Below are 72,089 nucleotides of genomic sequence, written 5' to 3' on the forward strand. Positions count from 1 at the left end.
CCCATCACTGCTGGGTCAGTGTAGCTCTCAGCTCCTTCCCATATGCCATCCACAGTCTGGGCTAGCACTACCTGTCTGCTATCTCCTTCACCTCCACAGCGGATCTCTCTTCCTCTCTCTCTCTCTCTCTCTCTCTCTTTCTCACTCTGTCTCTTTCTCTCATCCCTGTCTATGCATCTCTACATTTCTCTCTCTCTCCCTCACTGATTTACTCTGCCTCTCTCTCTTCTCTCTCTCACTCACTCAGTGTTTGACTCTGCTGATCTCTCTCTCGCTCTCTCTCCTCCTTGCCTCCTTCTCTCCCTCTCCCTCTCTCTCTCTCTCTCTCTCTCGTCTATTTGTCTAGCTCTGCCTCACACGCTCACTCTCATTTTCACTTCCTCTCTCCCTCCTCCCCTCCCTATCTCATTATCTCTCATTCTCCCCCCGTCTCCCTCTCTCTCTTTGTCCCTGTCTCTCTCACTCTCTCTCCTCCCTCTCTCCCTGCTCCCCTCTCCTACCCTGAATGTGACTCAAAAAAGGCACAGATATAAAAGTAGCAGCTCTTGAACAGAGAGAGAGAGAGAGAGAGAGAGAGAGAGAGAGAGAGAGAGAGAGAGAGAGAGAGAGAGAGAGAGAGAGAGAGAGAGAGAGAGAGAGAGAGAGAGAGAGAGAGAGAAATCCGTGCCTGTACACAAAGATAGTGGCATGAGGTAGAGCAGGGATGGGCAACTTTTATGATGAGGAGGGCCACGTTTTTTCATCGCCACAATCGGAGGGTCACATGACCACGGATCTGACTCCAATTCGCAGAGTTAGAGGTGCAGTTGTGCTCACTGATTGCCCATATTGTTTGGAGGGAATAGAATACTCTATACTCAATTGGCCAACAGTATAATTACTGTACAACAGATTGATTCAGTAGTCGTTTTTAAAAAATATGGTCATTATTTTCTTAATTAGGCCCACTGTTTTATCTACGGGCCGCACTGAGTGAGGAGGCGGGCCGCATGTGGCCCCCGGGCCGCCAGTTGCCCATCCCTGAGGTAGAGGAAGGCTAGACTAGACTGGGGTACCATGAGCAGACAGAGAAGAGATACCAGACTGCTAACTGCTAACTTGACTGTCAAGCAACCTGCCACTGAGATAAGCAAGACATCTACATCCAGTAACTGTCATCTCCAATGGGAACTGACATTTTAATTTTAAAAATGTCCTCCCAATTGTTCCAGAGATTAAGTTAAGTGTCACTGTAAAAAAAAGTGCAGCCAGTAACATGAGCATGTTATATGCTATGACAATAAGGCAAGCTAGCATTAAAAAATAAATAAATAAATAAAAATTAAAAAGCACTGCCAATTTGCTTCAGGTAAAATTAGCTCTCCATACACACCAGGGTTCCCCTCAGCCACTTTACAATATGGTCACCCTGACAAACAAACTACCTATAAATTAAGTAAACAGTTGTGTAATTATCAATCAATAAATCAAGTATTAATATAGCACCTTGTCATACTCAGTCGTCATTCAATGTGCTTTATTAGTTATTTATTGCGTGAGCATTTAGTTCCTAGCATCGTTAGGACCCATTCATTAGCCTGATTATCATCGACTTTCAAATCTCTTCGAGACATGGTCTGACCTAGCATAACAATTAACGTTTCTCAGACATGGCGTTAACATGGGGTTAACCCACTTCCCTTGGTTTGCTAATGTTCGAGGCCAGAAAAGGCTGTGCTGAAGTTTAAGCCAAACATTGTCTTAGTCCCAATGGAGTCTCTGCTTAAACCACGTCACTGCTTTGAACACGCCTCTTGGAGCTGCTCAACGTTGATTGCTTCCCCACAAAGTGAGTGGAGTTCCCAAGTTCTTTATACTTGCATTGTTCTTAACCTGAAGGCGTGTCCTGGCTTCCCATTCATACCCTTCATTAGGCAAAACATATATTTCTGTTCATACAGTCAAACTGTCGACACGTAAAAAGTCATTGGTTAGAATGTGTGAAACATTCCGACACGTAACCCTCTCACACACAGGGTACTGTATGTTTGGACCTTCAGAAGGATCTGTGATCTCGATGACTGGACAGTTCTGTCACCTCACGTGTCATCCTCCACTCCCAGGAATGGACATCTGCCTGACCTTTCACATCGCCCCTACAAATCAGTACTCAGAGGCTCACCCCACAAATCAGCCCCCAGAGCCTTTCACGTGCCTATCTCTCCATCTCTCCTTATCTCGCTCTCTTTCTCACCCCCTCCATCTCCCTCTCTCTCTCTCTCTCTCTCTCTCCGTGTCCCCATATCTATCCTTCGCTCTCACCCCCTCCATCCCCCCACCCCCTTCCGCCTGTCTCTTTGCCTCTCTCTCTCTCTCTCTCTCTCTCTCTCTCTCTCTCTCTCTCTCTCTATCTCTCTTTCTCTATCTCTCCATGGTTCACTGAATTATGCAGACTGCTGATCATTTCATATGCCCGTCTTTGAGGAGCAATACTGGAAAAAATGCTAATGACTTTTCGAAACCCACTCACTCACTCACACGCTCCCTCGCTCTCATTTGCCCATCCAGACAGACAGACGGAAACCGCCCCTGAACAAAAGAGACATTTGAATCAAGCATGAAAAATCTGACCGTGTTCTGTTTTCAGCTAAATGTTTCGCCTGCAGTGAGGACATCATTAGAGAGTTAGAGAGAGAGAGAGAGAGAGAGAGAGAGAGAGAGAGAGGGATGAAGAGAGAGAGAGAGAGAGAGACAGGAAGGGGGGGGGGCTCAAGTGAGCTTGAGCATTCTCCATAGCACTGCTATGAAAAAAATCTCCCAGCATGCAAATGCCTCCAGCCAATTAGCCTTGTTGCTGGTACTCTACCTCCAGCCTCCTGCCTCCGTACCGCATTAGCAAACATCCTCCGCGGCGCGCCACGCCCCCCTCCACACTCCCTCGGTCAGCCCGCATGAATGCACGGGAACGCCTGTCCTCCACGCAGGAGTCTGCCAGGACTAGCTGACCATCAGTATGTTAATTTATTCATCTGAAATTTTTACATAACAATCCCCCCTCTCATTTGGCATGCATACCAGGACACTCTTTTTCTTTTTCTCAGCTAATCTCAGAGAGAGAGAGAGAGAGAGAGAGAGAGAGAGAGAGAGAGACTCCCCTGGCCTTCCATCTGCAAACTAGACCGTCAGGTACCCATTAGGCCATGTTTATTTGTTTATGCAATGCATTACGTCACTCACATCAGATATGCCCATCTGTTGGAGCAGGCTGAATTCAGTTGCGCTTCACGTGTGAGGTCATGCAGGGCTTTCTGAGCTACCATTCCAAGAGACTTTTAAGCGGTCAAAATCCTCGAATACAGAGGGGGAAAACAACTGAACTTTCTGCGAAACTTTAACTGCTTCCACTGCAACCCACTTTTTTTCCCACATCCAGTTTTAGGCTATGCAAATGTGTGCCCACACAAATTCCGTTTAAAATAATAATAATAATAATAATAATAATAATAATAATAATAATAATAATAATAATAATAATAAATAAATATTTGGAGTGAAGAGGTGAAATACCCTCTTCACAAATCTTTATTCTGGCAGTGGTGGAACAAATGGGAAACCCATAGCACTGGAAATATCAAGCAAATTACTATCTAGCAGTTCAGTGCACTGCGCTAGGGGGTGTTACTTTATTGTACTATTGAAGAAGCAACTCGTCCGTTAGGTGATAGACTAGTTCTAGTTAATGCACCCAAATAATGGTTTCCCCGACCAATACGTTCCAGCAGAAATATTACGCGCATCATCACCATCTGCTTGTGGGCGACATTCATTCCAACGAGTCTGTGGCTGGCGAAAGAAATAGTTCTAGCCTTCTGCTCGAAAGGTGTGTTTGTACCAGCACCTTGTGTCGATGCATACTTTAGTTTGCCTTGACAGGCAACGATTTCTGCTTCACGTACTATCAGACACAGCACCGTATCCAGCGAACTGTGTTGCAGTTGGCATTGGGACAAATATTTCAGGGACAGCGCTGCCCTTCTTTCCCAAACAATGTAACCAGCATCATGGCAACATAACAAATGCTTCCCCTCTGCGTAGGGAGTACAGAACAAAACGTCTTGCTCGCATCCAGCACGCGCGATGTGATGTTAGTAGGCACATCAGTAGGCTACTACTACTACTTTGGACACACAGCGAACACATGGGCTCTGTTCTGTGGCGTTGTCCAACATCCTTTGCTGCAGTGACCACCTTTTTTAAACCCAGACTACAAACAAAATACTCCGATATAACACAGGAAAATTCTTACTCTACAATGGTGTGTTCATTTTGTCCTTGGAAGAGAACACTCATTAGGCGCGAGTTAAAAACCCAGCAACGTTTTTGTGCGATTGCTTTGTCAGCAGGTTACGTGGGCTTCGTCGCCTGTCCTAACGTTAGCTAGTTTGCTCTTTCGGAATTCAACAGCTTATGATTAGAAACTTATTTCTATCACATTCTGGGTTAAGGGGGTGATGGTTTATCTTCCAGAGAAATACAAACAACACCAGCAGTTGTGTGTGTTTATCTGTATGCGATTTTTTTAAGCCAAGCTAGCATCAATCCTGTACTAGAGACGGGGTCTGATGCATCCTTAAGGTGAACGTCACTCTGAATTTCTTGAAGACATGTGTATGTGCGTAGCTAGCTACTTTAAGTTCTTAGTCCCACAGAACATCTCCGGTCGCTCACTCGCCCTCATGTCCACACACACAAAGAAAACATGGCTTTAAATGAAATACAGATAGGATGCTCTCTCACTCACCTTGTCAAAATCACAGCCGTTTTCCTCCGATAGTCAGGCCAATTTCGGCTGATTTCTCTGCCGCTAAACCTCAAACATCCTCCAGCGTCACTCTGCGCTGCAGCCAAGGCAACCAGTTCTCGCGATGCTTTCCTTCAGGTAGTAGTAGTGTAGTGCGACATCAGGAGAATGGAGAGGAGTGGTGCTGCTGTTCCTGTGATAGGCTGTCAGATCCATAACATCAGACCTCTGTGATGATATTTTTTTACTCGCCCGACTCGCCCCTCATTGATGCCCACCACACCAGCAACCAAGAGCACACGAGGCTGATTCAGAGTATGCCTATAGCATTTTAAATTAAATAGCCTATTATTGCCTACCTTTTTCAGCATGCACGCACGCACACACGCACACGCACACACACACACACACACACACACACACACACACACACACACACACACACACACACAGGCACACACACACACACACACACACACACACACACACACACACACACACACACACACACACACACACACACAGATTAAAGGAAGACAACAAAACCATATGTTACACTTTGAACATGTTTATTAAATGGCTGAAAGGACTTGCAAAGTGGCAAATGTCAGAGCTCAGCTGCAGAGAGCCTCTATGTTACCGGGAGTAGGGTAATTAACTTGTGGGCCTGCTGTTTTTGGAAAGCATTAAAATGACGTGTGGCATAGAATGTGACAAGAAGATAGATAAGCACGATTGTGACCATCCCCACAACAGAAGTGCCAGAGGTGTCAAAAGTAGGCTAAAAGTAAAAGAATAAATAAAATAAAATAAAATAAAAACAGTTTCCTTCCAACAAAGGTAGGCCTACCTTATCAGCATAACCAGCATACCTGTGTACTTGTCTTACGATCAGCTGAGTCTGGTTGGATCAAGTTTGCGGTGGGTTCTTGTAGGTTTTCAGTGTTTTTCAGTAACAGCACAGTCTATCCACCTCATTAGGTACAATGGAGTAAATGGTGTAACAGCTATGTAATATCTACACCATTGAGATGACATGAATTTACTTTTACATTTCCTCTTTTTGACACCTCTGAAAAGTGCAACATGCTCAACTAACAAAAACGCAACAAGAAAAAAAACATTCATCTTCCACTCACAGTTAGGCCTATCTATTTCAGTAATTGTGGGTGGTTCCATAAGACATTCTTGTGAATAATCACAGGCAGAAAATCATTGTGATATGTCAAGTGTTAATCTATTTCCACTCTCACTCATGTGTAACTTTTTGTAAGGAAAAAAAAGCAAATTGATGTGAGCAAATCAAACATTTTTGTAGAAAGCTAATCATGTCCTATAAAGCCCTCAGATAATCGTCAAATAGCCAAAATACTTGCCATGGTAGCATTGCGCAGTGCAGGTTAGTTGTCTTAGTGTGTGTGTCAATACAGTGTGATTTATCAGAGAAAAAAAAAGGGGGGGGGTTAAAGTTTTTAATTTTTACGTAAGCAACATCAGTGCAGCTGAATTGAATGCTATGAAATCCTTGCCCCGACTAGAGATTGGAGTCGTTTATAGCAGAGGTGGGGGTATTAAAGCCAGACAATTCGCATTCTGTGTGCCGTGTGTACATCTCTGAGGTGTGGCCTCACTGTGTGTGTGTGTGTGTGTGTGTGTGTGTGTGTGTGTGTGTGTGTGTGTGTGTGTGTGTGTGTGTGTGTGTGTGTGTGTGTGTGTGTGTGTGTGTGTGTGTGTGTCATGACTACTCAAGACCTTCGAGACCATCCATCATCCCGTTCCTCCTCCCTCTCCTCACAGCTCGTCGGTCTCCCCTTCGAAGGGAATGGCGTCCATGGCCTCCATGGGGATGGTGCTGGGCTCCTCGCCGCTGATCAGCCAGCCGATGGGGGTGCGGTTGAAGGAGGGTCGTGTGCTGATGTCCTGGTGGTACACCACCGGCTGCTCCACCTCCTCCTTTTCCTCCGCCTCCGGCAGCTGGAAGGTCAGCAGCTTGGAGGCCTTCTCGAAGCCACCAAAGGGAATGGCACTCCTGCCAACCGGAAGAAACATTTGGAAAACCGAAATTAGAATTAGAAGGGGAGTCGTCGAAGGGAATTGCACTCCTGCAATACAGAATCCGAATTAGAAACTAGAATTGGTATTGGAATAGGCAGGGGGAAACAAAAGGGCATGTTGTCCTGGTCCCAGGGAGAGAGGGGGCCCAGAATTGCGTATTTACTATGCATTAACCCCTTAGCGCTGCACTATGGCTCTCTGTAATGTCATAGCAATGTTGTTATGATGTGGTTAAGCATTTTCAGCAAGTGAATAGGGTCGCCGGCGACCCCTGCTGCAGTAAGAGGCTACGAGATGGAGATGCACTTTCAGATGTTTTTGACCTGGGCCCAGTCAAGGATGACAGCGGCCCTGGGAATGGGAATAGATGTTTTCTCAAAGCAATAGGAATGGAAGTTATAGCAAAGGACTTCAAGTATTGGCAAAGGACGCGCTCAACTTCTTGGAAAAACGAAAGTCTTTGGGTGCGAGATAAAAAGCGTCAACTTAAGGAAGAAAAATCCGCACTCACAAACTGCGTCTCATTATTTATTTATATTACCACCATGTCCAAAAAGCAAACGCGTTTCGGCTAACAAGCCTTCATCAGTGCGTGGTACTGCGAGTACCACGCACTGCGAGTACCACGCACTGCGAGTACCACGCACTGATGAAGGCTTGTCAGCCGAAACGCGTTTGCTTTTTGGACATGGTGGTAATATAAATAAATAATGAGACACAGTTTGTGAGTGCGGATTTTTCTTCCTTAAGTTATAGCAAAGGAATCACACTCCTGAAGTAGTCAGAATCAGAATTAGAAATTGGAATTGGGATCAGAATAAGAATGGATGGAATAGGAATGGATGATCTCTCAAAGCCTAAAGGGAATGGCACTCTTTTGCGACTGGAATCAGAAATTTGAATCAGAATGTGAGAATCAGAATTGTAATCGGGAACATGTTTATGGCCAACAGTACAAACAAGAACTCTGTGCACAATATTGCGTAAAAAAAGCTATAACAAAAAGAAACTAGAGAGCAATAAACCGTAGCAATATAAAAACATAAAGACATTAAATATTCATAAAAAACACACATAAATATCCATATGAACATTTGAGTCCAGACCTAATCCAAAATGACAAGAGAAATCTGACCTGTTGAAAGATTTGTATTTGGGCAGATCCACGTGAATGTGAGGGCCGGGCATGTGCATCTTCATGGTAGCCGTCAGATCCTCATTGCCCTTCATGGCCTTCTCCCATGGTGACATGTACATCTTCACATGCGCTGTTGCACTCTCACCTGCTTTGCCACCTGCGTCGCCATTTGTGTGAAACAAATCCTGAGTTACATTTTGTAACATTATTATGTTGTTATTGTTCTATAACATTATCATTATTCTATAACATTATTATTGACTCAGTGATTATGGATTATTAACCTGCAACTGAGCTGATAAGTATATAATGAGGAAGGAGTAAGCCGCAAAAGTGTTGCTAGATACCCAAAGAATATCAGCATGATAAAACTGTATACAATCAGACACACAGGTTAACAATAATCATGTAGTGAATGACTAACAACACACAAAGCGATGGGATATATACATGTGTATAAACACAGACACGCAGTCTGTCAAACAGGCAGACAGACTGACAGGAAGACAACGAGACAAACAGGCAGGGAGACAGACAGACAGGCAGACAGACAGACAGACAGATAAACCTAGAGGAAGACAGACATACACAGATTGGCACACACAAAGACAGACAGACAGATAAGCCAGAAGGAAGACAGACAGACAGACAGACAAACAGACAGACGATCAGCAGGCAGGCACACTGTAAAAAGAGATCTATAGGATTTACTCAATTTAATTGGTGTAACAATTTCCACAGTCCTAAATAGAGTATTACGTACCCCTACATATTCAGTTAAGATTAACCAATTCCAGAAGTTCTGTTATACTGACCACATCAAAGTAAAAAATACTGGTAAAAATGGGGTAACATTTACTCATTTCAGGTAGCTTTTTATCACCACTTGTTACTGTTAAAAATTGGTTAAAATTTACTCATTTCATGTAACTTTTTAATAACACCTATTACTGATAAAAATGGGTTAACGTTTACTCATCTCAGGTAGCTTTTTATCACCACTTGTTACTGTTAAAAATTGGTTAAAATTTACTCATTTCATGTAGCTTTTTATTAACACCTATTACTGATAAAAATGGGTTAACGTTTACTCATTTCATGTAGCCTTTTAGTATTACTGCTTATTTATCAATTGTTAATTATTCTGATTACTTTATTGCTGTGTTATTCTTATTCCTATTAACCAGAGGTGAAAAGAGTACTAAAATACTTAACTCTGAGTAAAATATTTTAGTACTCTTTTCACCTCTGGTTAATAAGAATAAGAAAAACAACAATAAAGTAATCAGAATAATTAGCCGACTCTGTTGAAATTGTACTCAATCACAAGTAAATGTACCATTGGAAGAATCTACTTAGGTAACAATCAGTGTTTTCTGCCTCTACTGTGTTGTGCAAACGTCCACCAGGGAAATTACAATTACAACAAACCTGTGCATATCAACCAAGATGTTTTATTTAAAGGGATATCGCCAACAGGAAAATGTGAAAAATGAGCAGATACACAATGTTTCAGTTTATCTCACAAAAAGTAAACAAACATAAACAACAGGACCATTTAATTCACGAGTTTGCCCTGGAGTATGGTAACCATAGGCAATAGGCATAATTCGATGTTAGCTGGCCTCTGTCCTGGACCCTGCGGAGATCATGCGGCACGAGATCCGCTTCCCACCCCATAAGTGTAGGGGACATGTAGCTGGGTGATCCAGTGAGATGAGGGAGTAGGGGAGGTGCTGGGACAATTAGGATAGCCTTTGCGCATGACAGGGGAAAGGAAGGATTTAAATTTACGTGAAGGCGGAAGCTAGACATGGCACGGTCAATAACTGTCAGACTTCCTCCAGAACTAGGTTTATATAAACAATATGTAGAATTTGTAGCAATTTTTGACAGAAATAGTCAAATTTTGTTCCGTTTTCACTTTGTTACTGATAAAGGCACATAAGTGTATACTGTTCTACCATTAAACTGCACACATAAAAAAGGATACCAGTTTCTTTTAAAAAAGGATATCAGTTCCAGTCCATTTGGTGTCCAGGACAACAGTTTCAAACAAACGGGCTGCTCTACTTTTCAAAGACTAAATCCAAGAATACTCAGAATTCGTTTACTCGTTGAGGAAGACATACAGCATTGAAACATCAGAGTCCAACCATACTGATAACATTGCAAAGATCTCCTACTCATTACAAAATCACTTGTTTAGTGGTAAATAGTTGGGATACGGGACAATTAACCGGTCAGGCCACTCAGAGAAACCATTAGCAATTACAGCATACTGTATACTGGAGAGGCCAGTAGAGCTGCGAACTGGCTCACAGAGACCGGAGGTGCTGTGGACGTTGGAGGCACGGTGGATGGTGGCAGGGATGACCCAGGTGCTGCTGGCACAGTTATGGCTGGCAGCATGGTGGGGAGTGGCACGGATGACCCAGGCGCTGCAGGCATGGGGATGGCTGGCGGCACGGATGACCCAAAAGGTGGATGGTGGCAGGGACAACCCAGAGCATGGCAGTATGGTGGAAAGAACTGCTGCACCGAGTGGAGGGACTTCAGGGATGGGCACAGTGAAGTCCTCAACCTTTTCATGATTGTCCTCCACTGATGACCCTTTTAACAACAACACGTACTGATTACTACATATGCGAGTGAAATAAAGTATGCCAAAAAATAGAAAAAAAAGATAATGGACAGAAAAACAACGTACAGTGCCTGCATTTTTATGCCCAGTATCTCCTCTCGTTCCTCTTCAGGACCATCATCTCAGGTGTGACCATAGAACACTGTCGCCTTCTTTCATCAGGCTGCCCTTCTCCCGCTCCTGGGTCTTCTCAATGTTGTCAGTTGTCACGCACCTGAACACAACCCTGTGACAAGATACACTATTAAGAATACTCATTGGTTAAACTTTTTTTTAAAAGGTACATTCTATGGTCTGTTTTGGTCATCTGTCTAGAGCTGAAAAAGTAAAGGGGTTGAGTTATTAGTAACAGTTGTGACCAATCCACAGTGTATTTGCCCTCTACACAGCTCTTGACAGCTTCACATAGAAGTTAAAGGGGTATGCCACTATTTTGGGGCTTATTACAGTTAAAATCGTTGGGCAGGGTTTATAAAGGTGGTAAAGTGTCTTATTTTTTCATGTTAAGCGTTGTCTTGCTTTAAGACAAGTTAAAAGAGGGAATATGTCGCTAAGCTAGTGAAAGTCAATGTATCCATGTAGCATGCTACAATGCTACACGGATACATTGACTTTCACTAGCTTAGCGACATATTCCCTCTTTTAACTTGTCTTAAAGCAAGACAACGCTTAACATGAAAAATAAGACACTTTACCACCTTTATAAACCCCAGCCAACGATTTTAACTGTAATAAGCCCCAAAATAGTGGCATACCCCTTTAAGTCATCAGACTGCTCACGCATTGTTGACTCAAACACACACACAGACTAGGGCTGCACGATTATGGAAAAAATCATAATCACGATTATTTTGGTCAAAATCATAATCACGATTATTAATCACGATTATTGATTTTTGCAGATTTTTTTTTGAAAATTATAACAAGATGAAATATAACCAAGAATGAATTACATACGGGATGAGCAAAATGAAATGAATTGTAATAAAACTTCAGTGGACAGATTTCTGGCCAGAAACACTAGCCTGTCAGTATGTTCTGGATTCAAGGACGCTCTCTAAAATAGGTCACTATTGCCACGATTAAATCACGATTAAAATCATGAGTTCGATTTCACTATTTTATCACGATTTTGATTATTTTTCGATTAATTGTGCAGCCCTAACACAGACAGTGCAGACCCTAAAGAGAGAAGACCTGCTGTCCTTTTTTTAAATAGAGACCCTAAAAAGAACCTACGGGAATAGGCTGTTTCAGAACATAGGAGTTTGTTTCAAGAAATTTAAGAACGACTGGACTGAGGCCACCATAAGGAATGAGCGATGCCCACTTCATATCTGAAGTTAACGTGACCATCCATTTGCTTATTTCAGAAATAACACCTGGCTAGTTTCTTTACAAATGTGCATACATGGTCCATTGTGCTCCAACAATGAGAGCGCAGCTTGATTATGTCACATCTGTATGCAAACAGTAAAGGGATCTATTGACCTCAAAGGTGCACCAGAGATTCTTTAAGTATATAGAGATATGCCAACATAATAGGTTTCTATGGGCACCTAACGCGACCAGGTTCCGGTCTGCCTAAAGGGGTGTGTCATAATGCTCCGACAATGAATAGAACAGTCCTTAGGTCTGCCTAGGTCTGCCTAAGGGGGGCCATAATAGAACCAGGAAACAATGGGCCAATGGAACCTCTCTCTCTCTACTCTCTCTGGGTGCACTGTGAAATGTATTTGGCAGTCTCTTTCCATAATTCATGCGGCCCAGTCATAAATCTTTTTCACCGATTCTTACCACCACCATCAAATTCAAATATTCTCTATGGACTGCGCAAATTGCAATATTAGTTATAATAGTAGGCCTACTAACTGTAAATATGAGTTTATTATTTAGTAAATATTCATGAAAAGATCAAATTAGGCACCACAGTTGCAAAATCTACTCACCCTACACAGTGCACAGTGCAACAAGGACAGCAAGCCTGAGTGAGTGAAAATGGCTATTCATAAACAAATAACATGACAGTGTTATGGCCTTTAAGTCTGTTTATTTTTCTGAAGTCGGCGACTTACCCTGTTCCAGAATGACTTCAGGACAACCATGCATATAAAAGATGCAACACCACTGCCTGAAACACATATTAATATGCTTTACTTGCCACACACCACATAGGCTGTAGCTTACATGAGAGGTAAGCAGTTACCGCCTTTTCTCAACTCCTGCAGTAGGCAGAAGCAGAACACCTTCATTATGCACAAAACATTGTGAATAATTTGACATGGATAAAGTTTAAGAAGTTGTACTTTTACACTCGATTCTTAAGTAAACATTTCTACCCCTTGCAATTGCTATCCGTTTTGAAGCATTTGTTTCACTTTTTTATACTAGTTATGAAAATATAGGCTACCGGTCTCTTTTCGTTGGACTGCCCTTCCTAATGTCAAACGTCATCACTTCGGTACAACTGAAGTGTGTGCGGACTGCGGAGACCAGCGAGAGAGAGAGAGAGAGAGAGAGAGAGAGAGAGAGAGAAGGGCTGTGCTTATGGAACCTGCGCGTGTCTGTTCATAGCGAGTCCTACGACTATGAAGCAACTATCAAACTATCGTTGTCAAAACTAACCCTGAGATTGAGTTTGCAATGTCCAAAAAAAAAAAACTGACTTCATCTTAGGTGATGTTGTGACCGTGGACCACTAGGCTACTCAGAATAACATAAGGGCGTGTTGGTCTACATAGGACTACTTACTATGATACATTTACAACAAACTAATCAATTTCTCCTCGCAATGTTAACGGGTTGATCCTTTGTTAGCGTTTATGCTCAGCAGGATTTATCATGTCTAGGGTAGCGTTGTTTAAAAAGTTATTTGATGATCGATTCCTCTCGCTACCCCTCTCCCTTCCCAGTAACACAGGCAGGCACCCGGCATGCACACACCGTCTGTCTCGCTCCCCATCTTCAAACTGTCATTCAAACTAAGAATGTCTACGATTATGATAATACAAAAAAGTCTTTAGTTGACTCGGCACGGAGGCATCCCAGAATGATGACTGTTTACGCACACTGCTTTAACAGTTGATATGAAGCATTTCATTGATTTGAAAACTTGGTGACCATAGGAATTTACACACAAATTTAAAACAACATTCAAAGAGGACGATTCGCGACGGGAACTGTTGAAAGACTTAGGCTACGATGAAGGATTCAGTGAGTGACCATTCAAAAATGTAGCCGTTCCATGTTGAATGGATTTATTGTGGAGAATGAAATAGTGAAGTAATGTGCCGTTCATAGTCTGTCTACGAGCACAGTCCTTTAGGTGCATGTAAGATTATCACACTACAGCCTTGTGTGAAAGCAAAAATGGAGGCTATCTTGTAGAATTTTCTCCTCCGTGCTTTCGCGTGATGCAGAGCATCAAGTGGCCGTGGTAGCGCAAACAGTGGATGGAACATTCAGCAACAAATTGTAGAACGACACACGAGGTCAGGTCACCACCAGCAGCCAGTCCCAGTCTGCGCGCCAAAACTACCCAACAAGGCAACATTTGAGAATGGAAAAAAAAACTCGGCTGCAGTGGGTTTCATTCTACAACATTTTGACATTGGTAGTGCTATCCGTTCATCTTGAACACAGCGCATAGGCTACTTGTTGCCTTTTCCAAACGAAGTTTGAACGGCAGCTTACATGGTCCATTGACCTGTCTGCCCAGTGCGTTGCTGATAGCAGCTGCCTAATAGTCACAGTCAGACAGTCATTACGAGCCAACTACAACTCCAGCGTGATTTAGTTTCCTTTTGATCATTGTTCATGTTTTGTATCCCATGTTTAATGCACGACTGGTCAGCTTACCTTCTGAATCTGTCCCGTCCATTGGAAGTTAACTTCATCCGCGGCGAGGCTCGCCACAGTCGCCGGTTGATTCTTCTTCAAATGAAGTCCCAGAAAGCAATGCGCATTTGCGGGCCTTAACCAATTTCAATAGGTAGTTTTGACAGAGACGGTTTGGATCATACTAGCCACTAGTATTAGTTACAGTGTTGGAATGTAAATTGGGTAAAGTTTAGTCATTTACAGGTAGTTTCGACACTAGCCATTAGTATTAGTTATAGCGTATGAATGCAAATTAGGTATAGTTTAGTCATTTCTCACCAGTACCAAGTCCTACTCCTTATTTATAGGTAGAGTGAGTATATTATACCCCTTGCATCAGAGTAACCTCAGCAACCTAATTTGTTGGGGTAAAAAATATCATTTTTTTGTCAGTGAAATGTACTGCCCCTCAAAATCATTTTTATCAGTGCAGGCATTCAGGCAGGCGGACAGAGAGACAAACCCAGCAGGAAGGCAGACAGACAGACATGCAGGTCGATCATCCAGCACCCACCGTGATCACCCCCGACTCCCAGTCCTCCCACTCCCATTCCCTTTATTCCTCCTCCACCTCCGCCGTGTCCGCCTGCTCCCCCGTGCCCGGCTCCTCCGACTCCGCCGTGTCCGCCTGCTCCCCCAGCTCCAGCCCCCTTGCCCCCGGCTCCTGGTTTGGGTGGGGGCACGGGTGCACTACCCCCGTGGCCTGCAGACCCCACCATCTGCCCGCTGACCAAGCACCCGCCAGCATCCACCATCTCACCCCCGATGCCCGGCACAAACTGCTGCAGGTTGTCCTGAGGGGGTAATTCCAAGAACATGGTTGTGAGGTGAACCTTGCTGAAATAACCTACACAGAGTGTTAAACCTGCCAACAGATAGCCAACAGGTGTCATTTAGGTAGGGAGGTGATTTTATATTTTCACATTTTTCATATTGTCAGATTTTTAGCATCAACGAATACATACGTACATGTTAGTACAACTCCCAGTGTCATTCCAAAGCACAACTGCAGCGTTTGCTTTCATCATAATTTGCATACAGTATATGACACTGAAGAGCATCAATGGTGTGTTGTGTGGTGTATGAAACGTATATCTCTCTGTCCCCCATCCTCTTCCTGTCATACTCGCGACTGTCCGGTCATCAATGAAAGACACAAAATCCTTTAAAATATTAGAAGAGTTACGTTGCAAAATGTATGTTTTGTTAAAAACGAAAGTTCGGGAGAAGCCTGATGAAATTTGACATGCCCTTATTACAACCTGCATTCTATTCTTCGCTCAACCGTCATTCGTCAGAGTTCAGCGCGAAAAGATAGGCACGCCTATTCACCCACCTGAATCTGATTCCCTGCTCAGCCATCATTCGGTGGAATTTCAGTGCACTGAAATGTGTAACACTCCTTAATTAACTACACAGCATTTATTCTCTGCACACCCGTCTCCAGTCAGAAATTAGCCTCCCTTTCGTCGCTGTTCGGTCAATTCATCAGGCGTCTTGCCCTAGCTTCCTCTCAAGTTCACCTTACTCCATTGCTCTCTGAACATCATCGGCACGGGGTGTCCACTTAGACATCGCACATATCTGCGGGCACAGATACCGCTCGAGCTCTCAGTGGCACCCCGTAGTACTCCCAAGCTCGAGAATGTCTACCGCATCGACATTTCTCAGCTGTGGCAGTACTTCAGCACCACGGCCAGCGATCTTGCCCAATACGCTGCATAATCCAACTATACCAGCTTCTCAAGTGCAGTGGTCTGCGCGGACCCCGTGAAGTACTTTGATGATCAAGAGCCGCACGATCTCAAGTAGTTCGTTCTCCAGCGAGAATGATGATGTATGCATACATGATTAATCCAAATTTCAGAGTGAATGAAATGACGTAAGCGCCATTTTTTTCAACTTTTGTATTTTATTATTGCAAATGTTCAGATGTCCAATCATCTGTATGGGAATTCTTGCCATTCGAATATTTTGAGAACATAATTTTTAAACCTATATAAATTCATTTTGAAATGCAATGCAATGCAATGGCCAATACAAAAATGACAATTTCCCAAAATGCTCCAAAATGATTTAGCAACAAAGATCTTCATACAGTATATAGTATTATTTTTTAATGTATATTTTTTATTTAACCTTTATTTAACCAGGAAAATAAAACCTGTTGAGATTAAAAATCTCTTTTACAAGGGTGTCCTGGCCAAGTGGCGGCACAAGTTACAAAGTTAAAATTCCAGTTGCGTTAAAAAAAACAAATCAAATGACACAGTAACAAATCAATTAAAACAGTTACAGACAAGTGAGTCAGTCTCAAGGGATTTCATCTTGGAATTAAAATCGCTCAGTGGAATCAGATCTAATAACTTCAAGTCCTTTTGTAAGTTGTTCCATGAGGTAGGCGCAGAAAACACAAAGGCCCTTTTCCCCTGCTCTGTACGAAAGCAAAGGACAGAGAGTAACAAATGGCCTTTGGAGCGCAGATCATAAGATTCAACGTTCCTCACTGAGATTAGGCTGCAGATGTAGGGTGGCAGTAGTCCAAGTATTGCCTTGTACGGTATATAAACGTATAGAATGAGTCTCCTGGTAGTCAGTGCAGGCCACTGAACTCTGGCATACATTTCACAGTGATGAGTTTGGGCCCTACAGTTGGTGATGAACCTCAGGGCACCATGATGCACAGAGTCAATCTTACTCAGACATTGAGCTGAAGCATTCATGTATGTGCTTACCATTGATTCGCTGGTGAAGACATTCGGGTTGTTCTCGTAGATGAACTCGGGCCTGCCGCACCGCGCCTGCCGCAGCTTAAACATCTGTGAGCCCTTGTTCTTCATGAGGGACAGCTCCTCCAGCATGATCTCTCTGGGCTGGCGCACCTTCGTACCCAGGTCAAACTCGGACGCATCCGGATCCTCCTCGTTTTCTATGGACAGAAAACAGAAGTGAAAAAGTGAAAGCCCATTGGGAAGCTCCAACTCCCATTGTCATTGTGACACAGCACTCCACAGCATACAACTGAGCACTGCACACTGCGCACAACGAAATTCCATTTATGCCTCACCCGTGCAAGGGGGCAGCCCTCAGTGGCGCCCCATGGGGAGCAGTGCGGTGGGACAGTACCATGCTCAGGGTACCTCAGTCATGGAGGAGGATGGGGGAGAGCACTGGTTGATTACTACCCCCACCAACCTGGCGGGTCGGGAGTCGAACCGGCAATCTCTGGGATGCAAGTCTGACGCCCTAACCGCTCACCCATGACTGCCCTCACTCTCTCACTCACAGTAATAAAAGACCAAATATACTGTATATACAGGTACAGTATAAAACAAGAACAGGCGTTCCCAAACTTTACCATGACACGGCCCCCTATATATCAGTGGATTACAGCCAAGGCCCCCCTGACACAGGCAATGCAAAACTACACACTACACTACTCTCATTGGAGTTGATGCATCTGAATCATTATTAATAATGTTAAAATACATATAATAATACCTGTATAGGCTTTATCCTTTATCTACAGGCTTTATCAGCACTGGTTATCCAGGGGATGCACAGAACCACCAGAGGCATATACTTAATATATATGACATAACACAACCACCATCAATAACAACATGATATACAGCTACAACAACAACATGAATAATGATTTATTTATGAAGCGTTTTGTACAGCGAAAATAAAATGCACTGACACAAAGAAACATTAAGAAAAATGTCATGAGATGTAAAACACTACACCTCTCAATGGATTTCGCATACATACAGCTGTTTAATATGTGTTCCTGTTTTAAAGAGGTGTGTCTATGATCCAGTGTGTCCTTGAATGCGTGCAGGGAAGGCGACAGGAGGGGACAAAGGGGTCAGGTGCCTGGGCCAAGGGAGTGCAGGGGCCCAGAGATGGGTTCTCATTTCATTGCATTGGGTGAGGGGGCCCTTTTAGCTGACTTTGTCCTGGACCCAGTCAAAGCTGTCAGCAGCCCTGGGTATATATATGCTTGATCTGCAACCCCACCCACAGAGGATACCTGCAATGCCTACACAGGCTGTCCTGACATACACTCGATACCTACGTAGACACCCAGAGACACACGTAGGCTGTATGTGGTATAATGTGGTTCATTTATCAGAGCACACGCACGGTTTAAAAATACACATGATGACATGCTGCCTCTCGTGTATCAGTCTGGGCCTGTCTGAAGCATAACCTGATGCAAAGGTACTCATCACGGCTAGATCCGGCTCTCAGTAGCATGGGTGGGCATGGGCGAGGATGACCCTTCAGTGGGCCCATTTATATAAATCAACCCCAATGTAATGTCATCGCAGCCCCACTCACTTTCAACCCCTATATGTGTCCTCTGTATTGCTCCTATTAGTTGTTTATTACTGTACATTACCTTCACATTGTGCACTTAGCTGTTTATGTCCTCTTTGTGAGACGCTTTGGATTAACGTGTCGGCTAACTGTAATGTCATGTGAAGTCCTATCATTTCATAGCAATAGCTATACAGCACAGTAGGTGAGGACTTATATATTGACAGGTTGCATGAAGGCAGCTGAAAACTGGATTTGTGAGATGAGATTTATAACAATGTAAGTAAGAAATGCAGTGTTAATTCAACACCTACAGAGTGCACTGGGGCCAAATACAACCAATGTGTTAACAAGGGTGTTAAATTGACCCTACAAGTCTTGAATCAACACTGCTGGGTTTTTTTTTACTGGGTAGAGCTTTCAGTTGTAATACAATACAATACAACCTGTATTTATACAGCACTATATCAATGATGTGTGTCTCCAATGTATGCCTCTAGCTTCCCTGGGGCTCTGCTGCCAGTACAGGGATCTGACACATCACAGCTGACCTGGCTCGCCACCGCTGCATGTGGGAAGTTGTCGGGGATTTTCCTATCAGCTCACGGCCTAACTAGTGTCTTTGTGAGCAAACGCGGTGCTTCCTTATCACCACCACACGCAGCAGGAAGAGGATCTTTTATTGACAAAAGAGGAAACTGGGGCACTAAATAGCAACTTCCTGTCAGAGTTTTCCCGTATGTAAATCTCTTTTGGTCTGGAGTCGTTTTTTTTTTTTTTTTTTTTTTTTAAGAAGAAGAAAGAGCATGCCATACTTTTTGATGCATAATGTAGTGCGACATTCTGTATAAGAAAACAAACAAACAGGCAAAAACATGTGAATGTCTTTTTGCTCTGGCTCTAACTATATTAAACACTGTTGCATGCCAGCCAGAATAAATGGCTACGTTGTATCATTGTTTTATGCAGTATGTTTTGCCTAATTTAATTATATACACACATCCCGTGAGTCAGTAGTATGTAAATGAGTTCATGATTCTCTGCCGTGTTGGCTATTGCATGTCAGAACTGGTTTTGTAATGAAAGGGCGAGGGCACATTGTGGGCATCGCAAGGGGGTAATTTTAAAAAGTACACAGTACAAAGCTGTGTTAGGCCATGTGCTGTCACAGCAGCGGAGTGAATGGGGGAGTATTTCTAAAAGATAAACACTACTTTGATTAAAAAGGTGCCCTTTCTGCAGCTTTTAAAATCCTGACAGCAGCATGCGCACGGACACACACAGGCACGCACGCACGCACGCACGCACGCACGCACGCACGCACGCACGCACGCACGCACGCACGCACGCACGCACGCACGCACGCACACACACAGGCTGCTACAGAAACTGCGGGAGTGATACAAAAATGTGTTAATTAATAGTTTGTCCCCCTTGGGGTCCTGGCGCAATTACATTGCAGTGAAGCAGGAATTTCATGACCGGATCACAGGGGGGCGGGGGTACTGGGGGAGGGTTACAATTGCAGCGATAATGATGACAGACAAAAAGACAGGCTGATTGCATTTCTACTCTCCAATTCTCGGGGATAAATGTTTGTCTATGTGACAGGCCTCAGATTCATTAGTCTGCGTTAAGCACAAACCAAGTGGAACTTCTATGACAAGAGGACTGAAATCCTGACAAAGTCTCAAATGAATAGAATAATTGGCCTAAAAATAGCTATTTCTCTCTCTCTCTCTCTCCTTCTTCTCTGTCTCTATTTTTCCTCCATCTCCAGGGTGTGACCTGACCAAGCCATCACCATGCCGACCAGCCCTTGTCCCAGCTGGCTGCCCGCTGGGATTGGCTCTAGGTCTCTAGCTAGATAAGATGTGACCACTTGTCCACCACACAGTGCGCAATGCTGGGAACAGAACGGTACAACTTGTGCTTGACATTATATTGTGGACTACACAGTAGGTAGTGCATACGTTTCTGTTAAAACATTTCTGACGCATGCTCGATGTCTGATTTTCATACACCACCAGACAGGTAGGGCCTCGGTACACTTGTCCTGTTTGTGCATAAGGAGTCTAAAGAGGGAGTTGTTGGTGATCAATCCATACGGGGAGGAGTAACATATAATTTTAGGCTGGCAAAGAACGAGTGGACATGATTTAATACACAGCCTCAGCAGTCTCCATAGCCATGTGTGCCAGCGCTGGACCGGTAATCTGGCACACAGGCCTTTCAATGATCAGGGACAGGTAGGACAATATTGGGCATTTTGTATTTCCTCACAAACTAGCTATGCTAAAACAGTGCCAGGCCCTTTTTGGTCCCAGTGTAGTCTGCTGTCATGGCAAAGCAGTATTCTATTGTTTTTCTCGTGTATGCAAGTGAACAGACTCGCTCCACCCCACTTGCCTCTAACTTATGCTCTTGAGTTGACCTTTCAAACGCCCACTTGTATGCTAATAAACACTTTGGGTCAAGTGTGTTTGTGAGTCAGTCGAGTCTGTGTTTTAAGAAGAGGCTCATCCACATGGAAGGCATTTTACCTGCCAAGCTGTAATTACTTTAATGACACAAACACAGAGAACCAAGTTTGGGAGGATGTTTGCAGCCACTGACCTTTGCAACAACTTAAATGGATGTAAATAGCAACATGAGTAATGGTGTGTTTATACTTGCAATTATACTGTATGCCTAAACAGAAAGTAGTCAGTGTAACAGAGTGAGCATTTGTTGCGGTATGTTTGTGCATGATTGAATTGAAAGCCCACTTGGAAAACTCCCCTTGCCATTGTGACAGTACTACACAGGACACTGTGCTCACTGCATGCAACAAAATTGCATTTATGCCTCTCGTGCAGAGGAGGAGCCTCAAACAGCACCCCAAGAGAGCAAGGATGGGGGGCGCTGTGGCGCAGCGCGCTAAGCCCCCCACATTTGGGCTTGCATGCCCGCGGTGATCCCGGTTCGAGTCCGGCCAGGGTCATTTCCCGATCCCACCCCGTCTCTCTGTCCCACTCGCTTCCTGTCACCATCTCAGACTGTCCTATCAAATAAAGGCATAAAAGCCCCTAAAAAAATATATATAAAAAAAAAAAAAAAAGAAAAAGAGAGCAAGGATGGTACCATGCTCAGGGTACCTGTCATGGAGGAGAATGAGGGAGAGCACTGGTTAATGGGCCGGGAATCGAGCCAGCAACCTTTGGGCTACAAGCCTGACACTCCAACCACCATGCCTTAGGGGAGGGGCTATGAGGCGACTGTACCATTCAGGGAAAATACCCGTAAGTACTGTGGGGTATTAGAGTGAACTATCACACATCAGTGGTGGACAAAGAAAAAGTAAAAGTAAAAAAAAGAAACACAGGTTGGGTTGAATTTGTGGTGGGTCCTTGATAGGTTTTTATCGCTTTTCAGTAATAACAAAGTCTAGCTCATTAAGTAGATAAAATGGAGGAAATGGTGTAACAGCTATGTAATATCATGTGCTACTGTTGTAATTACACCACGAAAGTACTTTTACTTTTACTTTGTCCACCACTGTCACACATGAGCACTCTGAATGCAATCTGAAAAGATTCCTTTTGTGGTGAGTAAAAGTATTTACTGTAGATTGTTGAGGGCATTCCTGAAAGTAGTCTTCAAGAACTCGGCCTAGCCCAGACTGTTTTTCTGATCCTACAATCCCAGACTGTGAGTACCAAAGAGGTTTGAGTTCAAGTGACACACTTCCTGCAAGATAATCTCTACTACTAGCACAACAGAGAGTAGTAGAAGGAAGTTGGCTTATTCATTCTGAATAAAAATGAAGCTGATTCCTTAAATGGACGTGGAGCCCCAAAGAAGTGGTATTCCTCTTGAGATATCCCTCTATGATGATTCCCATTCATCCAGGTCACTTTATTCAGGTGGGGAGTGTTATAGAGAAATAAAACTCTTTGTTTTTCCTCTTATATCATCAACCAAGCTCCTCAGTTGAGGAACAGATCCAATGTCTTTTGAGATTCAGGAACTCATGTTGCTTATACAACTAAACTCTTTGGACTCTTATACCTGTTGTGCTATGTATGTGTCTTGTCTGTTTTTTCCCTCCCTGCATATCTTTTATCCTGTCTGTTGAAATGTAAATGTCTGCTGCTGCCTTGGCCAGGGGTCACTTGAAGAAGAGATATCGATCTCAATATGATTTTGTTTCCCCTGGTTAGAGACAAAGATTAAAAAAAAAAAAAAAATGTGTGTAGGGCGTTTTTTTTGGTAGACAGTACCATTCTGGGAGAGGTGGGAGAGGTCGGTGATGATCCTAGAGGAGGGCTTTTTCCTCTTGTTGGGAGGAGCTGGGGTTCCGGAGAGAGGCATGTCGGGCTGGAGTCACACTGGGGGACCAAAACCAGAGAGAGACGGATTGAGTCTGTCATTATACATCTTCGAGTTTCAAAGCACACTCATCTCACAGTCACTCCACCCCGACTGAGAAAGCAAAAAGCCACTGGTATGCGACAGTTCAGACCAGTGGTTCTCAAAGTGAGTTGGCTCTTGTTTTAAAATGTAAGCTGCTGCCCCCTGCTGGCTAGTGTTGTTGAATGGAAGTTGGGGAAAGTGAAACCCGAGGCATTCAAGCTCTCGGATCCCATGCAGAAGAGAAGATAGTTACCACCACCACCCCTTCCTCCTTCCCCCTGCCCCCCATGCCACGCTAACTACACATCCCTTTGCCCTCACATTCCACGAATTCCCATGACATCCAGATGTCTACCAAATGTAAACATTAGGCTGCCGTGGTTTCTATAGCTTTGTTTGGGGTACTTGAAGGGACGTTGCCAACCAACGGCAGTGGCCCAATTAACTGCTTCTCTGCACTGTCGATTTCAGTTTCCATTCAGACAAGCCGGAACCAGTCATATGACTAAGCTATGTAATTACAGGGAATATTTTTCATCACATATCAATGTTTTCATGAATTCATGATGTGTAGAGTATTGACTTGTGAATTTATTAAACAGAACTAAAAATGTACTAACTGCAGTCCCATATGGTATAAATTTCACACCTAACCACCACTGCTGCCCTTAGTGTGTCCACATAAATGCTTTTCTTTACTGTACCACTGGGTTTTCCCAAAGCTGCTAGGCTCCTGTTAATGGCGTACATCTCCCTGCATTGACTTGACTGTAACACAATCTGCTGAAGCTATTTTTAAAGCCCCATTTTGAAGCAAGACCTTTTAGCGACAAATATGGCGTCACCAGCACACACACCCACACTTACACACACACATGCGGACACAGTACAGACACACACGCTCTGCTATGGTATGGTATACAGTACACTGACCCAACAGCATTTCACAGGTGCATAAACACATAGAGAGGAAACATGGAATAGCCCTCAAAGTAGTGAGCAGACGATTCTAGTGGTATCATGGCAACATGAGGGGTGGGGGGGGGGGGGGGGGGGGAGAGGAGTGTTGAACCCCCCCACTGGGCTCAAGTTGCCCCTCCACCACCACCACTATCCAGCCCAACCCTAGCAGGACGCCCCTGGCTCTACACAGCACACCATATCAAAACTGCAGCCGAGCAAAGGGGAGGGGAGGAGGGGGTGAGCACATTCTTTCCGGACATGGAGGGGGGGTGAAATTTATGAAGCAATATTAGGAGCACCTTCATCCTGCTGCTGCGTTAGAAAATTACACCGATTCGACTCGTCTGTTCAACTATAAGTTGACTGTTTCGTTTGTGTCGTTCGTAGATCAGAGATGAGAGAAGGTGTGTCTGTGTGATATGTTTCTATTTAAAAAGGGGGTAACGCGGATAAGTATGTGGCTAGTCCACACATTGCCAAACAACACATGCAGGTCTTGTTAGTAAGGAGGCAGAAAAAAAAATCATTCTTTGTCCCAATCGTACTCACCCAGATCTGGGAATCCTTAAACTCAGGCAGAGGTTCTTAAGTTACAACCAGGAGGACAAAAAAGCCAAAGCTTCAGAACAAGCTGAACCAAAGCTTTATAAAATCCCGGGGTGACTTTAACCCGTGTCTGGACCCAGATTGCGGGGAGCGTGATATCCAGAGAGTGGCGGGGGATGGACAGATCTTTGAGGGGAGGGGGGAGGAGGGGTACGGTGGGAAGTGGGGTGTAGGGTGTGAGGGCGGCAGTGGGGGGTTGAATATGTTCTGTAGGGCACAAAATGCTGATGGGGGTATCAAGGGGGCAATATCTTTCTTGCAGATGCTGGGTGGCCTATAAATAGGGCAGGGGGAGGCTAGAGAACGGCTGGGCAGGAGTCGTCACTGGATAGCCTTCAGGGTGGGAGTGTTGAGTATTTTGGCCTGGGGGGGGGCTCAGGAGGTTGGTTCGGTGTGCCGGATAGCCCACCGCCTTATATCATACCCCTGTTACTGCCTGGGGTGACTCAGGCCATAGCCAATGATCAGATTTTCACCTTTTGGTTTGTGAAGCAAGTGCTCGTCATTTAACAAAGCTGGACGATGAGTCATAACCTGACGGCGTTCCCTGACCGCTGGTGAAGCGCAGAGCTGTCAAAAGTGTATGAGTGTGTGTATGTGTATGTGTCTGTCTGTGTGTGTCTGTCTGTCTGTCTCTGCATGCCTGTGTGTGCATTTGTGTTGCCAATCTGCAGAATATATATATATATATATTTTAAATGGATCTGCAATCCTTGCCTGTGTGCCGATCCAAATAAAATCACTTAACTGTTTGTGGTGTGGGGTTAACCAGCTGAGGGGTTGTGAATGTGGGCTGTCGACACCTCTGGCCATTACATTCTCAAACTGGCCCTGAAAAGCAGGTCAGTGACATCATGGCTAGGGGAGTTCATCATCAGCTGGCTCAAGGAGTCCAGTCCCACCAATGAGCAAGGAGCTGAGGGAATGGAGCAGACCATGGACATATACAGCATGGCGATGGGAGAAAGATACACTATATTACCAAAAGTATTCGTAAACCTGCCTCGACTCACACATGAACTTGAGTGTCATCCTATTTCTTTTTTCAAAAAGACATATTTAGAGGCGATTGAGCCTTTGTTGATAGGAAAGTGGAGATTAAGTGAGTGGTAGAGAGAGAAATGGGGCAGGGTTGGGACATGACCCAGGCTGGACTCGAACCTGGGTCCGACTCCCCATGGGTATGCAATCCCAATGCCAACCCTATCCCAAAGCCTAGAAGCAATGACAAGAAGCTGACACACAATAAACATCTTCTTATTAATCAACTATCTTAAGAATGGAGGGGGCGAGGCTTTCTTTTGGCCATGTAGGGCCACTCCACTTATCAGTGACTGGACAGGTGATGACAGATAGACCAGCGAAAGGTGGCCCACATCATTACATTAGATTACACTCCATTACACATAGCTTGTATCCAAAGCGAACAAGTTATTTACAGGGTATGGTTGCCAAATGATTGTAATCCACACATTCCTTCCATAGCCCCTTAACACTCCACCACTGGAGTAGTGATGATTACTGAAAAACCTTTACTGCCATAGTACTACACCACTATGACAGAGCACAGGGCTTTTAGTAATACACAACTTGGTCATTGCCATTCTGGAAACAGGGACCGTTTCTTAAGGGTTTAAGGGGACTTTTGTGCATGATGGCTGAGTGCGCTATGTTAGGTTAAAACAACTTCATTTTGTGAGAGGGTTCAGAGCAAATTATTTTTTACCCTGGGACACTCAACCCCTTACAGTATATCTCTCATTAGGGGGGGTATGGGTCACTGGAGACAGGCGAGCTAAGGAACCACAAGAGATGTTTTAAGTCATGCTACAACCTTGTTGCAGCCCACACACACATTCCTACCCAAAGCCTTTTGTACCACCAGGTACATTGGTATAGGCTACAATACAGGTAAAAAAAAGAATCCTAATTGTCTAAAGGGTCCTGGCAGGTGCGAATTAAAGTGTTCTTCCTCTACCATCTTATGAATGGGGGCAAGACACAGTTTTGTCATCTGTCATGACAGGCTGAACCACAGTTGATAGACCAGCTAAGGAACCACAAGAGCCATGGTCATGTCACGCTACAAGACGGTTGTAAATCATCAGCTACACAAAAAGGAGATGGAGATGAAGATCGAGTTCCGTGTTCCTCCCAGGTGGGAAACTTGACCTGGTGGTTGCTAACGGTGACGTCAGCTTGTCAGGTTGGATTTACATCTCACATCACCCAAACACAGTGGTTCTCAACCTTTTTTGATCAAACTCCCCCTTGGCCGCATCACAAGCCTCCCAACGCCCCCTCGACGTCATCATAAGCCTGACAACGCCCCCCTTAGTATTACAAAATTAAATGGACTAATGCCCTTCAATGGAAACTGAGCACCGCCCCCTCTCAGTGTATTCCTTTTAACCCTCCCTAAAGATCCCTAACGCCCCCTGGGGGGCTGTACCGCCCCCGTTGAGAAACACTACCCTAACAGGAACCAAGCAGCCACTTTGATCTGATTCGGAGCCATGGGGCACCTAAGTCACGCCCTCTACTTCCAGGTTCATGGGGCAATAAGTTGCAAAAAATTGAATGGAAGTGAACGAGGCGAGTCGTAGTGGATTTGTGGTGCATAGGTGGAGGTCCAAGGTTTGGATTGGTGTCGAAAAACCACTCATTTCAAGCCCAGTAATTATTTTTTGACTCCCCATGCCCCATGAACCAGGAAGTAGAGGGCGTGACTTAGGTGCCCCATTGAGATGTACACATGTATACTTGGTTTGACTGTCAACCTTGGTTCCTCGTCCTGCACTTACTTTCCTGCGTTTACACCTGGTCGCACATTAAGAGTCACAGGGAATAGGAGTAAAGTGCCCCTGGCCAAAAAAAAAGTATATATATATTTCCGACCACTAAAATATTACCATTACCAGATAAAAATAGGCCTTCAGTATTTTACCTGGTATGTTAGGCTGAGGCTCCTTGGGAAAGGTGGTGGAGATGGGAGAGGTGGACTGATGAACGTGAACTCTGTATCATAAATAAATAAAAAACGCTCTAACTTTCCAACTACTTTGCCCTGAAGGTAGAAAGCTTACAGACAAGCTGTGATAAATTTGGTTAGTTTATCACAACTCAAATAACAGAACAGTTAAAAAAACAGAAGCTTTGTGCTGCTACAATATTTATCATTAGACTTTCTCATCATAGCACTCTGCTGTCCCATGCTTAGCATTATGATAACATTACATCTACAGGAATGCATACATTCCTCCATTCATACAAGCACACATACATGTGCTTTGAAGGCCTGAATGAGAGACACTGGCCTATAAAGCCAGGGGTTCTCAGAGTGAGGTCCATGGGGTCCCTGGGGGTTTGTGATGAATTGACAAAGAGGTCAAAAGTGTGTCACGAATAAAACGGATGAAAATGTTACAGTTGTGTGGATTTAAGCAGATCTCTGACATTTGTAGTGTGATTATAAAGGGTCCTTGACAAAATGTGTACTCCATTAGGACCCCTGCCGGGGGAACCTACTATAGATCATTGTGATTAGACAAATTAGTCAATATACCCTGAATAATTATGTGTTATTCATTAGTTATTCTCCTTTCTCCTATGTGTTCTATATTGTAGTGATATTTCATAACATTTTTTACATTAATTACCAGATGGATAGCCACCCAAGATCATATTACAGCCTATTTAAAATATTTCACACTCGTATTAGTTCTTCTAATTCAGATGTATAGGTTGCTATCAATGACACACGACAGCTGAAATAAATGACATGAAACAGCTATTGAACAAAATACATGAACTTTAATTGGAAATGTTTATCAATAATCATTGCAGGGTGTTCAGAGACACGGTGTAGATGGATGATTGTCAATGAAATGTACCCTGTGACCATGATGTACGATGGTAGTCATCAGTCACCAAAGAGCCAGAAAGCGAAAAAGGCCACGGCCAAGATCAGACCAATGAGCTTGTCTCTGCAGCCGTGGCTGTATTGGGAGTTGACCCTTGCCCATGCCCTTCGCTTGGCCTCTTCTATGTCATTCTCCATTTGCCTTGGCGTCTCCCTTCGCCTGATCGCCATCTCCCTTCGCTTGACCTCTTCCAAATCTTTCCGGATTTGCGCCTTCATCATGCCAAAAAGTAGTTTGTGCCATTTTTTCCTGTTCTTTTCCCTGTTACGCCTGGTCCACGAGTCATCGCTGATGACCTCCTTGGATGTCAGGGGCTGAGTGTGGTCTTCCTGCCTGGGAGGGAGGGAGCTGAGGTTCTGCAGAGCCGCCTCCTTCGCCCTGCGGCTCCTTTGGATGTTCCTGATTGTCTCCTGCCTGGCCTCCTCCTTCGCTTGCTGGCACCGGTAGTCCTCCAGGCAGACTCTCTCCCTCCTCTGCGCTTCCTTCCTGTGTATCGCCCTCTCCTCTGTGCTCATGGGCACACCACATTTGCTGTCCATGTCGGGTTTGGCTCTAAAGAGGCCGTTAAGCCACTGTACCAGGGCCCTTGTCTTCTTTTTCTGATTTTCAGGTTTTTTGCCATTATGCTGAGAGGTTTCTGTCTCGATTCCTGAGTGGTCCTTGGTCTTGTTTCTCCATCTCTTGAAGCCCTTGGTGGCAGCAGGTTTGCCCTCCCCTTGCCCCTGCTCGTCCACCTCAGGCTTGCAAGCAGAGCAAAGAAGGCACGCCATGAAAAATAATTTCCATCCCGCCCTCTTCCGAGGCTTCGGACCATCCTCCTCTCCCCCTCCTTCTCCCTCCATCACGGGCTTCCAAGCCCACGTCTATCTTCTCTCTTCAATTTAACAATAATCTGGATAAAACATAGCACAAAGAGATTATCAGATGGAGAAATTACAGAGCAGTTAGTTTAACCTTAATCTTGGGACCACCATGATACTATTATTAAGGACATAGAAATAAGCTTTAATACTGTAGCCTTGTTGTTATATTATAACATTGTAAATACCCTGTTCTGTAGTGGACCTCTGCAAAATCATATATTTAGCCTACAATAGTAGGCCTACACATTATAAATGAATGATATATAGGCCTAGAAAGATGTAGAAAAAATAGCCTATTAAACTCTAACTTCAGAGCATGTTAATGAGACAATGTGCATGTGTGCATGATTGGAAAGCACTTTGAGTCAACATTGTGCAATAGCCTAAAGGGCCTAGGCCTATTTTGATTGATTTTGATTAAACTTGAAGGCCATGTCAACACTAGCCTTTTAACAAAACAACTTAGGCCTAACTACTCAAAGCTAGTACAGTGAATAGCAAAATATTTGAAATGTTTAATGTTATGTTAAAATAATAGACATCTTACCACAATATAACGTTGTCGTCGCTCTCCAACAAGTGTCTGTAGAATGAATCTGAAAGGTTGCAGGTTTTGCGGAACGTTAATGACATATTCCGACAGTGGCGTCATAATTGTTCAGAGACCAAGATTCGGGGGCGTAATCATAGAGCAAAGCTAGCGCTAACACTCAATATTGAATCAAAGTGCTCTAAAATCATGCACACATGCACATTGTCTCATTAAAACACTTGCTCTGAAGTTAGAGTTTAATAGGCTATTTTTTCTACATCTTTCTAGGCCTATATATCATTCATTTATATAGGCCTACTTTCATATACTTATAGGCCTACTTCCATCAATCGACTTTGCACTATCTGATGGCAGGATCTAATTTAAGAGGCTCAGTTGCAGTAATGGTAAAAAAAAAATAATAATAAAAAAAAAAAAAATGAAATAAAAAATCCCCCCATAGGCTGCATTACCAGTTTTTTTCTTAACACATGGTCATTAGCTTACCTGAAATCCCACGTCTTGAATGAGTAAGAATGAGGGCCTAGGCCTACTGTCATTAAAGTTACAGTTTAGAGTGGCTTTTATGGATTTAGCTGAAATAATCAGTAACCTACTTCGCCCTCCTGATAGACTTTTAGCCTATTGCCTATGGCAACATGGCATCATACTACCAGACCCCCTGTACTATTGTGTGAGTGCACGAAAATTCTTCCATTCTACTCGCTGTCGCGCAAATTAGGATGTCACATTCACATATTTTACTCAGGACATAATTTGAGCAATATCGCCACCCCGTGGTTATCATGGGTTAGCGCGAAGAGGCTGTAGTTCAAGTGCGCTTCATTGTCAAAAATCGGAACAGGGTTAGCGCATACGTTTGAAATTACATTTGACCAGTCTCCAATGTGCAGTTAAACTAAAAACATTTAAATAAGACATTAATAATATTCTCTCTCTCTCTCTCTCTCTCTCTCTCTCTCTCTCTCTCACACACACACACACACACGTACACACACACACACACACACACGCACACGCACGCACACACACACACACACACACGCACACACACACACACACACACACACACACACACACACACACACACACACACACACACACAACTAACCTAACCTAAGATAAATTGGTACTAATTGGCCCAAATTGTGCTAAGAAAATATCCTTATGCCATTATATCTCCAGCCTGAAACGTTGATGTAAGGCAGGGTTGACCCATGTTTTCATGTTGTTAACGCCAAATTCTGACCATTCCACCTGAGTTTTGCAGTATCAAGACTCATCAGACCAGGCAACATTTTTCTGATCTTCTAGTGTTGTTTATCTGATGAGCCTGTCCAAATTGTTGCCTCATTTTCCTGTTCTTAGCTGACAGGAGTGGCACCAAATGTGGTTTTCTGCTGCTGTATTCCATTTGCCTCAAGATTTGCTGTGTAATAAGGGATTCTCTTATGCATACATCGGTTGTAATGAGTGGTTATTTGACTTAATGTTGCCTTTGTATCAGCTCCAACCATTCTGGCCATTCTCCTCTGACCTCTGCCAGCAACAAGGCAACACCTAGAAATGGTTATGTGTGAATATCCCAGTAGATCAGTCTTTTTTGAAATATTCAAATCAAGTCCTTTGGGCAGCCATGCCATGCCATGTTCAAAGTCATTTAAATAGCCTTTCTTCCCCATTATTTGAAGACACAGGCTGTTGGTATTCCTGCTAGTCATCATTGCTGCCTGACCAGTGCACTCTATGCAAGTGTATTCCCCTATACACCTATGGGCTGGAACGGGTCATCAGCTGGAGACCACCAATCACTGACATTTCGCTCCTTTAACCCCAGTACATCTCATGGTGGCGGAGCGATGGTTGGTATCTCTACCTGCCACCCCCTGCTGATGCCCTAGGTGTTCTGCCCCCACCTTTTAGCTCTCCTCCTTAGCCATAACCAGAAGCTGCCCTTCTCTGCCTCCTCCGACAGGTCCTTGATGGCTTTCTGGTTCCCTGCTCCTGTGCAGCCAATGTCTCAAAGCTGGCGAACTGTTGAGGAGCCCACGAAGCCCCTACACCCCACCTCAACAGGGCATGTAATGGCTTTCCGGTCAGCAGCCATCCTGGCACTCTGCCGCCAGGTCTGCATACTTGGAACGCTTGCGTTCATTGGCAGCCTCCATCCCTTGTTCCCACGGGTCAGTGAGTTCCACCATCAGGATGGTCTTTCTGGAACTGACCACAAGATCTGGCCGGATCGATGTTTCCACTATTTCCCTGGGAAACTGGAGCTGTCTCCCAAAGTCTACCCTCATGGTCCAATCCCCACCGGATGAGAGAAGTATTGGTGTTGCTCTCTGATGGGTGGGTTTGGGGTTCTCCCAAGCTCTAGCAAAGGGGATGGGCCGTCTTGCTGGGGCAGGAGGTTGGCTGTTGGCCTGTTGCCTACATGCCTCTGCCACCTCTGCCAGTTTCTTAAGCACCAGGTCATGCCACCACCTGTAGCGCCCTTGCGACAGCGTCGTCTTACATCCTGAGAGGATATGCCGGAGGCTTGCGTTGATGGTGTTGCACAGGGGACAGCTTTCTTCCTTACCAAACCATAGCTGGAAGTTGTGGGGGCAAGGCAGAGTATCATAGCTGGACTTGATTAAAAAGTTCAGTCTAGCTTGGGGGGTCTTCCACAGATCTGCCCACGACATGGGCCTGCCTGTTACACCTTCCCAAGAGGCCTCCCTGCCAACTTTGAGACACTGCTTTGACACGTAGCCGCTCTTGTTCCGTCCTTGCCACCTCTGCCACCACCATGGCTTTTCTCTACTCCTTGGAGGCCTTGGACCAGAAGAGGGGGGTCTCACCCCTCCCCAAACCTGCTCGACCCTCCTGGACTCTTCCGGTGACCTCCTGGTGTTTTAACCTGCTGATGGCACTGTCGACCTCCTCCTGGGCTTTCCACTTCCTTCCTGTTCTTACTTGGGCGCCTGCTGCTCTCACTAGCTGGTCGGTGGAACCACTCAGCTCAACCACCAGGCGACCCTTTTCCTGCCTGTATCCTTGGCTGATGGATTACAATGGTAGTTGCAACATGCTCTTCCCGAATAGCCCCACGTCCGACAGGCATCTTGGCAGTCCCAGCCACTTCTTGATGAAGCTGTTGGCTAACCTGTCCATCTTATCTGCCACTGAGGAGGGGACCTCGCACATTTTCAGCGGCCACATCACCCTTGGGTACAGTTGATAAGCCCATACTTTGTACTTGCCAGGGAGCTGGCTCTCGCTGATTTTTGCAAAGCCTTCTGCAAGCTGCTTCCTCACTGCTTCTCCCATGTGCTTGTCGGAGAGGTCTGCCGTGTAGGTCTGCCGGATGGACTGACTAGCCAGCAACGGGATTTCCTCGCCACCTGCGATGAAGATGGTGTGGTCGCTCCTGACCCCTTTCCTAAAGGACAGGCTGCGTGATGCTCAGTTTGAACTGCATCAGATCATCTAGACCATGTCTACATGAACAAATGCATAGAGTTGCCACCATGTGATTGACTGATCAGAAATGTGCCTCAATGAACAGTTGTAACAGGTGCTCCTATATAAGTGACCGGTGAGTGTACAATACAATATACATACACGCACACACACACACACAGTGTACTGTACATTAAGATACATAATACACAACCACAACCACCACCACAACCCCCTCCCCCCCCCCAAACACACACACACACACACACACACACACACACACACACACACACACACACACACACACACACACACACACACACACACACACACACACCCACACGCACATGCACACACACGCACACACACACATAGCAGCTGAAGTACAATCAGTGGTCATAATAATGAAGTGAAAAGGGTAGATCTGTATACAAGGTGCAAGAGTAAAGTGCCAGTGGCATGGTGAAGAAATGTTCATGGAATATCATCCAGTGACCAAGGAATGTTCATGTGGTTTTCTTCAGTGTGTTGACGAGTCTGATGGCTTGTGGAAAAAAGCTGTTGCTCAGTCTGCTTGTGTGGGACCGCAGGTTGCAGTACCGCTTCCCTGATAGAAGGGAGAGCAGTCTGTGTGCTGGATGAGTTGTGTCTTTGATGATATTCATTGCCCTCTTGGAACAGTGTGAAGTGTACAATTCCTGTATGGCTGGTAGGGATGACCTGATGATCTTCTCTGCAGTCCTCACCACTCTCTGAAGTGCCTTTTTGTCTGCAGGACATAATTTGAGCAATATCGCCACCCCGTGGTTATTTAGGGTTAGCACAAAGAGGCCGTAAAACTTGAAGCAGGTCAAGTAGCCTACTACTTAAAAAAGGAGAGGATTTGGTACTTTTTAACAGCACAATGCTCTACTCGTTTCCTGGTGAACCAGTAGCCTGTAAGTAACAGGCTACTGGCACACTGCCCTTTCACGCGTCTCCGCAGGCGGGGTTTAGTCAAAAGATGCTTGCACGCGGTTGGAGCAACCTCATATGAATGACATGACACTTCGACCACTCACGTTGAAGCTTTGTGACGTAGGGCGTGTCGTCACGTAAGCGCCGTCAGGTCGGGAACCAAAACAGAACAACGTCCTTTAGAAAATCAACTTGAGGTATTTTGGATAACACCGCTGAAATTGCTGCTTCCATCCCGACGCATGATAACTCCTCGCACGCCGCCATTACTGTTGTGATTCAGGGAGGGGGCGGGCACAGCCGAACTACCCTGGGGGAGGGTGTTGCGTTCGATAAACGTCATACCCACTGAAATCCCTCCCTACGATCCTGATTCGTCGAGCTGCCCCGTTTATTTCGTAAACGGAGGAGGAGAGCGAATCACAGGTGTACCAGAAGGCTTGTGTAGCCCAGCCCCCTGGGCGTCAACACATAGCTTCTGGTTCACCAGGAAAGTCTACTCGCGTCCCATTGCAAAATTTTAGTTTGCAAGTCAGTTACAAAATCTTTACATTTTGGGAGACAAAACAAGAAGGGAAATCTATGTGTCCATCTGATAGGGCCATATTTTTTATGTGAGTAGGCCGAGCCTTCACAAGCAAGAATAGTGTAGCCTATTTAAAAGCTAAACATAAATACACAGTGCAAAATTAGTTTAGTTGTACATTAGATCTAGGCTACAGTTATTTTTGAAGACAGTCCTGACTCAAAATAGAAACCTCTAGTCTAAACCATGAGATATTCTTTCTGGTGGTGGTGTACCCGGCCCTAATTCGGGTATGCATGTCTAATGTTTTACCATGGCCTTTAAGCCACTCACTAAAGAAAAGCATCTCACTCCGCCTCATCTTTTTCACCTGAAAGCTTAGCTGTGGTGACTGAGTTTGCTAGGTGTTACTATATGTTTGTAAACGAAACATAACCTAATGTTGAAGTGAAAAACCTGGACTGACAGACAAAAAATCCAGCTTAGATTTTCATTATGTGCTCTCAACAGGTGACTAGACAAATTGGTCAATATACCCTTATTATTTAGGCTATGTGTTATTCATTAGTTCTACTCCTTTCTCCTATATGTTCTAGATTGTGGTGATATTTCTTAACAACATGTTTTACATTAATTACCAGATGGATAGCCACCCAAGATAATATCACAGCCTACTTAAAATATTTCACACTCGTATTAGTTCTTCTAATTCAGATGTATAGGGTGTTACCAATGACACATAAATAAATGAGATGAAAAAGCTATTGAACAAAATACATGAACTTTAATTTGAAATGTTTATCAATAATCATTGCAGGGAGTTCAGAGACACGGTGTAGATAGATGATTGTCAATGAAATCTAGCCTGTGACCATGATGTAAGATGGCAGTCATCAGTCACCAAAGAGCCAGATAATTGGCAAAGCGAAAAAGGCCACGGCCAAGATCAGACCAATGAGCTTGTCTCTGCAGCTTTTCAGATCAATGAGCTGGTCTTTCTCGTAGCCGTATTGGGAGTTGACCCTTGCCCATGCCCTTCGCTTGGCCTCTTCTATGTCATTCTCCATTTGCCTTGGCGTCTCCCTTCGCCTGAGCGCCATCTCCCTTCGCCTGACCTCTTCCAAATCTTTCTGGATTTGCGCCTTCATCATGCCAAAAAGTAGTTTGTGCCATTTTTTCCTGTTCTTTTCCCTGTTACGCCTGGTCCACGAGTCATCGCTGATGACCTCCTTGGATGTCAGGGGCCGAGTGTGGTCTTCCTGCCTGGGAGGGAGGGAGCTGAGGTTCTGCAGAGCCGTCTCCTTCGCCCTGCGGCTCCTTTGGATGTTTCTGATTGTCTCCTGTCTGACCTCCTCCTTCGCTTGCTGGCACCGGTAGGCCTCCAGGCAGACTCTCTCCCTCCTCTGCGCTTCCTTCCTGTACGTCGCCCTCTCCTCTGTGCTCATGGGCACACCACATTTGCTGTCCATGTCGGGTTTGGCTCTAAAGAGGCCGTTAAGCCACTGTACCAGGGCCCTTGTCTTCTTTTTCTGATTTTCAGGTTTTTTGCCATTATGCTGAGAGGTTTCTGTCTTGATTACTGAGTGGTCCTTGGTCTGTTTTCTCCATCTCTTGAAGCCCTTGGTGGCAGCAGGTTTGCCTTCCCCTTGCCCCTGCTTGTCCACCTCAGGCTTGCAAGCAGAGCAAAGAAAGGACGCCATGAAAAATATTTTCCATCCAGCCCTCTTCCGAGGCTTCGGACCATCCTCCTCTCCCCCTCCTTCTCCCTCCATCACGGGCTTCCCAGCCCACGTCTGTCTTCTCTCTTCAGTTTACACCAATCTGAATAAAACATGTAGCACAAAGATATAATCAGACGACGAAATGAATACAGTTGATTCAACCTTAATCTTGGGACCACTGTGATATTAGGCTTTAATACTGTAGCCTTGTTGTTACATTATAACATTGTAAATACCCTGTTCAAAATCATATATTTTAGACTACAATACCGAGCCTACATTAAAAATGAATGATATATAGAAAGATGTAGAAAAATAGCCTATAAACTCTAACTTCAGAGCAGGTGTGTTAATGGGAGAATGTGCAAGTGTGCATGATGTGTATTTGAAAGCACTTTGAGTCAACATTGTGCTATAGCCGACAGCCTAAATGGCCTAGGCCTATTTTTGATTGATTTTTTATTAAACTTGAAGGCCTTGTCAACAGCCTTTTAACAAAACAACGTAGGCCTAACTAGGCCTAGGCCTACTCGAAGTTAGTAGGTACAGTGTGAATAGCCAAATGTTTGAAATATTTTAATGTATGTCATGTTAAAATAATAACAATCTTACCGCAATATAACGCTGTCGTCGCTCTCCAACAAGTGTCTGTAGAGAATGAAAGCTTGCAGATTTTGGGGAACGTTGCTGACATGTTCAGTGACGTCATAATTGTTCAGAGACCAAGGAGTCTGGCGCGTAATCAAACCTAGAGCAGAGACGGTTTAGGTAAGAGCATCTGAGAGAGGCTGAATAGAGCAAATATTACAAATCTCTGATATTATTATTCTAGCAGAGTCGTTCTAAAGACATCTTGGATTGATATTCAAAGCCACCTGCTCACTGCTCTATTCCGAGGACACCACTCAAATTATTATATTTTAGAGTCATCCCTACACTGTAATTTTTGCTAGGCCTAGGCCTATTTATTAACTTTCCGTTCTATTAACTCACAAACGTTAATCGAATATGAAGGCAAATCAAAGCTACTTCTGCCATAGAGCACTAGTCTATACGTTAGGCCTAGCCTATGCCCTACAATTTCAGAACGCAGAATGGTCCGTGTAACGCTTTGCAGTGCTTTGATCCATTTTCGGAATTCACATGAAAAAGATGAAAATTGGGTTCAAAACTTCAATTTTCAATTTTCCAGACAACTCAGAAAACAGAAAATTGACGTTGTTTGTTCATTTCATTGTAATTTGTCGGTGGCCTTTGAAAGAGAAAATAGGCCTATGTGAATTTGAAACCAAAGTAAAATGAGTCAATATTTCAATTTTCAATTTATGCGTGGTGGTTGAACTGAACCATCCGCGCGGGACTGGGGGATGTAATTGGCTCAAGTAGCGGCAGATGTTTTGCGTAGGCTATGAATGGATTGCAAGTCAGCTTGAGACGTAGGCCTACAGATCTGACAGATAACTGACTCAGCTGTAGGCCAACCTGCAACAACCCCTCCCGCCCCCCCCCACCCCCCCCCCCCCCCCCCGACAATCGTTAGACAGGGGGGAGACAATTACCCGCATAGTTTGCAGACCATGCCTGCTCTGATTAATGTGCCCCACAGACCCATTGACTCCACGCTGACTAGACTAATATGATCATGTCTGCATTGGCTATTAATGCATAAACGTTGCACATTGTTTATTTTACGCGTGGATATTTCCCAGCCAATGTGATCTCATTTCTCAGTTGGCACCACACTGCAAAATGGTCCATGAGTGGAGTAGCCTAGGCCTATTAAACTGCATCTGCATCTGCATCTGCAAGACTTATATTAGCCTATTTGTAATATTATCTTGACATTTCACAAAAATAAGACAGGCTTGAAATGTATACGGGTGTAGCCTAAAGGGTGATTAAAACAAAGCAAGCGACATGAATTCGCAGTGCCTTATTGCTCGAGCGCGTCATTTCAGTTCAGTGGAAAGTTTGAAGCGCAACGTTATAACGGCAATGTAGCCCACAGTCTGCTGTCAAGTGCAGCAACAGTTTTTTTTCTATAGCCTAATCTGATTGTCTGAATTCTTAGGGGAGTTGGCCCATATGCAAACGGAGTTGCCGACCATTGATCTACACAGTAAGCTGTGCGTGCCCAACGGTTCGGAGTTGAGTTCTGAGTTCGTCTCTAGCAGGGGAGGTGAAAGCGGGTTGTTGAAAAGTTTGCAGGTTGGCTACGACTACAGCTGAGCCAGTCATTCTGTCCGAGTTGTAGGCCTACGTCTCACAAGCTGACTTGCCATCCATTTCATTTGTAGGCTAGGCAAACACATCTGGCGACACTTGAGCCAATAAGCGCATACGACTTTGTTGCGAGCGTCAACGTTGCGCAAGGCACGTCAGCGAGAACGTGTTGTCACGATGTGGGTGTTATTAAATACAGTGCATTTGCAGTCGGCCACAAATATGAACGAGACGATGAGCTCGCACCGGTTTGCTCTACTAACACACCACGTGTGAGGAGCGGGGGGACAGGCAGTGAGGAGGAGCTGAAGTGGGGACCTGCGCAAACTTGTGTAGAGGTGTGAGACAAGACCTGTAGCAACCCAATGTAAGTAGGCTGCCGGATGTGAGTGCCCGGATATCCGCCCGAGTATTTCCATGCATTTGCATTCATTTCCACCATCAGGAATGCTTTGCGGTACCACAGCTGCCCGATGTGAGTCGCGCTGTGTCGCCTGACTATCCCTTCTACAATATGATTGTAGCCTACCGTAACAACTCGGCCTCGGCCCCCGCCACAAATATCCACCACACCACCACGGGTCCTCTGGTGTTGTGACCGTTTTAGGACATTTTTTTCATATCTAATACTTGCACATTAAGAGTGACAATTCCATCATTGATGTTTAAACGATATGTGCGAATGCAGTCATGTTGAATTTAGGGTGGCCAAACCATGCCATGTCATGAAGAACGTGCATCACATTATTTAAACAGCTCACAGTTATCCTGAGTGCCCGTGTCTTTTTGGAGATCGGAGGGTTGATGAGCAAAGAGATGGGAGAGAAATTAGTTGTGCGCGCGCGCGCACATCTGCTCAATATCCACCGGACACGAAGTTACTGGCTCCAATATTTCAGTGTCCCGTTTGATTCTGTACAGACACTTATGAGTTTACGTAGCACAATCAAATGAATAGGCTATGTCTTAATTATAGGCTGTAGTCTCCAATGTGCCTAGTTTCGCGTGTTGTTGGCATCACCAAATAATCTGCGGCATAACTTAATATAATATAACTTAATAATATGCGGCATAACTTTTCGAGTGCTACATTTAGACCGGGTAAAGTATCGAGCATGGTCTGTCCCTTCAATAATATTAGAGTGTCCCGTAACAACTCGGTCTCGGCCCCCGCCGCATCCTCCACCACGAAGGTCCTCTGATGTTGTGACCGTTTTAGGATATTTTCATATAGGCTAATACAGAAGTAAGAGCGTGCGCGCGCCTCTGCTGTATAGACACGGAGGGAGAATGACTCCAATATTTATATTCAGCGCCCAGTTTAATTCTGCACTGACACTTTTAAATGTAGGCTACGTGGCACAATCAAATGAGTAGGCTATGTCTAAATGTCTGGCTTTGTTGTTTCGGCATCACCAAAAATAATGGCACAATAAGCGGCATGGTTTCGCGTGTTGTTTTTGCACCACCAAATAACAACTACACAATATGCGGCATAGCTGCTGTTTTCTAACTCAGAGAGAAGGCTATGCCCAGATATTATTTTAACTGGTAGGATATCCTGATGTTATGTTTCACTAATGTAAGGAGTAAAACTCAGAAACTTCCCGAGTGCTAGCTACATTTAGACTGGGTAAATGTTAGGCTATAGTCTTGTGCAAAACTTTTTATTTAACATTGCGAATGGGCAGGATGATTTGCTTAGACACGCACGTACTTCAGAGCAGCTAGAACTGTGCAAGGTGACTGCTGCAGTTTTCAGCTCAGTCCTCCTGGATAATAAAAACAAAATAATGCCGACGAGAAAGTCACGCCGTTATCTTTTGATGGATTCCCTTTGGGTGCCCGGTTGAGATTTTCACACCCAAATCAATTCGGTTTTAAGTTATAATTTCATTTTATTTATTGTTTTATTATTTTGATGTTATTGGTCACCGGGCCTATTCTTTTGATTTGGGAGATCAAGGAACTCTCTAGTGTCGCCGAAACGGCGATGTGCTGTGGGCTCTTTACGCACGGCACCTATGTCCCTTCCATCTTCAGTCAGACTCAAATCGGACCGAAATCAAGTAGCTGAGGTTAAACCGTCGTAAATACACGACCGAAATCGAGTAGCTGAGGTAAAATAGACGTAAATACTCGGGCGGATATCCGGGTACTCACATCCGGCAGCCTACTTACATTGGGTTGCTACAGGGTTGCTACAGGGGATAAGCAACTGCAAAGGTTGCAAGATCTGACTGCAGCCGCATTCATCCCGCGATAGTTTTACACCATGTGACATGTCACCTCGTCAACGCAACGTCGACGAAATTTCGAAGTTTGACAGGAAATCTAACCGTCATGCAGCATTTTCCATCCAGGGTGCATTGCTGTCTAAATGCGCATATATGCGTTGACACATATCAAATGCACCTAATAGCCTACATACATCCACGGTCCCCGCGCGAATGGTTCAGTCCAACCACCACGCAGAAATTGAAAATTGAAATAGGCCATTTGACTCATTTTAGCCTTTCAAAAGCCACCGACAAATCACCATGAAATGAAAAAACAACGTCAATTTTCTGTTTTCTGAGTTGTCTGGAAAATTGAAAATTGAAGTTTTGAAGCCATTTTTCATGTTTTTCAAGAAAATTCGTAAAATGGATCAAAGCACTGCAAAGCGTTACACGGACTGCAGTAGGCTATAATTCGAAATTGCAAACGGAAAAAAGGCTTTAAAGTTCCCTTTCTGGCCACGCAACTGTGTTGAAGGAAAAGTGGTGATGACACTTTCATATAGGCCTAATACTTTTTATGGTGGAAACTTATGCACACAAGAAAAAAAAACATTCTCATTAGGCCTAGCCTACTTTTTAGCTGAAAAATCATTATACTGCGTTCTGTTGTGGTAGGCCCCATTACTGTCTACATAACACTAAAACCACGGTGTCAATGGAGAAGTGCAGTAGGCTAGGCTAATGCGCGATATAGGCCTATAGCCCTACGGGGTCCGCTCATTTTTCCGACGCACCATTGGTCCGATGCGTCAATGTTCCGAACATTTCCCATTGATCCTACAGCACTTAGTCTCAGATAACTTTTTACCAATTAAATGAAACCCTTTGTCCCGACAGTCCAATGTTCCGACCAAAAGCTGCTTTAGATCACCGTCATCTCTGATCGCAGTGGTCATGCTGTCTGTGACAGGTTAGGTTTAGGGAAAGTTTTGGTCAAGGCACAATTTTAAAACTCATAAACATTGCAATAGTCTACTGACAGGTTAGGGTTAGGAATGGTTTTGGGTAGGGCACAATTGCAAAACTTGGCAACATTGCATTAATGACAGGTTATGTTTAGGGGTAGTTTTGGTTAAGGGCACAGCAAGACCGACTCAAACGGCATCTGTGCTCCTCGCAGCGCATGCAGCTGAAGTCTACTTGGCACCGGGAAAAGCAGGACATACGACCTGGGATGATGACCAACCCCAAACAGCCATTGGTCGGAACATTGAGCTGTCGGAGCAAAGGGTTTCATTTAATTATTTCGAGTTAGTGGGCTGTAGGATTAATGGGAAATTTTCGGAATATTGACGAATCGGACCAAAGGGGTGTCGGAAAAATGACATGCTACCAGGCCTACTGCGTTCTTGGCTAGTAGGCTGCGACGCACATAACCTCCTAAAACCAAAAAGCGCAGTAGGGCCTAGCCTATAATCGGTTTTTATCGGGGTTTTTTTTTTCTGAAACGGGACCAACGTGGACCAAATGTTTTTAACACACGAATAATAAGGTAGGCCTATTTTAAAGCCAATTTCCGGTCTGAACCCATTCGACCATTTTCAAGATAGGCCTTCTGCGTTCTGATATTGTAGGGCAGTAGGCCTACAGGTCTATGTAACGGAGGCTAACTAGCACAGAGTTGGCGTGGAACGTTGGTAAACCTCCCTCCGATAGCTTCATACAGTCTCGTGCCGTTGGGCCGAGAGACTAGTCTCTTGGCCCAGCGGTATCGTACTGTGTCTCCCATTGCCGAATCGTTGTAGTTGACGAGGTCGCACGTTCGATCCCCGAGGGGGGTGAACAGGTGCAAGATAACCTCCGTCACAGTGGTGCCGTGACCCGGATGGGAGTGAGGTTTAAGGGGGAGAGTGTAACGGAGGCTAACTAGCACAGAGTTGGCGTGGAACGTTGGTAAAACCTCCCTCCGATAGCCTCATACAGTCTCGTGCCGTTGGGCCGAGAGACTAGTCTCTTGGCCCAGCGGTATCGTACTGTGTCTCCCATTGCCGAACCGTTGTAGTTGACGAGGTCGCACGTTCAATCCCCGAGGGGGGTGAACAGGTGCAAGATGACCTCTGTCACAGTGGTGCCGCTGACCCGGGATGGGAGTGAGGTTTAAGGGGGAGAGTGTAACGGAGGCTAACTAGCACAGAGTTGGCGTGGAACGTTGGTAAACCTCCCTCCGATAGCTTCATACAGTCTCGTGCCGTTGGGCCGAGAGACTAGTCTCTTGGCCCAGCGGTATCGTACTGTGTCTCCCATTGCCGAATCGTTGTAGTTGACGAGGTCGCACGTTCGATCCCCGAGGGGGGTGAACAGGTGCAAGATAACCTCCGTCACATCTACATTTAGTAGGCCTAGGCTAAACAGAAAAAAGCAAAACAACCTAAAATTGTGAAGGCTATCTAAAAGCCTTGGTTTAGCCTAGGCCCTACTTCCACTAATCGTCTTTGCCCTGTAGGCTAGGCCTATGAGGCCTATGCCTATGAATATGAAACACTGTCTATCTGATGACAGACAGGGTCCCTCTGATTAAAGGAGCCCAGTTGCAGTAAAAGTTAAAAAAAAAAAAAAAAAACGAAAAAAGAGATACAATAGGTCCTATTTTCCCCTTAAGGATTCATAGGCTGCATTACAGTTTGTTTCAATAATGAGTTTTTACACGGTCATAGCCTACCTGAAATCCCACCTGAAAATTCCTTCATTCCACTCGCCGTCGCGAAAATTAACTCCAAAGAAAGTGTTAGGTCTCCGGAATGTATTTTAGTCAGGACATACCATTTGAGCAATATCGCCATCCCGTGGTTAAAATGGATTAGTGCAAGAGGCTGTAAAACTTGAAGCTTGTCAGGTAGCCTACTTAGGCCTACTACTTATAAAAGGAAAGGATCTTGATTTTTTAAAATCACACAACGGTCTACTCGAGTCATTTAAGTTTCTAAATTTCTGTTTGCATGTCAGTTACAAAATCTTTACATTTTGGGAGAAATCCATGTGTCCATCTGTTGTGGCCACATTTTTTATTTCTATACAGAAATACACAGTGTAAAATTAGTTTAGTTGTACATTAGATCTAGGCAACTGTTATTTTTGAAGACAGTCCTGACTCAAAATAGAAACCTCAAAACCATTCTGGTGGTGGTGTCCCCGTCCCTAATTCGGCCTTTAAGCCACTCACTAAAGAAAAGCATCTCACTTCACCTCGTCTTTTTCATCTGTCAACTTAACTGCGGTGACTGAGTTTGCCTAGGTGTTACTGTAGCCTATGTTTGTAAATGTAACATAAACTCATTTTACAGAGGTGAAAAAATGAACTGACAGAGTAAAATTCCTGCTTAGATTTTCATTCTGCCTGTGCTCTCAACCCAGGTGATTTCATTAATTAGGCCTATCTCATCATCCCCATTCCACATTATAAAGAAGTCTAGTTCAGTTATTTTATTGATCCTGCAAGACATTACGGTAAACTACATTAAATATGTCATTTGACATTTACTGAGTCAAGGGATGCTTTACACAAAAACTCTAAATTCAAATGTAGCTGAAATCACCTCTTTGCTGTTCGCCACTCGGGCCTCGAACTCACTACCTCTTTGACATGGGAGGCAGGTGCACTGAAAACCAAAGAATTAAGATAGGATAAGAACTATCACTCAATGGAAAGAAAATCCATTGGCCGCCATGGTGTAGTATGGGGGCGTAGCTTAAAGGGACACTGTGCAGGAAATGGTCAATAAAGGTACTGCAACTAGCTGCTCATTGAAACTGGGCTGCCTATTGCCAAATTTGATCTTTACATGAAAGTTTACTAAGTAATAAACACATATTTTCTAGTGTGGTCCAAGTACAGTCATTTTTGCAGCTAAAAATGGCTATTTTTGGAAATTCAAAATGGCGGACCATGGAGAAGATCCCCTTTTCATGTATGAAAAGTGCAATTTATCCAGTCATAAAAAATACTTAGAATTTGATGGTGGTGGTATGTTTTCATGAAAAAGGCAACATTAGTGAATGGGCAGCATGAATTCTGGAAATAAACAACTAAAAATCTCACACAGTGTCCCTTTAAGGACATGGTGCGCATGGTCAGTGGGTGCGACACCATGGATAAAAAATTGTAACTCTGACAACTAGAGTGGGCTGCAAATTCAGATTCACTCTACAGAAAGGGGGTGCATCCCAATATGTGACCTTGCCTCCTCCACTTGCGCTTGTCTCCTCGCCCCGCCTCCTGGCCCCTCCTCCGTGGAGAAAACGATAAAGTTTCCCAGCTGTCAGCCTAGCCACAACAACTTTTGAGGGACTGTTTTTCATTCACCATAACAATTGCAAACGAGGAAAAGACTCTACAATTGAGCTTTTGCAAGATATTGAAAATTTTGAAATATTGGAGTTTCCCAATGGGCTTTCACTTTCACTTTTATAATGCTGTTGTCAGTGATGTCATCATGACGAGAAGCGAGTGGAGGAGGCAAGTGGAGGAGGCAAGGTCCCATATTAAGATGCACTCAGGGACAGAGCAGGCTCTTCAATGAGATCCTTCAATGTCTGCCACAGACTCCAGCTGATGTTTACCAGTCTGTCATAGCTAGTGTCCTGCCATTGCCTGTTGGGGTGGTACCATTATGAAAAAGGATGTTGGATGCCTAGACAGGCTGGTGAAGAAAGCTGGGTCTGTGGTGGGCATGGAACTGGAGGCTCTGACGACAACAGCTGAGAAGAGGACCCTTAGCAGAGACTATACTGGACAATGACAGTCACCCCCTGCACCCGTTTCAGGCCAATCAGAAGTCTGTTCAGCTAGACTCCATGCCATCCCCTGCCGGACAGACAGACTACGGAAGTGCTTTGTCCCCAGGGCCATCCAGCTCTTCCACACCACACAGAAGGATAAGAAGGACACATTGACAGAGATCATCATTGGTGACTGGACTGCATGAATCAACACACACACACCCCTCCTCACGCACATGCGCGCGCACACGCACGCACGCACACACACACACACACACACGCACGCACGCACACACACACACACACACACGCACGCACACGCACGTACACACTCACCTACACCTCACCCCACCCACCATCCCTATGGCATCCCTATGGTGGGTGTGTGTATGTCAACTGACGTAAGGCATTTTGCTATACTCAGATTTTTGCTATATGTTTACTGCAATGTGCAATTATGTGTATTAGGTCTTTGTGTATGTCTTGTATCTATGTGTCTATGTAAGATGTCAGACACCTTAATTTCCATTGGGATTAATAAAAGTACTCTACTTTACTCTACTCTACTCTACTCAGCATTAATTGCGGGGGATTATTAAGGACAGCTGACAAACATTCACGGTGTCCTGACCTGTTCCACACTCCAACCGTGGCAGTTGTGGCATTGCACTTTACAACGCCTTCAGTACTGACCGTAGAAGAAGAAGGTGACTCCCCTCACGACCATGCCGTACCACGCTCCGATGACGTACTACATGCCGATGACGTACGTAATCCCCCCTATCTCTAGTCTCCTTGCTGACAACCGAGCTAAAAGGCCAGATTGATAGCCTATCAGTTGCCAGTGCATTCGTAATATGTGTCAGGAAGGAGGTTTACGATTTTTTTTACATCTGTTTCACGTTACACCAACACTCAAAGATATGTATTAGGCCTATTTGAATTCACAATAGTAAAATGGTCATTGGAAATGTAAATATGTTTTGATATTGATGGAAAGCCTTATCTCATGACATTTGGGGTGGTTTAATTGCATTCCCATGCAGAATACAGCATTCAGTTTCATGAAACACTCATCCATTTTAAGGTTCAGCAAGCAGAGTCTGTGGTTTCATTCCAGTTTTCTCTGTGTTTCCCCCTTCCAATTTGTCCAATTTATTTATTTATTTTTTTCCAGCCAAATTTGAATCACCAGGGTTCACTTGGCTGTAAACATGAGTCTTTTGACACTTGGTTCATTGAAATGTAAATGTTTTGGATGGATGCCTTGGGGTTGGTCCTAAAACCTTAAATATATCATAGAGTACATTGGAGTCTGCCTGTAATGAAGTGTAATGAAACCAACTCAGTAGCCAACCTATTCCCTCTTGGGGCAGCAGGGGGCAGAATGGAGTCAGAAGACAAGACAGCTGGATAAAATTTCCAAGTCTATTTTTATTTGGTTAAAAACGACGGTTGTCTTACTGAAAAGTACATTCTGCCCTTGAATACGGCCACATCATAAACACCAGACATGCTCACACACTCAATCACCATGAACCTTGGCACGCAATTAACATTACACTTGAAGCTTTTATTTATATCTAAATGCAAAATATGTTCTAAAGGATAACACAGTAGCTCACTGACAACATGAACATGGGCATGAGCAATGTAGGCCAATACAGACACTTATATCAAAGCTTTCATTTCCAATCAAAAAAAGCAGCCAGAAATAACAGAACAAAAGGTAAAACAAATGCAGTGCAGGGGAGAGTGATCATGGACCGTGGCATGGCTCTGCTATCCTACCTGTAATACATTGGCTAAATTCCAAAATATCCACTTGTTTCCTAAGCAATATGCTATCATAATGCATATAATGTGTATGTTACACTGCATGACTGAGTACAAAGTGTACTAAATAGTGAATGAGCAAGCATTTTGGATTTGTCCAATTTATTCTGGCAAACTTTTAACAAGATCCTCAAAAGAGCTCAAAGTCCCTGTCGGCACATATAATGGACTACCACATCCATTACACGTCTTTCATCTTGCCGGCTTTTCTTCACTCTCTTACTCTCTCTTTCACTCCTGCTTCCTCTTGAAAGGATTGTCAGTCTTTCGTGCTGACATAAAAAAAGAGATGAAGTGGAATATCTTTGCCTGTCTGTCTTTTCAACATGGCTTCCTCTACATTCCGCGCGAGGTCTAAGATCACAGTCATCTTTCTGTATCACTTTCTTCACATCACTGAAGGCTGAAGTGGATTCCCACATCAGTGCACCAACGTAGTCAGTTAGTCGGTTCACACGACACCTGAGCCCTCCCTCTGATGCGTCATCTTGTTAGAGAGACAAAAAACAAGACTGGCATCAAATGAGGTAACTGGCGGTGAATAACCAAGACATTTCTGACAGACCCTATTTCATTTAAAATGCCATCCCCATTTCCATTACTGATGATGATCTACACTAGCAAGTTTTGCCTCCTCAAACAAGCGACCAGGGGTGCATCCCAATATGTGACCTTGCCTCCTCCACTTGTGCTTGTCTCCTCGTCCCGCCTCCTGGCCCCTCCTCCGTGGAGAAAACTATAAAGTTTCCCAGCTGTCAGCCTCGCCACAACAACTTTTGAGGGACTGTTTTTCAGTCACCATCCCAATTGCAAATGAGAAAAAGACTTTACAATTGAGCTTTTGCAAGATATTGAAATATAATGCTGTTGTCAGTGATGTCATCATGACGAGAAGCAAGTGGAGGAGGCAAGTGGAGGAGGCAAGGTCGCATATTAAAACGCACTCCAGGTGACCATCACCAGCAAGGAACCCTCCCTAGTCTAGTTTCTGTGGCTGTCTGACAAACACGTGCCTCAAACATTTCTACTTCAATCAGTTGTGACCTCATACGTGACATAAGTTACAGCAGGAATCATAGTGGTTTTGTTCTTCCTCATTGTTTTGTTATCCATAAAACTTCAAACACCATTACCTCAGTGCACAGCTTCATGCGTTTGTGGATAACAACAACACTGAGCATCTCGCAGACAGTGGTGCTACACACGGAGTAGATCGCTGCTTGTGAGGTGCCACAAATAGGCCTTGACAGCGGAGCACCTGTTCAGTCTAGCCCATGCCAAAACAGATATTATTTCTTATCGACCTGTCTGGGCCAGGTCACCGAACACAAATGCAAACCTCATGTCTTCTCACCGCACTCCTGAGTTTCAATCTTCAACACACCGCAAATACCTGCCTGTCCTCACAGTGGAAAAAGGATCACATGTTGTGTCTGCTAAAATTTCCCCACCTGAAGATAATTGGATTCAGTTCAACTTACAATTCGCTCACAGTTAATTCATCAGGTTAAGTAGATAGAATCGAAGTAGAACCACAAGAGATATTGAACTTCTACGTCTTATGGTTCCACCTGTTCTACCACTTTTTACTTGATTGCAGAGTTAGCAAATGTGTGTAGGGCTTAAAAAGGGAAAGGCCACTACTTTTATTTAACTCTACCTACCATTTCATGGATTAACTGTTTTTTTATTCTGTTGCACACTAAGCTAACCATGTAAGATCAGAGAAAGCAGGAGAAAACATTTATCGTAGGAGACAGGTCCTCAAGAAAGAATTCAATTAATATCTGTGCCCCTATCCTAACCGGAAAGACCGGCCGATTCCAGGAATACGCTGAAGCACCTGCACTGGAAGATAACAACTAATACATGAGGTTCGTAGTCCTTTTTCGCAAATCTTTTACATCTTTTGTCTGCCACAAGCTCAATCTAGGTGTGACTTCAGTGGGCTGGACTTTTGTGGTACTGTATTTCCCAACAGAACCGAAGCTCACACACCCTCAATGACAACACTCCACCCTGTCACATGAATCCCCCAGGCTCAAGTCAAGGACCCCATTTTATTGCGCTCATCATATGTGTTGGATTTCACAAATGTCGCCTATGTGAAGCCATGGTTTAAGTTTCAGATATATGCCATGGTAAGTTGAGCTGATGTTAAGTGATGTGGAAAACCATCTTCATGGCTGACATGCTCTTGTAGCAACAAGGCCATACATTCCCGGTAGTTAACATCACAAATCTGTCAGTGTAACCACACTATAAGAAAAAAAGTAAAACAAAAAATAAAAAATGTGTTGATGGCTAAAAAATTCACAAAATATCTCTAAGGTGTGGGCAGTTAATTCATATTTTCTTTTATTTGAATATTGATGCCATTGGAGGTTAAAAAATGACTGTGGTGCATGCTTGACAGTGAATATGAATGATCACAGTGTTCTTTTGTAATGAACAACATTTACAAACTAAGCCAAACCAAATCTACAAACTAACTCCTTGCGCGTATGTATGTGTTCATTATGTTGAAGCATTGTTTAGCAGGGTGGGTAAAAAGTGTGTACATTGGTTTCTTGACTAGGCCGAGAGGAGGGGTCTCATTGGACTGTGTGGCTCTGTGACTTCAAGGGAAGGCACCAGGCCTCCAGACACGGGGCTGGATGCCGACTCGTGTGGCAACAAATCGTGGCTTGGGCACCTGGACAGGGTTGGGCTTCAGTGGGGGCAGGGCACTAAGCTCAGGTGCGCTCTTGAAATGCTTGGCAGCCTGCAGACCTCCGTAGGCCATACTGGACATGGGGGTGTAGGGAAGAGGGTGGGCATTGGGGACCGGGGCAGAGGAGAGTTTGGGGAGCTCTGGAAGCCCTCCTGGGTGAACAACTGGAGGGTAAGGGCCAGGGGTTGGGGCGAGGACCGGGACAGGGGCAGGGACATGGACAGGGGCATAGGCAGGTTTGGGAGCGGTGATGGGTGCGGGAGGAGGGGGCCGCTGTGCTGGCGGTGGAGAGGTCATGTTGACGCGCGAGATGCGATCCCCCAACGTGGTGGCGGAACGCGGAGCGATAACCTTCGGGGTCATGGTCGGGGCGGACATTGGCGTGGGTGTGGAGAACCGCTTGATCTCATACACACGGTTGACGGGGACCTGTCGGGGTGCGTTCAGAGTGTAGCCCTGCTGCTGGCCGTACTGGGGTTGACTGGAGGCCTGGAGGGACGTGGTGCTCCCCCCAAACATGGCTGAGTTGAGCTGGTACGGCTGCCTCCTCAGGAAGTCCAGGGCTTTGATTCCCTCCTTCTGAGCACCGTAGCCGGCCCTGCCTGCCCGAGGATCCGCTATCCTGGTGTTGTCTCGCTGTGGGCCCATGGGAAACGAGGGGCCCATCAAGGGGTTGTAGCCTATGGGCGGAGGAGCACGGACATTGGGAGACAACTTGAACTGAGACGAAGTGGGAGATGGATCTCGAGGATCTCTTATGACCGTCTGTGGCTGCTGTGGTGCTTCTGGGTAGGTGGGGGGTGAGATTGGTGCGTCCACCACATACTGATCCATCCTGCTCTGCCTGCGGGCAAAGAGCTCAGCGCCTTTCCCCTCAGCCTGGGGGATGTGGGTCGTCTCAGGGATGACTCTGGGCTTAGGGGCCACGGGTGGAGGCAGTTTGCCGTCGGCATCCGGATCCTCCGTTTCCATTTCGTTGTAGTCGTACGTGACCGGGTCAGAGTACCTGTACCTGGTCCTGGTCTCATCAAAGTTCTGCACCATGGACAGCAGAGTAGGGTTGGGCGAGTTCTTCTTCTCCTCGGGTACGTGGAACATCCGCCTGCCCGAGCTTCGCCGGCGGGCCTCCTGAAGGATCCCTGTGCGTCCCCCTGCTGTGGTGCCCCTTAGTAGCAGAGGCGCCGTCGCTGGAGGGAAGTCGGCAGCACCAGTGTCAGCAACTGGTGCAGATGCTGGAGCAGCTACCGGTGCTGGATCGGGAGCAGGACGTTGAACCTGAGCAGGAGCAGGAGCAAGAGCAGGAGCAGGAGCTTCAATTGGAACAGGGTCTGGAGCTGGTACTTGAACTGGGACTGGTGCGGGTACTGGTACTGGGGCCGGTGCTGGTACTGACATGGGTACAGGAACTGGTACTGGGGCCGGTGGTGATACAGGCATGGCCATGGTGGCTGCTACTGGTGCCATTTGGGCTACAGGGGCTACGTGTTCCATCGGTGGCTGAGGGATGCCTACAGTGGCTGCCTGGATGTTCTCCATGGAGGATGACACTGGCATTGGAGCAGAAACTGGCACTGGGGCAGAAACGGGCATTGGGGAAGAAACGGGCATTGGGGCAGGGACATGCATAGGTGCTGGCATAGGAGCAGGAGCAGGCACAACAACAGGTGCGGACATGGGTGCATTGGGTGTAAAAGACACTTGAGGAGGACCCATGGGTGCCATTGCAACATGGGGGTCAGGGTGAACAACTGGTACAGAAGGTGGAACCATAGGAATGGGTACCGGTGGAGCAGTGGGAATCATTGCTTGATGAGGGACAGGGGCAAGAGACGGAGCAGACATAGCTGGTGGGTAAGAGAAGGCACTCATCGCGAATTCATCTGCTGCACCCGGTTGCACCACAGCCACTGAGACAGGCCGTTGCGATTTCTTGGACACAGAGGGTCGGAAGACGACCGGTGCGGTGGACGCACGATTACTGATAAAACCTGGAGCGAACGGTCGAGCTGTCCGGTTCAGAACCGAGCCGGAGGAGGACTCTGGACCTGGAGTTGTAGGCGGACCCTGGAGCACGGACACTGGAGGGCCCACAGGCATGGCTGGGGCAACATCTGGGGCTAAAGATGGGACGTTTGCTTGGGGTATGATAGCATCGCCATTGTTCATGAAAAGATGGGACTGGGCATCCACAACAGTAGCAGGAGGTGCCGTAGGTATAACAGGCAGCTGCTGAACAGGTGGTGGTGGGACTTCTCTTGGTTTCTGTTGGGGCTTGGGAGCCACTGGTGGAGGTTGCGGGGCAGGTTGGGAGGGTACATGCATGGGAGGATACTGCGGTTGCTGCTGTGCAGTAAATGGTGGCTGAACCAGTGCCTGGACATGAGCATGGGCCAGAGGGTCTGTCTGCAGCTCCGGTTGCATGTGACTCTGCATCTGCATTGGCATCTGCCCTGGCATCTGGGCTAAGGTTTGTGCCTGTGCTAAGGTTTGTGCCTGTGCTAAGGTTTGTGCCTGTGCATACGCCTGAGCCTGTGCCTGTGCCTGCACCTGTGCTTCGACCTGGGCCTGTGCAATGGCCGCTTTCTTGGCATGCTCCTCCGCTCGCTTCCGCTGCTGCTCAAACAGCTGAGCGCCTTTGCCAGAGGTGTTGGTGAGGCCCGGGCTCTGCGCCTCCTCCGTGTGGCCCGCCACGCTGGCCGAGCGCCTCTCCAGCATGTCCATGTAGTCGCTGTCCCAGGTGGGGTCGGGCGCGGCGGAGAAACTGTCCTCGTCGAACTCCGACTCGCTGCCGGGGAACATGCCGTCCTCCTCCTGTGAGTCTTCCTCCATCGCCATGTCCTCGTCCACGCTGCCGTAGCTGGTCAAGGTGTACTTCTTGGAGCGCTGCCGGCGCTTCTTGAACATCAGCACGCCCCTGGAGTGGGGGTTGGGGGCGTCTGTGAGCAAGGAGGCGATGGTGCGGCACTTGGTGCGAGCCTCCTTAACTTGTTTGTCTTGGACATTGTCTCCACGGCTCAGTTCTGATAAATAGAAAAGAGAAACAGAAAATTATTATCCAATAGGGATGGTACAAACCGCACCGAAAACCGAAACCGTACAATTCACACACCATACCGAACCGTGAAATGCATGAACCGAACCGTGAATTTTGTGAACCGTTCCACCCCTATTATCCAAAGCAACTTATAGTTCTTACTGGGTATTTGGTACAATCCCTGGTGCAATGTAGCCTGGGAACTCCCATACTGCCTTTAGTTCTACACAATCGTTTCGAACTAGGTTCGGTCTGGTGGTAACCAGGCAAGGAGCAATGTAAGGTTTGGCCACTTAAGGATGCTTCAGCTATGGGTGTACAGCAGGGACACTACTACCAGAGAGAGTAGAGAGAGAGAGGTTCCATTGGCCCATTGTTTCCTGGTTCTATTATGGCCCCCCTTAGGCAGACCTAGGCAGACCTAAGGACTGTTCTATTCATTGTAGGAGCATTATGACACGCCCCTTTAGGCAGACCGGAACCTGGTCGCGTTAGGTGCCCATAGAAACCTATTATGTTGGCATATCTCTATTAAAGAATCTCTGCTACTACTGGTCAGAACCAAAGACCACCTACCTAAACATTGGGCACAGTTTCCCCAGCATAAATATTATTTGTGGTTCACCTACCCCAACAAAAATGATTAAACCTGGCTAAATGTAATGTATATCTCTCATGTACAGTATTTGATTGAAACGTCAAAGTGTTCTGTTCAGGGTGCATATCAAGGATATTAAGACGGTCTCATGGTCTCATGGTCTCATGGTCTCATGATCGTTAAGTGATTCATTAACAAGCAGATTCAAGTGAGACTCTTGGAGGCATCAGGGTCTAAAAACAGCGTTGTGGGTATATTTAACAAGCATCTACAGTAGGCTATATTCATGGGTGGCTAAGAGTAGTCCTTTTAGCAGTGTCTATCTTTTGAAATGACACAGTATCATATCCGGGGGAAAAAAAAGGTTTTACATGTCAGGTTTATCAAAATGACTGTGAACCAGTTACATAATTCGAGTAGTTCAGACAGGGCAGTGCAATGCCGGCAGTTTTGAATCAAATCAATCTCAATATTTAAAAAAAAAACAGGTAAGTGAACTGCAATGCATCAAGAGGACATGAGGCATTCTAAGAGGCTGGTAAGAGATAGAGGCCCAGATTTATGGCCATATATTATTTGCCCACTCTCTGGAAAGGGGACTCCTCCAAAATAGCCCTGTGCCCCCATTACTCCACATGAAGTGTGCCAAGAGACTGCAGGGACTGGAGGGATCAGGTGCCCCGGCTGTAAGTCTTTTGTGACGGACGACAGGGCCGCTCACAGCTTTTGGCTGGGCCCGGGACAAAGTCTCCCCCCACCCCCAGCCCGCTCAGTACATACAATGTAATGGGACCCAATTCTGAGCCCCTCCCTTCTCACTGGGGGCCCGGAAACAAATGACCATTTTGCCCCCTCCCTGTCGGCGTCCCTGCGGATGGTTCCCTCTCAAGCTAGGAAGTTCCTGAGGTGAGTGAGCTCTGATGGCGAGCCACAGTGCACTTGTTCAGATCCATTGCAGCAAACTATAAACCTGACAGGACCTGGCTGCAGAATAATGTGCATTTGGAAGGTGTAAATTCACCCAACCGAATGGCCCTGTACATTCATAACAATAACTATCAACTTAATGACGGAATGCAGTGCTATGCAGGTCAGCATCGTCTTGGGATCGTCTGCAAACAAGATGTCATTCCTCAGCTGTTTGACTCTGATCATTACGAGCTACTCATCAGGTGCTTGTCGTGCTCAACTAAGTTCAACTATTTATAGTGACAATCACATGTATTAGGTCGCGTGCTGATGTGTTGGTTTGGTGTTTTAACTATTTACATGTACAGGTAGAGGAATACAGTTGGGGTCCAGCATGCAGTTGCCAAAATAAATGAACATAGTGATACCTTTTAAGCCAAACAAAATGTACTAATTCAAGAAGAGTGCAAAGGATGTGCAAGTTAATGGAGGCTTAGGGTTTAAGGCAGTGATTGAAAGCGCATATGGAGAGGGATAGAAGGAGTGAGAAACTGAGAGGAGAGGAGACGAGACGAGACGAGACGAGACGAGACGAGAGGAGAGAATGACAGGGGGGTGGGCGAAAAAAAAAATTGTAGGAAGAGTCGTCAGAGAGAAAGGCAAGGAGATAAGAGGGAGAGAGCGAGAGAGAGAGAGAGGGAGGGAGAGGGAGAGAGAGTTTGAAAGGCTGGGCGTGCTACTTGATACCCGCTAGCAGCTGTAGGTCCCCGTGCCAGCCAGCAGATGCTTTGCTCAGGTTATCGGACCGCTGCACTGGAGGACAAATATAGTTCCTGGGTCTACGTGGAACGACCCTTGGTTACTGCCTCTGCTTGCCCCCCTGCATTCCATCCTGGTTGGCTGCTATATTGTCACTTAAGACTGGCCTCGCCTCGCCTCGCCTCGCCTCGCCTCGCCTCGCCTCGCCTCGCCTCGCCTCGCCTCGCCTCGCCTCGCCTCGCCTCGCCTCGCCTCGCCTCGCCTCGCCTCGTCTGCTGTCCTGCCAAGAGGATACCTATTCAGAGGGATCCACTCCTAATTTATTTGGGTGTAAAAGAAAGTAATTAGCAAGTGATAGTGAACCCAGTTACTCGGATAAAGTGTTTCATTCATACTGTAGGAAATACCTTCCTGCAGAACTACGCTCCAATGTATCTGACAGGGGTATTGATTTGCACATCTCAGTCTGGATCTCCTACCGGTTTGTCTTGCCCTCTTGACTCTCAAGATAAACCAGTAACAGCTTACTAGCAAATTGATTTTATGGGAAATAAAATAGAAAACTACTGTTTCAAAACAATTTAAGTGGTCTCTTATGCTGTTTTCTGTACTGTCTCCACTGTGTTCTCCAGCAAAGGTAGCGCAACTCAAAATATCATAGATCAATACATAGGTGTGTGAATGAGGACAAAATAACAACTTGGCACTTTTCTATTGTTTTGTTTCTGCTCCCTATGATGTGGTTAAGAATGGATTGCTCTGCCTGAGAAAACAAAAATGTATTGTAAATCCAATTTACACCTGAAAGCAGACAAGAAACCGCAGACAACAAGCACCGACTACATGTATACAAATGCAGAAAATGTGCGTACTGGACCTTGTCTGTGCATGTGACCGAGAACAACATTTGCTGGAAGTCCAATCTCACCTTTGAAAGCTGGCCAACTAGAGATGCAAAAGCACATAGGAATGCTTCTGAAATGTTACATTATACAGGTTACCCTTTTATCCAAAGTTCTTTACAGTACAGTACATTGGGTACAGTATATTGGTTACAGTCCTTGGAAAAATGTGAGGTTAGGGTGCTCAAGAGCACTTTATTTGGGATTTAATGCCTAAAGGGGACCCTACTGGACTGGGGTTTTGGGGTGCATACTACCTACTCTTTGATATGGATTTGAATATACATCCTTCAAATTATCATTAGGTTACAGCTGCCCACTTGTGCGAATAATTGAGAATAAGATTTGTTGTATGTCCTTTTGATGACATTTGAAAGATGGTCACATATACAATACAGTGTATATACAATATATGAAGAGTTCAGATGCAAAACCCCCTATNTGCCTTTTCAGAAAATAATCTTAATTCATTTTATTTATGCAATATAACTATGAATATGTATTATCAAGTACATGAATGTAAACCAAACCAACAACAGGGTTCTCTAAAAATATAGAAGTGCAGGTCTTCAGAAATGGAGTTAGGGGTTTTTGCATCTGAACTCTTCATATATACAATATATATAAGACTGCAGATTTGTGACTACAGTGCACTGCTCTAAATAAAATAACAATAAATTCCTCATCTGAGATGCACCGGTGATGACTCTCCTTTCTACTTTGAAGTCAGTCCTTTCCTGTGACACACCGGATAGTAAAGAACAGGAGCGGTAAATGCAGTTTATATCGTAAAACTCACTTGCTAGTTTGGCCTTGTCCATGTAGGTGACGGTGAGCTCCTCGTCCACGGGCGAGTCCACCGGTCCCACCATGGGCACCAGCTGTCGCCGCGAGCTGAGCATCAGGGCCTCCTTGGCCCTCTCCGGAGACACCAGTGGCACCACGGGCAGGTCCTGGAACCCATTGTCCTCCAGTGGGCTCTGGACCTCCGGCTCGGGCTCTGGGTCTGGGTCTGGCGGGCCATCGTCCGCGCTCATGGACGAGGTCTCGGTGGATGTCTGTGAGGACCAGGCGGTGTGCGGCGGCGGCTGGTAGATGACCTCTCGCCGCGCCACGCCAGGGAGCATCATCATCTCGAGGCCGCTGAAGGAGGGGTCGGGCGCACTGTCGTAGCCGCTCATCTCCGATGTCTCGCCACCCTCAGGGGAGCTGCGGCCCACCTTGCCACCGCCCGGCACGCTGTTGAATGAATGAAGGACTGATCTTATTTGACATTCTCAGTTCGTACATAAAAGTAATCCGGTACATGATTTTAGTTCCAAATAAACCACACCACATACTTAAAAAGCTAAAAAGACAGTCTACTAAAAGCTTATTTCAATTGTGGTCCTTCATAAAGTCGGATGGCAACATGTGTCAAAGTGGCAAGAATGGCACTGTGAGATGATTGATACTCTAAAAGCAAAATAACATAGTGATATGCATCTGACATCTTCTGAATTTTGGGCCATGTTTTCAAAGCATGTATAAAACAAACTATGGAAGCGAGTGATTATGTTAATATGGTCTGATGATTCTAGGGCTGTGTTAAGGCTTTTGTAATATGACTTGTTATTATGTTAATATGAGCTGCTTCTGTGTTGATTCTTCTGTAGTAATGCTGCTATGTCTGTAGTTATGCTAATATGAAAAGAAAATAAAGGTCCGCAACACTGTTTGATGCTCCCAAAATGTAATGGCACGACGTTTCGGACTAACCGTCCTTCATCACAGTGCACACACAGGTGTTGCACTGTGATGAAGGACGGTTAGTCCAAAACGTCGTGCCATTACATTTTGGGAGTATCAAACAGTGTTGCAGACCTTTATTTTCTTTTCAGTTATCTTATGTTTGGTCCAGCACATGTGCCACTGATGTGTGCGCATTTTTTTTACTTTTTGTTATGCTAATATGACCTGTTGCTGGGGCTGCGTCGGGGCTTCTGTCTCCGCTGGCGCTCCTTGGCCACCACGTCTGCGTCGCTGTCCGTCTCGCCGTAGTAGGCCTCGCTGCAGGGCGGGGAGGTCAGGCCGCTGCGGCTGGTGGTGCCCGCGGGCGAGACGATGGAGTGGACCTGCCGCACGGCGGGCTGCTGGGGCCGGCTGGCGGCCGGAGGGGACATGGCTCGGAGGGCGGCGCGGTACTCCTTATCGATGCGGGGCGACGGGGCGCGGAGAGGAAGGACCACGGACTGGAAGCCTGCTGGAGCCCTGGCACGGAACATGCGGGTAGTTGGGAGTTAGATAAGAATGAGCTGTTAGATAAGAATGTGTGTTCTTCAGGTCCTCTGTTTGGGATCAATCTCATTTACACTTATGACTCAACCATCAGTCTTTCCAATTATTGTGATTTAAAAATGGATACTTAAATCATTCCTGGAGACGTCACAGATTCAGAAGTATTGACAGGAATAAACAGTTTAGATTTAAGAGTCAAGATTCAATACATCCTGTTATGTCAACACACTTGATCGGAATTAGTTTTGCCACATCGCAAACAATGTTAGGCTAACATCAAAGTCATACAATAGGCTAAGAAACACAACAGACAGTTATGGTTACACGGACACAGACAGTGAACAGACAGACAGCACCCAGCAGGCACTGGAAAAAAGACGAAATATTTTTGCTCAATACAATAATTGGTAATACTTCACTTGACACCGGCTTCATGTATAACATAACTGTCATAACAGTGTCGTAACGTGACATTGACATCATGTTGATGTTTTTTGACACAATTATGACACTGTCATGTCATACGTATCACGCTGGTGTGAATTAAAGTGTAACACAATCCTTCATAAATAGTAGTGGCAGCAATAAGGATGATATTTCGAATTGAGTTGGAAACTTCAGACAAGACAAGAGGTAATGCAGACTGCTGACCTCCTGACCCGGATGTGTAGAGTCCCGGGGGTGCTGTCGATGACGGTCATGGCCTGAGCGTGGGAGAGTCCTCCGCACGGGCTCTCGTTGATGGACACCAGCTCATCGCCCTCATGGAGGCCCGCCCGACACGCCTTGCTGCGCTTACGCACCTGCACCAGCAGAGGCACACGGGAGCATCAGGAACACACACATGGACACACACACACACACACATTTGCATCTACCCATCCTGTGTAAACATGAACACACATGCATGCGCCCGCGCGCGCACACACACACACTTGCATGTACCCATCCTCACACATGAACACACACACACACACACACACACACACACACACACACACACACACACACACACACACACACACACACACACACACACACACACACACACACACACACACACACACACACACACACACACACGAAAACACATGTGCACATTTATGCAATAGCCTAAGAAAGGGAAGAGGAAAAGGCACAAAGAAATGGAATATCCCCTATGATAGTTGTTTTCCTTGTGCTTTGGTATTTCCCTGTACTGTTTGTCCCTTTGCATCCGAATCTACTGGTTCGGGTGACCCTGAGTGGCTTGGTCAAGAGCAATCTGGCACTACTTTTACCTGCCCTCAACTGATGCTTTATTACCGCCGCCAAGGAGGTTATGTGATCGTCGAAGTTGTTTGTACGTTGTTTGTACATTCAGTGTGTGCTTCTGTTCACCAGGGGGCGGAAGTGCACTCTCTGAGTACTTATCAAGTTCTGATACGGGACTGGTATAGGTGGCATGGTTATCATGCTATTTGCATCAGGGCTTGATACTGGTGGCACCTGCCAACCGGCCAAATGCTGGTAAAACTTGGCTGTGGCTAGTAATACTTCCAGTGTCACTAGCCAATTTGGCTGGCAGCTTATTTCTTGGTATGACATACGCATCATAGTAGCCTATATTCTGTTGTTTTCCCCTTGTGTATCAATTGCTTGTACAGTATTTAAGTCCAAGAAAAAGCTCAGTAACTCAGTTTCTACTGCATTTGCTTGATATACTTCCATGTAGAAAGCAATGCACTCATCTTGCTTTAGCACTTCATCTTTTGAGGTTAGACATACACTATCATGATAAAGGAAGAAGAAGAAGAAAAAAACAGTATAACATTTGTGGCTAGTGGAATACCTGACTTGGGAAAACCACTAGCCACAGTGTCTGGTGGGTGGAAAAGTTAATGTCAAGCCCTGATTTGCATGCTTTGCACTTTGTCAGGTCTTGCACGTTAATGTTCATACATCTCACTGATACCTTGCTTTTAAATTGAGTTATTTGGTCTGTCTTCATCACTTAGTTCATTGGGTGGGTCCAGTGACACAAGTAAGCCCTTTCTAAGAAGTTTCAGCATTAACGGCCAATTAGGATCCCGGGTGGGATTTTCATACAACTGACAACAATGGCAGCTTGCATCAGGGAGTCATTCGTTGGTATCGATTCTGCGATACATATCAGGTCTCTATTCCTTCTTTAAAAAAATAAACAGAGAACGGTTTTGAAGATATGGGGTGGCAAGCATGTTTTCCGCTTTTCACCTGACTGGATAAGGCCCTGTCTTATAAAATACATCTCCACGGCGCAATTCAATTCCAGATGTAAGTGTGGTGCGAGGCAGAATTACGTAAGCCCCACATTCATCTGGTGAGAGTCAGGTTAACCCAAGGGTGTGGTGTAACTTTGCCACAGAGTTTATTATGGAGTGGCTGCATTAGGACGCCCGGCGTTCTTGGTGCGCCTTGTAAAGGCTGTTTTTGGGACGTACAGTGGCCTTCACAGTAGGTACAGCAGCCTCTCCAAATGCCAACACAAGAGCAGCACAAGTCCAATGCCTGTGAAATGCCAGCCAGCCAGGCCAAGTCAGCGCCGTGAGCACGGCCCACATCTGGTTTTGTGCCATGGCATCCTCCCACCGGCTACACCACAGTCCACTGGCTTGTTTTCTACAGAGCTGCCAAGATGGTTGTTGCTTGCCTTGGCCGGGAGTGTATGTGTGTACAGGAGCAGAAGCATCAGGAGGTCAAACGGCTGCAGTCAATCACCCCAGGCCCTTAAAATACTCACCCTCAGTGGCATTCGTGAGGCAAATTGGATCAAGCACCCTCTCTGCCGCAAAGCTACCACAATAGAGCTCCTGACTATGTGGGGGGTGCGACAACAACTGTGGCTCAGTCAGCTGGTGTTCTGTCGAGATGGGCTGCTTCGTCAAGACGACCTTCTTAACTGGCTGTTAACATAGCTCATTTCAATCCCAAGCCATGACCCCTAGGGGCGCTACTGAGGTGCGTTGTTGTTACAATGTCTTGGTAGCTCAGCTTGAAGGTTAGCTTGTATTGCCACAACACTGGTTAGCCTGCTGTCTCCTTGAGGTGTGTGTTTGGGTTGGGTGGGGGGTTGCTTGTTATGGTGTTGGAATGCAGTGGCTAGGGAATTTCCCACCAATGGCATCTGTATGCGCTACGTGTGCCATCAGTCAACGCATTAACAGGGGGGCCCTAATTCAAAGCAAGCCGTCCTGAGCGTCCAAGAGACTAACACCTATGTGAAGGCCAACTGTTGCCTTTGGGGAATCAACAGTCAGGTGGTTCGGATAAAGGAAGACCGGGAAGGGTATAGGGAGCTTCTGTACCTCAGGATGTCAAAGTCTAGTGGACACAGACATTACCTTGGCCTATTTACTCATTGGTGACATTTTAGAAAAGCATGTTCTGTGACGGTTCCATGTCTGCCCATTAGTCTAACATTCCATTAGTCCAAAAATTGGCCGCTGAGTGCGTATCGGTCTTTAAAAAAGAGACCCATCAGTCTGACATCCCATTAGTTCACGCACATTAAAACTATGCCCAAATGAAAACAATTCCTAACCCTAACCGCTACTAAAAGCTACAATTGTTGTAGTTGAAGACCTGTTGACAGGCAGTGTGCTCATTGTTTGTCCACTCTAACAGATGAAATTTCTCTCAATTTGCTTTGGGAACTTTGGGAATCACTGAAAGAAACATCAAAAGTAGGATATTTCTCCTCCTGAAAGGAAGAGCTGTCTCCTGACCTTAAGGCTATCCCCCATCTGGTGCTACAGACTATACTCTACGGCCTGCTCTGCTTCTACGGTCGGGTACCAGAATAGCACCCCCCTGCAGAAAATAAGTTTCTGCTAGGTCGACAACTTGTAAATTCAGCTAGTAGCGAGTTTGGGCCCCTCACAGAAACACACTGTACATCCAGTCTGTCTGCCTGGAGATTCAAAACACACACAACCAAGAACCAAGGTGCCGTGACATCAGATTCACCATCACCTCAGTGATTTGGTGTGTCACCACACTGGAAAGTGTAAAGTGTAAATCTGCAATTGGGTCTTAAAAAAACTCGGAAGGAGATCGAATGAAAACAAACCAACTTCCTTCCAGTCCACAAGCCAACTAAACACTGTGAAAAAGCTGTTAGAGCGCACTTATTTTGGTTCAAGATTTTCAACAAGAAACTCAGCATTGATTACCGTATCATCATTCACCTTGTATGTCTGGAGGGTGAATGTATACAAGTAGACCTATATTTGATCTATTTCTGAGCTGAAAGAATTTTCCTGTCTAAAACAGAGGACTAATGTGATACTTGCTTACGTATGGGTTTCTTTAATTTGTGTGTTTGTTGCTAGTTGAAGCCGTTTCCTCACAAAACTGGATATAGAGGCTAACAATAGTCCTCAATGGAAAAAAACAGACACTGCATTCAGTAACATATTACATGTAGGTTAAGGAGATCTGCCCTACATAGAGTATGTGCCACATACCGGTAGGCCTACTATGCACCTCAAGCAAGGTCTATCAGTCACCAGCCCTGTCTCCACAGGGGGCAGTGTGGAGGCTCCACCAGAGTCATGGTCGATACAGGGACCTATGAGACTCCGCCAACACCTGCACTTTCAATCACCAAAGGGTCAAAAGGTGACACACACTTCATTGCCTTCAGGATCAATATAGTATCTCCATTAACTCTACACCTCGAGTCTTACGTTCTCCTTCCAAAGTACAAAATGTCTAAACATCTCATCATCCGTAATATTAAGAGCTTGAACGCTTCTACTTTGGTGTACTTCTCGGGTTGCAACTTATAGCTTAGCTCCTGAGTCCCACCGCCACTAGTCACGGCCCTCTGTATGTATCGCTGAAACCCCTTACATGGATGTCATTGGCCAGTGTCTTAATGGTTGGTCTGAAACCCTTTTCTTAGCTATCCTAGCCCTACCGTATGTCTGTATGGCCGAAGTCCATTCCTTACCTTGGCCACCTGTAGTGGTTTCTGGTGCTCCACGCCTCCCTGTAGCCGAAAGCCCCACGGCGCTCCTCCAGACAGGGTAACGATCACCTCCTCGGCCACCATGATGTTAGCCAGCCGTGTCCCTCAGTGCAAACGCGTGCCCGTTTTTGCCAGAGTTTCAGTCTGTGTGGGGGGCTGCTGGGGCCCTCAGTGTCCTCTCTCCATAGCTTTACATACGGTGGGGCCCCTTTTCATGGAGCCAACGCGGAGGGGGGGCAAGTTTGCGCTCTCAGTCCCTGTCAAAGACCGTACTGTAGAGTCCCACGGTCGGTTTCCGTTTGCCCGCTCAAGCACCTGGACAAACTCTCTCTCTCTGGCTCTCTCTTTCTGTTGGTCTCTCTTGCTCTTGCTCTCCCCCCCTCACTGGCTTGTGTACATGCATAGGCACACACACAAACACACACACATACACAGTTGCGTGTTTGTGCAGCCAAACACACATACACATACGCACACACACCCACAAGTCTCTGACACCCTGACCAGTGTGCTGCTGTCAGGCATACGATGCCGTTGGGAATTAAAATAGAGAGAGGGAGACGGAGGGAGAGAGAGCAAGTGAGAAGGGCAGAGAGAGAGAGAGAGAGAGCGACGATGAGAAAGGGAGTGGGTGAGGGAGATGGTGGGGGCTTGAAAGAGTGGTAGGCCGGGTTAGAGAGAGAGAGAGAGACAGAGAGAGAGAGAGAGAGAGAGAGAGAGAGAGAGAGAGAGAGAGAGAGAGATAGCGAGTGAGAGCGGATGGGTGTTTGAGAGAGAGAGAGAGAAAGAGAGAGAGAGAGACCTGTGGAATTCTGTGATCTAGATGAGGGGAGGGTCTGACCGGCACCACACTTGTGCTGTCACTCACAGTGCACCGCTGATATATCCCCCTAAAAATAGAGCACCACTACGCCCCCACGGTCTCCCAGCACCTACTAGTCCCACAGGGGCTGGAGGAGAACATTGACAACAGAGAGACCACTAGCTCGTGGATTTGGGAGTCAGGTAAATACTACCGTTCCCCGAGCACCTGGGACTCATAAACACCTCTTGCACCTGTCAACAGGTGTTTGAAACAAGGGCCTCACACATCATCGCTTGTTGTTTTCGTCAAGGATTATGATTTAACCTATTACCGGTGTTGCTGTGGTATGGTGGCCTTGATTCAGTTACACATGACATTTGTCTTGAAGCACAATGCAATGCCCACTCTTAGTTTGTAATCAAGGCTGTTGAGTAGATTCATCACAGAGAAAAAAATAAATCAAGTCAAATTCAGTTTCAAGACAAATCCGTGCATTTCAGACCTGATCACCATACCTACTGTCATGGAAATGACAGAATATGGAAATCCCAAAATATGGATATCACAAGGACTTGTGGTCTCCATAACACCTCCTTTACTTTGTGACAAAGCCTTATGGTCCAAATGTGACCCGTTTTTAGAGATAATGTTATGTCAAATGTGCAGTAACTGCATATCCAACCTACAACCAATACTTTGAAGGCATTTTTCTCAGTTTCAATGTTGGCATAGTTGCTCCACTTTGCCTTTGTAGGGCACTTTAATAGAGTGTGTTATCAAATCTTCCCAAGTGGGCCTATGGTATCTTCTCAGGGGGCAGGGGCAACTGGGGGCTACTACTATTGAATCCGTCACCGCCTCATCATGACATGATCACAGTCCAGATCAGGTTCTACGACAAAATGTCACTCGGCCACTCCCGACAGCCCAAGAACCTCGTTGGCACAAACAGGAACAGCACGAAAAACCTTTTCCCCCTACCGATAGGCTATGGCTCTACAGCAAAGGTCTCACATTAGCACGATTAAGCCATGACTACAACATAAAGCACGCGGTGGGTGTTCCATGTGTTGTTTACTATTGGATCTGAACTTTACTGCCATGACGTGGGTAGGCACGGGAGGTCATATCCCATTCCCAGAGCACAAGTGGTGCCCCACTTACGCCGATGGCTGACACAATGCACTCTGCCTTGGCATTATACACTAAGGGCAGAGGTGTCAGAGTAGGGTGGCACAACTATGGAAAAAATGCTAATCATTTTAATTACTGCCAATTATTTGGATCAAAATTGAAATCACGATTATTCAACAACGATAACCAACTGAATGCAGAATGTTATTTAAAATCACAAAATGAAATATAACCAAGGACACATTATTAAAAGGGATGAACAAAATAAAACGGAATTGCAATAATTTTTGAAATGCAACAGTATGAAGTTTAGGTGAGCCTACAGATTTTTGGCCAAAAACACCAGCCTGTCCACATTTTTCTGGCTTCAACGACGCCCAACTGCAGGTTATATTGCCCCCTGTGCGATCACGATTAGTTTTAGGTTACAATCAGCCAATTCAGAGGTGGTTGCTTTTGCTGTGGAGTAGAGAGCTCTAACAGACACATTACATTTGACAGGAGGTGGTTTTCAGATGATTCTTGTCCCTCGCAAAACCTTGTCAGTTGTCCCACTGCACTTCACTCAACCCCCACTTGACATAAACAGACTCTACTCTGCAGTGGGAGTAGAAGTGTCCTGATAAAGGGGGGATTATTGCACATGCCTACCGGACCCAACGCCCAACAGTCAAGGGGGCCCTGAGGCCTAGCCTCTCTTTCCATTCTCATTTTGCGTTAAAATCACACTTTCAACAACTGTATTTTCATTTTTTTACCAGTGGACGGACACACTCAAACATCTGGCCTAAAACCCTGAATCTTTTTGTAAACTAGCAACAAACAAACACTCATGGAGGGGGGGGGACTATCTTGCTGTCTGGCCCAGGGGCCTCATAAACTGTCCCTGGTCCTGATGGGCCTTGAGCAGTCACTCTACACATGATAGTCCATTGAAAGTCATTGGGATTGGCGCCTCTTGATTGGCGGGAGCCCACTGTAATTAAAATACTCCAAAGAACCCCAGGGGCAGGCTGGCCCAATGCCAGTCCATAGTATAGGGACCTATGCCGTTCTGTACGTGTAGCTCCCCCATGCCAAGGCAAGTGATCAGATCTGGGCCGAGTGTAGATAACAAGAGGAGGCAAAGTGCCACCTTGTTTTCGAGAGCTGTAAAAGTAATCCCATCTTAAATCTGTGTTAGTTATTCTGTTGTGATGGCAGAAATGTTCCTAATCCTTCACTAGAGGCTTTAATGAAATAATGATAGTGACAAACAAAAGGCTTCTATTAAGTCACTGTGCTTGGTGGCCATATTGAAGACACCTTCATGCATCTATACACAGTATTTGGGGTTAATAGGACCTGGCCCTGTCACAATGACGGGCCATTCTTGTGCACTGTCCTAGTGATGATAACTGGAGTGAGTGTCACATAACCCACACAATAGTACATCGGGCCTACTGTGTATGATGTGACTGGATGGGGGCTACATAATACCGTATCTTATGTAGTCATGGGGGTGCTTTCAGATGACTTTGTCCTGGGCCCAGGTGATTACTATACCAGTAGTTCAGTCCTGTCACATTTCATCGAGGTGATTTTAAAGTCAGCTTTGGCCAGAATTTCCTCAACCAGTTAATCCTGTTTCATTACGTTTCAAAACAGCACACCCCTTTGCTTAATTTCTGCAAGTTTATAAGACTACCAAAAACAAATCTTTTGTCATACACTTTGTACAGCTTGATGCAGTAATTTCCAAACAAGTCACACTGTAAGGTGTAGTAACCGAACACACACACGCATCGCAAACATTACATCAATGGCATCATTCGGAGGTGTGGGTTAATATCTAAATATAAAAGGCTGAGCCAGTGCATGAGCACAGGTCAGGAGGAAAGTGTTATGTTAACATTTGACAGTCTGTGATTAATCTTTATAAAGCTATACCTGGCAATGCTCCCCATTGCTGGGACAGAGTTCAACACCGTCAGACACTCAAAATAACTTTTTTACTGAAGGCCCCCAGTTAGTGCTACAAGACAATTACTGTGTAATACTGAGTAATGTGTAATAACGTGTGTTACGCATCCTTTGTAAGACCTGGTTAGTTTTGCTTGTAATAGTCATTATTCATTTTCATATGAATAGCCTTCCTATAATAGGTCCTATGTTTGAATTGAAATGTGAGGTGTTTTAAGTCTTCAAGACTTGAAGATATCTGAGTCATATATTAGCATTTCATGTTTACTAGTAAACAACTATGGTTTACACAGCCTATTCATATGTTTCGTTAAAATAATTTCATATCGCGTGCACATAATGAAGAACCTACGCTTGACACAGAAAACTATGTACAGGTCCTTCTCAAATAATTAGCATATTGTGTTAAAGTTCATTTTTTTCCCCATAATGTAATGATAAAAAAATGAACTTTCATATGTTTTACATTCATTGCACACCAACTGAAATATTTCAGGTCTTGTTTTGTTTTAATATTGATGATTTTGGCATACAGCTCATGAAAACCCAAAATTCCCATCTCAATAAATTACCATATCATGAAAAGGTTGTCTAAACAAGCTATTAACCTAATCATCTGAATTAACCAATTAACTCTAAACACTGGTAAAAGCTTCCTGAGGCTTTAAAAAGTCTCAGCCTTGTTCATTACTCAAAACCGCAGTCATGGGTTAGACTGCTGACCTGACTGTGTTTAACATTGAAGTCAATGGCAGTGGCATTGCATGAGGGTTATGAAAGCCCAGATATCATTGATGCTTAGCTGTCAGCTGTTTTTTGTTCTTTGATCTGGTGACCCCCAAAAATCAATTCTAATTTGCCAGACATGAAACCCCATTCAAAGTCAATGGAAAGTTCTGTCTGGCAACTTAGAATTGATTTTTCTTAAAAATACAAAAACTTGGTATAGAAATCTATGGAGTATAATGGAGAGGGAAGTGTGGGTCACCAGATCAAAGAACAAAAAACAGCTGACAGCTAAGCATCAATGATATCTGGGCTTTCATAACCCTCATGCAATGCCACTGCCATTGACTTCAATGTTAAACACAGTCAGGTCAGTAGTCTAACCCATGACTGCGGTTTTGAGTAATGAACAAGGCTGATACTTTTTAAAGCCTCAGGAAGCTTTTACCAGTGTTTAGAGTTAATTGGTTTATTCAGATGATTAGGTTAATAGCTTGTTTAGACAACCTTTTCATGATATGCTAATTTGTTGAGATGAAAATTTTGGGTTTTCATGAGCTGTATGCCAAAATCATCAATATTAAAACAAAACCAGACCTGAAATATTTCAGTTGGTGTGCAATGAATGTAAAACATATGAAAGTTTATTTTTTTTCCATTACATTATGGGGAAAAAATGAACTTTAACACAATATGCTAATTATTTGAGAAGGACCTGTATATGGAAGAAGAAGTTAAGGAATGTTGAAATTAAGAGTACAACTTGTCACCTATTGTCTTCATGTGGACACCAAAGTCCAAAGTTGCCTTGTTGATTGGATCACTTACTTCACTACACTGATTGAATCTATTGCTGAAATGTGTGCGTATGGATCGCTCTGAAACAGTTGCAAATGTAAAGGTGCCCTTCAATCCTTGCACGTATAACCTCATGATTTATGGAAGAACAGTTTATTATTCTCATATGAAAGAATGAATAAGGTTGGCTTGTAGTAAAGTTTAATTCTTTTAATTCTATCAACTTCATTCTGCTCACCTCATATCAACATTTGGTTCTTGAGTTCTTGGGGTTGCTCAATCAATAGGGCCACAAGAGTGACTAATCAAATCAAATGCCTTCAGGAAATAGATAAGGACTTAAGAACTGAAAGGTAAACGGAAAAGCCCCATGGATCATGGACCAAGAGGTGACATCCCAAGAAACCTACAAAAGACCAGCTTTTGGAGAAAGAAGACAGTTCTGCTTTCGTGGCTGCGAGGTCAAGATGCAGGCTCCAGAGCCCTGCAATGCTTTAAACATTTGTACTTCTTTACATGCTGGATGCTTTGGATAAATAAACCAGCCAAATTTAAGAATTTGACACCATGCTCTCTGACTCTTTTAAAAGAACACGCCGGATTCTAGCTAATCATAGAAAGTTTGCAAAATGGATTTTTAAAATGATTTTCATGGTTTGGAGTAGAATGGCTAAAATCCAACAGACTATACTTACATGTGCATAGTGTACACTATATGGCAGTAGAGGACGAAATCCATTCTCTGCTATTGGAAAAGAAAAACAAGTCATGACCAGCATTGAAATGTTATTTTTATTAAATACCTTCAGATCATTTCAATAACAAATCTATGATGATCTACCAACAGTCAAACAAACACTTGATTTTTTTTTTATTCATAGTTTTATTAATCGTATGGTCATGCAAAAAATCCAGCATCCAATTAAAAACTCAGAGTATAGTCATATGAAGCCCCATAGCATATGGTTTAAATGCAATAAATTCACTAATATAGGGGAACATACAAAGCTAAGGCTTTTGTTAATCTTTTTGTCCATTAAAAACATGTTACATCACTTGATTGTAGTTATCTGAGACAGAGCCATTGTGTTGCCTTGAGGATGCAGGCAACAGAATATAGATTGCCATCTTTGAACTAAACACAGACAGTGAAAATTATTAACCAGAAAAGTAGACATGCATATTTTCACCTCCACTTTGTAAAACTGCATATATGTTTTGTTTCGTGGGTTAAACTGAGTGGCGGCTTCTTCAGGATCTAAGGTTATTTTTTGTCTTTTCAACGGCTAAGTTACACATCGTCAAGGCCGTCTTTGAAAGTGCTGTAAGCCTACAGGCTTGAACACTATTCAGGGCGCTGTGTTTGCAGCCTTGACTATCTCATTTGTGTCATGGTCGTCTCTTTGAAGAGTTGTGATCGATTTCCCTTTTTTTCCTCCCCTGCTCTGCGGCAGGGTGTGTGTGGCGGGCGGCCGGACGGACAGACGGTGGTGATTGAGTGATCCGCGTTGAAATTGTAAGAAATGAACATCGCCGAAGCTAAAGTGACTGAATGAGACAGGAAGTAAAGATGGAGGGAAGAGATGGGGGGGGGGGGGGGGGGGGGGGGGGGGAAGGGGGTGTGGAGGGAAGAGGGGTGGGAGGCGAGGTGCAGCAGTGCGAGGTGCACAGAAGGGATGCTGTGGCAGGAGGTGGCAGTGGTGGCTCAGTGCATATGTACTAGTATGCGTTAGTGATGCAGACCAACACACAGGACATGTGTGTTGTGTGTGTGTGTGTGTGTGTGTCCCGATAACTCCCGCTGTCAAACACCACCACTGTTTACATGCAGGAGGTGGGCTGAGGTGGTGTTTTGTGGGGTAAAGGGAAGGTCACTGGGATGGGGTGGTGACCCTATAGGACTGACAGGGCAAAAACCACATTGCCCCCTGAGGAGTGGTGGTGGCATGGGGTGGGCATGTTATCGGCANTGGGGCACCTAAGTCACGCCCTCTACTTCCTGGTTCATGGGGCAGGGGGAGTAAAAAAAAAATTACTGGGCTTGAAAATGAGTGTTTTTTTGACACCAATCGAAACCTTGGACCTCCACCTATGCACCACAAATCCAAAAATCACTCATTTTCAAGCCCAGTTATCATTTTTTGACTCCCTCTGCCCCATGAACCAGGAAGTAGAGGGCGTGACTTAGGTGCCCCATTGCATCGTGGGTAAAGTGGACAGGGGCTCGGGTGGGTGGGGCTCACCAATGAACAACACGTGTAAAGAGAACTGGGGGGGGGGGCAGAATTTGGACTTCAACTCTTTTTAAAATAAAAATCTTAAAAGCCCCCCCAGGTAGACCACAGTTGTTATTTTTTTGTTCTCTCCTGAAAGTGAATTCCTTATTTTTTTCCCCCTAATCTCCTCTCTGCCCTGTATTGAGGAACACTATGGAACAAAGCACTAACGCCTCGACACGAACATCAGCAAGGGCCACAAGGCAATCCCGGCCCCTCTGCATCACACACAGTTACACACAGAACAGTTTCTACTAGAACACAGTGAGAAAGAAATACAGTGCTGAAATTGTTACACCATCGACACACAGATATGTTCTTAGTTTAAAGGGAGCTCATTGCACATGTGTGTGTGCGTGTACAGAGTGTGTGC

The 72,089-nt window shown here is 45.2% G+C and overlaps 4 protein-coding genes across 10 annotated transcripts in view; all 4 read right to left on the reverse strand.

Annotated features, from left to right (window-relative positions):
- Positions 1-5,332: 5,332 nt before the first annotated feature.
- Positions 5,333-24,915, reverse strand: myoz1a (myozenin 1a). The gene is made up of 6 exons (XM_063192166.1): positions 24,730-24,915; positions 23,085-23,192; positions 17,232-17,425; positions 15,011-15,290; positions 7,971-8,130; positions 5,333-6,809 (listed from the first exon to the last, which is right to left on the reverse strand). Exons 2-6 carry the CDS (start codon positions 23,173-23,175, stop codon positions 6,572-6,574), a joined length of 963 nt encoding a protein of 320 aa, XP_063048236.1. The 5' UTR covers positions 23,176-23,192; positions 24,730-24,915; the 3' UTR covers positions 5,333-6,571.
- A 3,664-nt stretch (positions 24,916-28,579) lies between these two features.
- LOC134441032 (uncharacterized) lies at positions 28,580-30,209 on the reverse strand. Its single transcript, XM_063191228.1, has 2 exons — positions 30,120-30,209; positions 28,580-29,601 (listed from the first exon to the last, which is right to left on the reverse strand). Exon 2 carries the CDS (start codon positions 29,549-29,551, stop codon positions 28,709-28,711), a length of 843 nt encoding a protein of 280 aa, XP_063047298.1. The 5' UTR covers positions 29,552-29,601; positions 30,120-30,209; the 3' UTR covers positions 28,580-28,708.
- A 17,199-nt stretch (positions 30,210-47,408) lies between these two features.
- On the reverse strand, positions 47,409-64,518 carry synpo2la (synaptopodin 2-like a). The gene is made up of 5 exons (XM_063191573.1): positions 63,998-64,518; positions 59,674-59,825; positions 58,702-58,995; positions 57,545-57,984; positions 47,409-53,563 (listed from the first exon to the last, which is right to left on the reverse strand). Exons 1-5 carry the CDS (start codon positions 64,097-64,099, stop codon positions 50,451-50,453), a joined length of 4,101 nt encoding a protein of 1,366 aa, XP_063047643.1. The 5' UTR covers positions 64,100-64,518; the 3' UTR covers positions 47,409-50,450.
- Positions 64,519-71,639: 7,121 nt separating this feature from the next.
- Positions 71,640-72,089, reverse strand: part of camk2g2 (calcium/calmodulin-dependent protein kinase (CaM kinase) II gamma 2) — a 147,272-nt gene continuing 146,822 nt past the window's right edge. For all 7 annotated transcript variants that reach the window (XM_063191121.1, XM_063191120.1, XM_063191119.1 and 4 more), the window contains one exon: positions 71,640-72,089. This exon is cut by the window's right edge and continues 2,835 nt beyond it. The gene's annotated coding sequence lies outside the window, so the exon portion shown is untranslated.

This window comes from Engraulis encrasicolus, chromosome 24 (genome assembly GCF_034702125.1).
Source record: "Engraulis encrasicolus isolate BLACKSEA-1 chromosome 24, IST_EnEncr_1.0, whole genome shotgun sequence".
Classification (NCBI taxonomy): domain Eukaryota; kingdom Metazoa; phylum Chordata; class Actinopteri; order Clupeiformes; family Engraulidae; genus Engraulis; species Engraulis encrasicolus.

Bases quoted from the DNA above. Each gene is read 5' to 3' on its own strand.
- LOC134441032 (XM_063191228.1), bottom strand. From the start codon at position 29,551: ATGGAGGGAGAAGGAGGGGGAGAGGAGGATGGTCCGAAGCCTCGGAAG.
- synpo2la (XM_063191573.1), bottom strand. From the start codon at position 64,099: ATGGTGGCCGAGGAGGTGATCGTTACCCTGTCTGGAGGAGCGCCGTGG. The intron at 58,996-59,673 runs GTCAGCAGTCTG...GTTCCGTGCCAG, and splicing joins CTACACATCCGGGTCAGGAG to GGCTCCAGCAGGCTTCCAGT. The intron at 53,564-57,544 runs GTGAGTTTTACG...TCTATTTATCAG, and splicing joins GGACAAGGCCAAACTAGCAA to AACTGAGCCGTGGAGACAAT.
- myoz1a (XM_063192166.1), bottom strand. From the start codon at position 23,175: ATGCCTCTCTCCGGAACCCCAGCTCCTCCCAACAAGAGGAAAAAGCCC. The intron at 17,426-23,084 runs GTACTGTCTACC...TTCTGTCCATAG, and splicing joins CTCCCACCTCTCCCAGAATG to AAAACGAGGAGGATCCGGAT. The intron at 6,810-7,970 runs GTCAGATTTCTC...TCCGGTTGGCAG, and splicing joins AAATACAAATCTTTCAACAG to GAGTGCCATTCCCTTTGGTG.